At 37.7% G+C, this 72,089-nt stretch overlaps 5 protein-coding genes and 1 long non-coding RNA gene across 6 annotated transcripts in view; 2 read left to right on the forward strand and 4 right to left on the reverse strand.

The window, feature by feature from the left end:
• Nucleotides 1–1,449: 1,449 nt before the first annotated feature.
• On the forward strand, nt 1,450–11,463 carry LOC139114196 (D-beta-hydroxybutyrate dehydrogenase-like). The gene is made up of 9 exons (XM_070675774.1): nt 1,450–1,612; nt 2,955–3,136; nt 3,896–4,020; nt 5,514–5,639; nt 7,025–7,128; nt 8,499–8,571; nt 9,332–9,396; nt 10,191–10,244; nt 10,703–11,463. The coding sequence occupies exons 1-9, from the start codon at nt 1,550–1,552 to the stop codon at nt 10,793–10,795; spliced, it is 885 nt and encodes a 294-aa protein (XP_070531875.1). The 5' UTR covers nt 1,450–1,549; the 3' UTR covers nt 10,796–11,463.
• A 6,964-nt stretch (nt 11,464–18,427) lies between these two features.
• On the reverse strand, nt 18,428–24,147 carry LOC139114187 (nipped-B-like protein A). Its single transcript, XM_070675766.1, has 4 exons — nt 24,121–24,147; nt 23,411–23,578; nt 22,782–22,922; nt 18,428–21,083 (listed from the first exon to the last, which is right to left on the reverse strand). Exons 2-4 carry the CDS (start codon nt 23,522–23,524, stop codon nt 20,706–20,708), a joined length of 633 nt encoding a protein of 210 aa, XP_070531867.1. The 5' UTR covers nt 23,525–23,578; nt 24,121–24,147; the 3' UTR covers nt 18,428–20,705.
• Nucleotides 24,148–34,940: 10,793 nt separating this feature from the next.
• LOC139115009 (D-beta-hydroxybutyrate dehydrogenase-like) lies at nt 34,941–45,817 on the forward strand. The gene is made up of 8 exons (XM_070676918.1): nt 34,941–35,123; nt 36,508–36,632; nt 40,757–40,882; nt 41,465–41,568; nt 42,937–43,009; nt 43,935–43,999; nt 44,870–44,923; nt 45,725–45,817. Exons 1-8 carry the CDS (start codon nt 34,945–34,947, stop codon nt 45,815–45,817), a joined length of 819 nt encoding a protein of 272 aa, XP_070533019.1. The 5' UTR covers nt 34,941–34,944.
• Nucleotides 45,818–51,094: 5,277 nt separating this feature from the next.
• LOC139114189 (D-beta-hydroxybutyrate dehydrogenase-like) lies at nt 51,095–61,374 on the reverse strand. Its single transcript, XM_070675767.1, has 9 exons — nt 61,245–61,374; nt 59,597–59,772; nt 58,860–58,984; nt 56,246–56,371; nt 55,489–55,592; nt 54,757–54,829; nt 53,626–53,687; nt 52,438–52,491; nt 51,095–51,450 (listed from the first exon to the last, which is right to left on the reverse strand). Exons 2-9 carry the CDS (start codon nt 59,767–59,769, stop codon nt 51,358–51,360), a joined length of 810 nt encoding a protein of 269 aa, XP_070531868.1. The 5' UTR covers nt 59,770–59,772; nt 61,245–61,374; the 3' UTR covers nt 51,095–51,357.
• A 2,885-nt stretch (nt 61,375–64,259) lies between these two features.
• Nucleotides 64,260–65,819, reverse strand: LOC139114190 (uncharacterized). Its single transcript, XR_011547817.1, has 3 exons — nt 65,765–65,819; nt 65,027–65,080; nt 64,260–64,393 (listed from the first exon to the last, which is right to left on the reverse strand). It is a non-coding gene; the product is annotated as an uncharacterized lncRNA (long non-coding RNA).
• Nucleotides 65,820–65,860: 41 nt separating this feature from the next.
• LOC139115010 (uncharacterized oxidoreductase YxjF-like) overlaps nt 65,861–72,089 on the reverse strand; it is a 9,209-nt gene continuing 2,980 nt past the window's right edge. Inside the window, exons 3-5 of the mRNA XM_070676919.1 lie at nt 67,519–67,644; nt 66,820–66,923; nt 65,861–65,995 (exon numbers count right to left, since the gene is read on the reverse strand). Of these exons, the coding sequence (XP_070533020.1) occupies nt 65,861–65,995; nt 66,820–66,923; nt 67,519–67,644 (365 nt within the window). The remainder of the gene's footprint in view (nt 65,996–66,819; nt 66,924–67,518; nt 67,645–72,089) is intronic.

The following is a 72,089-nucleotide window of genomic DNA, read 5'->3' on the forward strand; positions in this document are numbered from 1 at the left end:
ATCAGGTATTTTCAGTAAAGCTGGAGATCCTATATAGAACCCAAATTCTGTTGTGAAATTGTGTCTTTCGTTTTTCATTTACTCCGTGCCATTTGTTAAATTTGTGCAGTATCACTGGATGTCCAGTTGTCCCTGTCATTTCCCTTATATGTTATTATCAGTGCTTAGAGCTGCTGTTTTCGTATCTTTATCAAATATTTGATAGCTCCTCTTAGATAGCATTTCCAATTCGTTGTGTCATGCAGGCATCGTGTGATTATTCTTTTTTTTATGAGACGTTCACAGGGACCAGTTACGTAGCTGTCAGATAGTTTTCTAAACTTTATGTTTTCTGTTGTATGTGGGGTCCATTTTGATTTTCAGTATACAGAAGTGTCTTTTTCCGGATATATTTGTTTATATTGTTTAAAAGTTTGATTGTGTTGTGATGAATAGGTATGAATAATTTTTAGCCTGCAGTTTTCAATCTTTGTGAGTTTGTGTAGGGATAAGGTTGTTATGAATTGTCTTCAAAAGTGCTAAGTTTTAATGTGTGTGCATTGTGGCATTTTGTTGTTTTGTCATATTATTTTTCGTTTCTGTATTTACATTAGCTTTGTTGTGTTCATTCTATTTTTGCTGTTATGTATGATGACTTCTTATCTATCATCTTGGATGGGTCTACTAGAGATACGCTCATCTCTAAAATAAAACTACACATTTTGTACATGTCTTTAAACAGTAAATAGACATGTTATATGGTTTGTCACTGTACAGCATTAAATACCAATACAAATTACAAATAATGCCTCATATACAAATGAATAAAATGTTACATTAGGAAGGAGAATAAATGATTTAGATGACTTTTAATCATTAATACTTCTTCTCCATCAACAGATGTGATATATAGAAAATCACGAAATAATAAAATCACATGACTTTCTTACATCTGAATAGTAAAAGCTATCAGTATATTACTTGCTTTAATCCGTTGGTGAGTCATATATGGAAGTGTCGAAAATCAGCAAATACACTCTTTACAAAACACAGTATATTTATGAAGTATTTTAACACAAGTAAGTAATGTTAGACTTTAAAATCACTTGTTTTAGCTTGTTTAAAATGTCATATATGGCCAATAACGTTATTTTGTCAGACAGTTGCAGCCATATTTGATTTATGCAAATTAGACATATTTCCCAAAGGCAGATTCGAGTAAACTTTTAGTATGTTTGTCTTGGTATATCTCAAAATGCATTGTGAAGAAAAAATTCTGTTTTGAGGGTTGGGTGCTAAAATGTCATAGATTGACTGGACAAACATTTAAATATATTTTTTGTACAGCCTTGAATCAATTTTTTCCATGTCTGCAGGGTAGACAGTTTTTTCCCTATAAATGGCCGGCAACAAAATTTTGTTTTCGATATTCCTCCAGGCCCACCCTAAGAAATTAAATAGTCCACCCCTAACAATAGCTTTGAAGATAAACACCATAAGTGGCAGTATCATTGTCGAGCGGCTGTTTCTCCACATTTGACCTTAAAACACGACCGATTGCTTTAAAAGAATGCAACGAATCTGTACGTCAACGGGAATTTGTAGAAGATGGTTACAATTCAGATTCCTAAAGGTAGACGAAAGCGACATTCTTATAATTTTGGGGGAGTACAAGGTGTCCAGGGAGAGTGATTCTGTTGCATGCCGCAAGGTATTGAATGTGTTAGAGTGCAGACTACAAGTGACCTGGCGGTGGATCGGCCAGACTGACTGTCCAGCCAACGAAAGCCTAGTCTGGGTGCAAAGTTACACGGAACTTGATGCGTTTACTGTCTCAGAGATACATATCTGGCTGTGCTGTTTTGGTTTTAGTTCAATACATCATGTTTGAAGGTAATTCATGGACCACATTTATAATGGAATACCCGTAGTAGTTATAACCTCATGGTGCCATGTTTCATATACTGACTACATTCTCGCAGGATAACTTTTGACCTTTGTCCCTTTTCATGGCGTTCGATCATATTGGACTGCTGTTTTAATGTATTTCTAAAGAACAATCTATCGGTAGGGCTGAAAGCTTGAGCGTCCAGACTAAATGGCGTGCACATGATAACTAGAGCATGACTGTCTTTGTCGTCTAAGAAGGTCAAATGGTCTAATGACGAAGGGATGCTTCAGTTATTATGAGGGGGGGTAGGCTAGAGGAACGGTTAATGTGTGGGCATTTTTACAAACTTAACCTAGGGAGGGTTACAGTTTACATTTTCCAGTTTACAGTTCTGTAATGAATACAAATTGTTAATGCGTTGTTAACAGAATTTAAAGATTTTTTCCCCAATAATCCAATGACAATTGTAAAGCTGTCCCACAGTAAATACATCTCCTTGGTTTAATACATAAGTGTGTTCACTTTAAAGGGCACAAATGACACTGGTATGTTGTGTCTATCTCTTTGTCTATCTATCTCTATCTCTGTCTGTCTGTCGACCTATCTATCTATCTATCTATCTATCTATCTATCTATCTATCTATCTATCTATCTATCTATCTATCTATCTATCTATCTATCTATCTATCTATCTATCTATCTATCTATCTATCTATCTATCTATCTGTCTGTCTGTCTGTCTGTCTGTCTGTCTGTCTGTCTGTCTGTCTGTCTGTCTGTCTGTCTGTCTGTTAGTGCATTATTCAATACCTGATTGAATAAGATTTTCCATTATTGCGTAAATTGTTCCAGAGAAGCCGATTGTGCTGCTTATGAAATCTGACCCTGGGTAATTTGTAAAACATGAATAATTCCTCCGGCTTTTATCACGTGGGTAAATACAAAATCTGGGCAGGGGCATCCCCAGCTTAATGGCCAAACAATTTTAAATGAAGCGTGCAAATTATTGGGTGTTCCATTGCCTTCCAGGATACCGAATTGCATAAGAATAACAATACTGAGGCTGTATTTCATTATTTTGAAGAGCATGTCGACGTCTTCATCGTTTTCCTTGGATGGTAAAGTTGCCTTGGTGACAGGTTCAAGTGCCAAAGATAGCATTGGCTTTGGTATAGCTGAGAGTCTTGCGAAGAGAGGATGTTCCTTGGTCTTGACTGGACGTCGTCAACCAGAGATGGTTAAGGATGTGGAGACTACGTTGAAAAGGTGAGGAAATTAAAGAAACTCCGTGTAACCCACATGTGTATTGATGTTTTCATGCGGTGGATTATAATTGTTCGATTTACTTATCATTGACATTTTTGTCGTACATTATGAATGCCTTAAGCACTTCATATGCTCTTCCGTCAACATCGAGAACGGAGCATCAAAGAGTATGCATATTCCTTACGGATAATAAGGACATGTAATGGCGCTAGGACGTATAGAAAAACCATGCATTGCGATTTTCCTCTGTCGATCGAGATGATTGCACTTTGCTAACATTACTCAAAATTCGCCAATGACAACTTCGATATTGAATGATCATAACAAAATTTCAAGAGAGAAATGAATCACATTGCACTGATACGATGCATATGTGAACAGAAGGCATCCATCATAAAACCGATGCTGATTCCTAATTGTGGTTTTCCTCGCAAATACTAATATGAACACGTAAATATTTTACCGAATTCTTCGCAACGAGACTGCCGGATATCACTCTCCAAGCCCACAGGAGTGATGATTTATCATCACGTGATTTTCATGTGAGTGTCATACTCTCGATCATAACTAAAAGAAGGAGATCAAATGTAACGGCAATAAAAACATGTTCAAAAAGACATAATTTGTCAAATTTCTGTCAACAGCAGCCGATGCTGCGAGTGATGCTTTAGAAGGCAGCAAACATACAATTGCGATAAGTGATATTACAGACCAGCGCCTCCATTCTCATTTTGTGCAAATTGATTCCTCCTTTTCCAGCAAATGGAATGTTCATGTTGACTATATTGATGCTGATCTCAGTGACATGAAGAGTGTAGACAAACTGTACACGGATATTAAAAAGATACATGAACAGGGCGTTGATATTCTTGTAAACAATGCAGGTAGGTCAAACTGATAACTCGTTTTAAATGTTTGAGATTTACTTAGAATTGACAAAAACATTATATTGTCAGAAAAGAACAAGGCTGTATTGACACCAATAGGCCATAGCTATTGATAGCTTGTGATATCTGAATTCTCAAAAAAAAATCATGATATTTTTTTCCGGGAAGTATCATGTCAAACTTAAGTATGGATGCTTAGAAATGAAAGGGATAGGAATAATATGTACCCATTGGTCATGAGGGTAACAGCATACGTGATTTGATCGAGGCCCCCAAAACATATATCATTCGGTATGCTAAGGGCATTTTCTTTCATTTTTGTGAAGAAAGTGGTATTGTACCACATAACCTCTCTTGGAGAAATCGCAGGGTAGGCATTTACAAATGTTAAATCAAGGCTACGCCAGAAAAAGATTTGTCGTTACATTAAAACGTTTATTATTGACAGTTATCGCAAGCTGGTTGACAACACACGATTGGAACTAATTTGGGATAATTGGATGGTGAAGTAATGCCGATTGAATCTACAATTGTAATCTCATCTGCTTTTCTTTTTACATTACACACTTGTCTTTATGATTCAACTATCTGGCACCTAACACTTTTGAGAAATTTAAAAATATGAACATCCAATTATCCCAAATTAGTTCCAATCGTGTTATAAATACAATATCTCTCTTCGACAAATGATTGCTGATGGCATCAGTGACATTAGGCCTTAGTTAGTGACCACTACCTATCTGACTTAAAGACTGATATATGGCGGGTGCCACATGTGGGGCAGGATGCGCTTACTATTTTCGAAACACCTGATTCACTTCTTGATCTTTTGGCCAGAGGTCCATATATCTTTCTTTCATAAATTGTGTACCTATGATTTACTGTCTGTTCTGTGCTGTTTTGTGTCTCTGTTTACAACTATTGTATTACGAAGTTTGACCTAGTGTTATTGGATTGTGGATTGGTATGATTGCGATTATTTTATCAATGTGTTTTTGCAGTGTGTACATCAACGCACATTAAACATAATAACATAGAACAGCACTAGTCTGCGAAGTGTTATAAAATACGTATTACCTGGTCTCAATGCGGACCTCTTGCAGCCGTGCGTTACCATAAACACATCGTCATTGGCATTGGCATATGATCTCGGGAAATAGCCATGTTTTTCTGGTAGCTTGGCCTCTTAGGGTTATGGCTCTCGTGACCAGGTAATAGATGTACAATATAATAGCGATCCATGAACATCAACAATTTTAGTCACATATGCGAGAGAACAGCCCCAAAATTAACGGGACTGTCGAACATTGTTTACGACAAATCTATCTTTTGTCCGCTTGTCGCCGTTTAGTCACTGTGCAATACAATATTGCCTGAAGAAGAACAAACAATAGTAACATGGTTGAAGATTTCATGTTGACGCAGTTTGCCCGCTTTCTAAAACGATTAATGAAAGCTGTTTCATTCTGTCCTTCTACCAAACGTTTCAGCTGTTCCATTGCATGTATCACCCATCGAATCCATAACTCTTGAACACTGGGAAGAGACTCTGCTTGTCAACCTGACAGCCCCGTTTCGTCTGATTCAACTACACTTGCCAGACATGAAAATAAAGGGTAAGTCTGCAGACAGGCACATGAGTCAGCAAACAGATGCCTTGATTTTCGAATTTTTCCATTTGCTGTAGTTAAACATCTTACAGCATTTCATATTGGGATATCCCGTAAATATATTTACCCTTTCCATTTCGTAATTTAAATATAAATCGTATTGACTTCTTGCATAACTTTACAACTTTTATCGAGATATCTTCGTTATCTATCGCTTGCTTAAGGTTCCAAGACAAAAAATTGACCATTTTAAACTAACAATTCTCTAGTGTTTAATAAGCTCAGAACCCCCATAAATTGTATATTTTCGGAAAGCCTAGATATAGGGGAACATTTTGGTTATCATAGTGTCACCATTGTTTACATAACTATCACGTGATAGGTAATTTGCATAACCTTTCAAAAATCGGTTTTCCCTATGTTTTGTTTTAATGCTTTGAGATATGTGGCTGAAATTCATGTGAGTGCAAGCTATCCTACAGGTCTTCAAAAGTGTGTCTCAGAAATTTTTTAAACCTTCTTAAACAGTTTTTATGCCAGAAAAACTTCCAGAGCAGTGAATTTTACCATAGTTGATTTCTTTAAAATTGTGCTCCAAAAAAACTAAACAAGATATAAAAAATCTGAGACACGTTTTGAAAGAGCATTGTGACAGCTTGCATTCCAGAAAGTTTGAGTCAGATATTTTGAAGTATTGAGACAAAACATAGGGAAAACCGACTTTTGAAAGGTTATGCAAATTATCTTGTCACGTGATAGCTATGTAAACAATGGTGACACTGTGGTTACCAAAATGTTCCCATATATGTAGGCTTTCAGAAAATGTATACTTTACAGGGGTTCTGAGTTTATTAACTGTTAGAGAATTGTTAGATTAAAAAGGTCACATTTCTTGTCTTGGAACCTTAAGTTGTTATTTTCTAATCATTCGACATTGGCGATTTCACCTTGCGACAAGATGAAGATAAGACGCCATTAAAATGGTTTGATGAGCTGTGTTAATCATGCGTTTTTTGTGCAGCCATATTGGTATTTGTGTGCTACCTCAGCCAATCTCCCCTCTCAAATTAGTCTATGTTGTACTTTGGGACATGTGTAATGATGGGGAGACGCATTTCTTCTAATTTCCATATGTATTTTTGTTGTGGAATTCAATCGATAGAGATGTGACATTGCCAGGTGCCCACGGCATCCATTTTGCTTGAACATTGTACTGACACATATGTAATCACGGAAAGTTTACTTTAATCTCAAGTCCCGGTCTTAAATAATCTCCTCTTAACTTTTTGACCATAAACGACAACGCAACAAAGCAATTTATGACTCTACAAAATTAGTTAACAATAATTGAATCATAAACAAATATTTCTCTTGGTGCTTCAACATAATAGGATGGGCAAGAATCGTGAACATAAATGCAATTTCAGGCCTTAGAGGATTTCCAGAAGTAGCACCAATTACGTCATCGAAGCATGGTCTCAATGGTTTGACTAAGGTAGGTTAGGTAGGTGGACAGCTAAATCAAGTGGATAGATAGGTGGGAGAGTAGGAGGGTATGTATGTATGCCTTCCTCAGTGTGTGCCTTTATATATATATATATATATATATATATATATATATATATATATATATATATATATATATTATATATATATATATATATATATATATATATATATATAATTACATGCATTGTAAAGAAACCATCATCTATTTAATTTCGCCTCAAGTTCTCATGGTATGTATTCCCTTCTGGAAGATCTATTTCTTCAATGTGTACAGAGAAAACATACGTTTCTTACTAAAATAAAAAAGTCATTTGTAATTGAAACTTTGAAGGGGTATTGTGAACAGCGATTGTGCCTTAAAATTGGAATGATCCCTGATTATACAGCTTTCGACATAAATCCCTATAACCTACTAAAGTTATGTATACTTCAGATCAGATTATCATTGCTATGTTTGTCAAGATTAAACAGCTGTTTTGCCAGTGTGTAATCATGTATTGAAAAATCCGAGATAAGCTTATATCATACTATATTGTAGAGAAGCATAGGGTCTATGCTTATATATATATATATATATATATATATATATATATATATATATATATATATATATATATATATATATATATATATATATGCATGCTTCACCAGTAGATAATGAGGCATTGCCTCGGGATTTGTGCATTAATGAATAATACTATTTTGGACATCGAATGTACAATATGGAACCGTCATAGATGGCGAGAATGCAGTCTACCTTTTCGAATGCTCCTTCACCTGTAATCAAGAACTATTCTCAAAATTTGGATTTCGGATGTCACATTGGCCAATCACTTTGAAAAGCCTATGCTCAAAGTGCGACATATTAGTTTTAGTTTATGAAAAGTGTAAACGTATGAATGCGTCATTTTCAAAGACCCCAATTGCTGCGAATTTTGTGCATTAATTTTAGATTTCATTTTCAAACCAAAGTTGGTTCGTGTTAACGTGTACAGAAGTATCACTGCTCGCTGATTTGGACCATGCCTACACGATTTAACAGGCTGAATAATAAACGGGTGCCGCACTCATAATCCACGTATGATGTTCGTGTTCCTTGGATCTTGCACTGAGCGTTATACTTTGGCAAACTAGAGTTTTTTTCGTGACAAAGCTGCCATTCGCTTGTTGGAGATGCAAAACCACTGAATTGGATAAATTAGGCACGTGTCACTTGATAATCAATTGCTATCAAGGGCGCTCTTTTCCTGTCATCTTATTTGACTTTGCGAAAGACGGGAAGGAATAGGCGCCATAGATCAATGTATCGCCCTTTCTGAACAGATCCTATCAACGGCTGTTTTTTTATTATTGCAGGTTGTTGCCCTCGAAAGTCTTGGCTCTGGAGTGACGTGTAACAGTATCTGCCCAGGTGCAGTTGATACTCAATGTAAGTCTAAAGAACGATCATGCAATGGAAAGATAAAATTGTACCGGACTATAATCACTGTTCAGGGATAGTCATCATTCAAACGTATAGTGTTAAAGGAACAATAGCTGAACTTATGATTAAATTATCCTAGATCATGAGTACTTCGTGTTCTATGAAAGGTGGTCAAACATCAAACTTAAATCACGGTAATATTGTGTACAGGTTATTTAGCAATGCAAATAATAGACACTCTAAAGAACTGCTATGTACAGTGCGGAGTCTATGAAATTCAGTGGCACAGAGTAAGTCTCTCATGGCTCGAATTAAATCAATCAATCAATCAATCAATCAATCAATCAATCAATCAATCAATCAATCAATCAATCAATCAATCAATCAATCAATCAATCAATCAATCAATCAATCAACCAACCAACAGTTCTAGTCTCGTATCACAAATAAATTAATCACAAAATTATAGTTACAACGAAGACAGGTGTACATACGGAATTTTAAAGATTGGAAAGATTTTGTTGTTCAGTCTTACTGATACCGGCAATTCAGAGAATCAAGTGAAATTTTAATCCCGAATATGAATCCATTATCACAAAGTGCAACTTATTCAGCTTCCTCGTCTTGCAATAGGTATGGTAATAAGGTGTGGAATAAGTAATAATGTAATTATTGGGTCGACAAAATAGGCTTCGGCAAAATCTGCAGTGTTTTGCTTGTGAAATTATCTATTGTTCTGACTTGTTGAACTTGATTGCTTCTATAGCCACGAGAGACTTCTTCAAAAGCACATTTGAGAAACTTGGAATTTCTTTTGATGAGGAAAATGAGGTGAGTTTAACTGTACCTACGGAAGATGCCTACAGTTTACCATCACAGAGGGGATAGCGTGTCACAGAGGGAAATATGGATGTGTTCTCGTTAATTTGATAGCCTTTAAGCTTATATCCGTGCTAGCTTAATCGTTCGTAGTTAATATTTTGGCAAAAAGTGGGTTGTGAATCTACTGTGTTTAAAAGAAACTCACAATACAATACAATGGACATCTGGCAAAGGATTACCTACAGTATATAATCACAAAAAGCAATCTGCTATTAATATTGATATATACGACTAGACTGAAATATTAAGGGCGCTCCCACTATCGTTGAGCGTCCCGCTATAGAAGATAGATGACCAGTTTGTGTAAATACAACACGTGCTCAACAGTTCTATCTAGCTCACGCACATATTTCAAACTGTCAAGGGGGGAGTAATTGTTTACAAATTGGAAAAAGGGAAGTTTTTCATTTTAGAAAGGGGAACTTGGGGAGGTTCATATTTCATGTTCTTGGCCAACGGCGATTTACTTCCACTCACCCTCATAATTACTGAAAGAATCCTTGACCTGAATTTCTGTCGAGTTCTATCTAAGACTATACCCACAGTTTAAAATATTTCTCCTGATAACTTTACAGAACCGGATGGCTCTTGCACATTTTTTCTCTTTTACTTCATTAATGCACTAAAATCACGTGAGCATGCCGCTGCTTATACTTTATCTTGTGACTATTCTACGGTATTGTGTACCATCAACATATTACAAAGGAAACTGATATAACTGTAACCAATCCTACCTCTTTCAGAAGCAAGCTTTAACGCAGTTCAATCCCTCTGGCCAATACGTTGAAACTGAACAAGTAGGTTTTCAGAATAGTAATTCACTTTCGTTGACACTTACTATTTTTAATGCGCATACCAACAACTTCTGTTCGAGTTGGTAGAATATTGTTGCAACAGTTAAACAGAGGGTCCCTCAATGCAAGCGGATGATATGTGTTTTGAAGAGTTTATAAACAGCTTAATATCAGACTTCGAGTATGTTAACAAGAATCTGTTTCAAATTTCTTTCTTGAGAATGAAACTTACTCATTCGAGAGTTCACCAACGCGAGATTGCTTCTAGATTTAGGAGGGACATTGTGCATCTTTTGTGTGTTTTAAATACAGACTTGATTTTTACTTTGATTATGGAATATACGTTCACTTTGACAATTTAAAGAATATTGAAACATCGCAGTCCTTTCACTAAATTATACTCGATATTGTATCATAAACGTCAAGGTTTCACTCTGTTTAAATGTTCTGTTTTCATTCAGGTCAGTGAACTTGTTGCCTTCCTCTGTTCACCAGCGGCGGACCAGATGACTGGTACATTACTTCCCATTGACGCTGGACTGTGTGCCAAGTGAGAGCACTCAATCGAGAACACAGACACTTGTCGATCACGGAGATAGAATCTTGCTTCATTCCTAAGTTTTACTTGAGACAGTGTGAGTGATAGTCAATTAGATAATATGTAATTGTTTTCCTAAAGATGTAGATAATCAAGAAAGTATTTATCTTAAGATTACTAAAAAATGAAACAGGCAGGTAATTGTTTATGTTTAAATGAAGATGTGCTAAACGATGTCCTTCAGCGAAACGTTGAATATTGGTATAATAAATAGGGAAAGAAATAAAATATTATAAGCGTTTGTTCTTTCAAGCAAACGAATACAGGAAACCAGTGATTTTTCTGTTATTCTCAATATACTAGTAAAGATTTCAAACGATTGTGAGTGCGTGTAGTCACTACAACTACGGGGTGCAAATTCGCCATGTGTTAAAAAACAATGACGAACCTGTAGTTGATCGACAATCAGTAATTTGGTAGAATGTGTCTTTCGAAATTTGTCGACGGCAAAAGTTGATAATTCTTGCATTCTGTCTGGTTTTACATTGTTTCTCTCTCTGGAGTCAAGGGAATGCTGTAAACGGAAATGAAAATGAGTATGTTTACCCTCAGCTTGAACTTAAACACTCGTATACATCAACAAGACATGGGCCTCTTTCATCCATTCTTATTGTAAAAATACGAATCTTTTTCCTATGTACTTTTTGAAATAAGGTAAGTAGGTAGCTAGGAATAATTACTTATATTTTGAAAAATGTTATAAATTTTCTCTGGCGGCATACATTTATGTTCCAACACTAGTCACGAACGTAAATATCACAAATAAGCTGTATGTTGTAATCACAATTTAATTGCAGTCTAGGCCAGTGCAGACTGTCTATCAACTGTTGACGAGCACTATACTTGATCAAAAGATGAAATCAGACTCTTTTGACACGCAAAAGTATGGAAAATGTCGTAAAAATGGCATCTGCTATACCGTTAATGTGACATTCAGTTATAGAAATAAACAAATTTTACAGGCTGTGTATGATAAAGAACGAAATGTAATCGTCACACAAGCTGCAACCTACCACCATCATTATCTCTATCAAAACAATACAGAAAACTAAACCGTGATTGGAACAATAGGATGTCTCGAAGACAGGAATAGGAACCATACTTTCTGAAACATGAATGTCTGATAAACAAGTTTTAGAGACTGATGGTAGATTCTAAATGGTCAGGAAATGATAAGTTATACAAAATCCCATCAGATTGGAAGATTTTGTCCATAGTGAGTAAGCTAGATATGAATGATCAGCAGCTATATTAAACTTGATATTTTTTTCAAAATGTTTGTACTCTGCAAAATCAGCGTTGGAAACTACTGCCCGTCCTCCCGTCCGAGACGGGTAACTTTTCAGTCGGACGGGAGGAAAATTGTACTTCCACGTCCGTGTGTCCGGCTCTCGATAGTAGCCCTACGGCATACCCAGTAATCTCATCGATCAGCTGCTTCTAAATGTTGTGTAAAATAAACGAAATGTAGTATACCAATACGTCGTCCGACTTCGAACGCTTATGCTACTGAAACTGTGCAACTGTGTGACGCCGGAACGCGAGACATGTAAACATGGGTAAACAGGAAGTCGCTCATACTAGTAAATCTCACACTAAGCGAGCTTTGCGCGATATCAGCCAGTGCTATATATATAAAGATATAAAGGATATAAAGGAAAATGAGGGCAACTCCACACATCGGCTCTACCAAGATTGTTTAGTATTACGATATGGTGAATAAAAGGATCATTGCATTTATTTTGTATGGAATACTAGTCTGGTTCCCTGACCCATTTCCCCGGTAGAGGGCGTGGGGAAATATAGGGTCAGGTACCGGGTAGCCATCTTGAACAGAATTTTGTTCAAGATGGCGGAGGTTAGTCACCTGACAGAACATGCTACCATAAATATGGCTGCTGCCATGAAAACGCCGGTCAAAATTCGACTGGATCAGAATTATGTTGGAACACTTGGTATCCGAACCAAAAAATTGGCACACGAGACGGGAAACATAAACTGAAAGGGTTAATGCAGAAGAACGGGGAAATAGAGATGATTGAAGGCTGGCTGTGATATCGCAGCAGTACTTGTTGCGTGTATCGAACGCGCTAGGGTCATTGAGGTCATCGCCGACTGTGGCGTGACCCCAATGACCCGAGCACGTTCGATACACGCCACAAGTACTGCTGCGATATCACAGCTAATTGAAAGCAAACGTTGTTGGAACTGTGAACGACGATTGATTTCGATGGATAGAATGGTGTCCGAATTTCGTGAAAAATGCCAGGCATCATGTCGACGTTCTAAAAGTAAGCTTATTAAGAGGTGTGCTAAATCACAGTGGCTAAATCATGGAGGTAGAAAGTCTTTCTTTCTACCTCCACGGCTTTGTGGTAAAAACAAGAAGTTGGTGTCAAGTGAGCCTGAAAGTGCGAAACCCAAGAAAGATGAGTAAAAGTTACAAGTGGTACTTTCATCCAATCACAGCTTGTTTATTTTAACCCAATAGCGTCCATGTTTACATTAGCCGGTACCTGACCCTATATTTCCCCACGCCCTCTACCGGGGAAATGGGTCAGGGAACCAGACTATATGGAATACATGGCGAGACACCGGTGAATCGATAGTGCTTTGACCCTTGTCATCAGAGTCATGTGATTTGGGTCCCCGGTAAAACGGTTGTTGATTGAGTGATTCGTCTTAACAGTGTTTCGGAACCAAAAATGGGGTTCCTTCATCAGTCGCTCTCTTGTTTTGTTTCCCATCCGCTTGGTTGTGTGATGAAGTCATCTTCATCCTCGAGGAGGAGAAGTCAGATTCGTTATTGAGAGAGTTAGCCCTATATTGACTGACTCAATAGTGAGCATTCCGGTGTGTGGTGTCATATTATAATAACATGACCCAGCATCGACAGGAATTTCTGGACGCTCATTAGGATTTTTGTTTTAGGGCATATTTTGAGCGTTGCTAGTGCTCGTTGTGTTAACAGTAAATGTTGTACTTATCTGTCAACGATTAGTTTGTTTTAGGCATTTAAATCGATTATCCGAACTTTTAGTTTTGTGTCAATTTTTCGTGGACTTTGTAATAGATTTCGGGTCGATATTGGTGCCTGCTTTCCGGTGTTTGAAAAGCATGTTGTGAAGGGCTGCTTCGAAAAATAAATCTTGTTTCTCTGTGTTTAGCCATTCCCCGGTTTCATACCGCAAACTTTGATTACTTATATGGCAGCTCTCTCAGTTTTTTATTTTCTTTGCCAGATGATGTTTTCTGTATTGCTCAGCAATCTTTTCAGTTTGGTTGATTGTAGTACCAATTCGATGACAGATTGCATCTTGGTTTTATACGATAAAGTGGCATAAAATGGAGACAAATTAAAAAACAAATTGTTTCCCCGTTGTTAAAACCGCTATCGTGAAACCTTTTAACTGTTTGAGCGATATGGGCAAAGTGTGTTTGAATTAACTAATTAATTAATCAGAGTGTTATCAGCATTGTTATTGTAGAAATTTTGTATTCAAGTCCGGATTAGAATTCATTTCAAACAGTGGAATTCAGAACAGTTTGTTTGTAAGATCATAGTTAATACTCATGTTGAAAATAAAGTTGTTTACAGTTTGAAGTACATAATGGTTTTGTGTTTTTTGAATGAATGGATTTGTCAAAATTCAGGACAGGCAACTTTTTGGCAGGACAGGCAAGTTTTGAAAGTTACCAGTCCTGATGTCTGGCAAATATTTTGGCCAGTTTCCAACACTGCTGCATATCAACATCACGATAAAAATGATATTGAAATGTTTTACGTACGTTAACAAAGCAGCAGTGTTATTGTGATATCGGCATTTCAATGTCTCGCTTAACTACAACTTCCAACAATATATATTTTGTACACAAATGACGAATGTATTGAGCTAAATACCGCATGTTTCGACACGATAGGTAGACACATAAAGCAAAAACAGTATAAAAAATATATCAAAACTTTGTTTAAAAGTGTTTGCGTGATAAATATTTGGCCATATAATATTTTTCATTTGCGGGGCCTGAAAAATTTTGATGATGTAAAAGGTTGGAATTTCAATTTTTGAGAGTATTTAATCGGTCCTGAAACAAATAAGATTTCAATCGCTATTTCTACGGCCGACCCCTACCAAGTATTTGTGAATCTAACCGTAAATATTATGCATTGCAGCACAGCTGTGTATTCATTCTAGCGTTCATCAACTTTTCTTCTGTGTTGCTATTTTGTCAAGTTTATTTCATGCCCGACATCACATTGTAAGCATATCTAGCATTCGTATTTGGACTCAGGTTTCCAGAGTTTTCTTTAAATGTAGAGAAGAGGAGTGGTTTCCATGCTTGCCCAGTTTACCTCTGTGCGGTGCCTTTAGAGTTCTCCCATTTCGGCGTTTTGGACACTTGCAAGTCATATATTAAAGCATGAACTGTAAAGCCTAAGCTTTATTACATGCCTCGATGTGAGTGCAAATCAGTGTATTGATTTGAATAGGAACATCCGGGATGTTAGCGGGCCGGTGAACGATGTACTGACCGGTTTCCATGGTTACCCGGTCCAGTGAAGCCTTTCGATGTTTTCGATGTCAAAGTAGACGCTTAACGCTGGATGTAAAATATCCATGCGCGCACTGATATTTTGACTTTCGTGAAAATCTGTTTGATGGTGGTCAATAATGGTAAAATTGTTTGAAAATGCCCTGCATGTAACTAAATGTCATATAGCATTAACTGTGAAGAGGCATGTAATAAAAATATTATTGCCTGAATACATGGGTTTATGTGCCTTCGCAGCAGGAGACAATTTGCCCTCCTGGCGTCGGGCAAATTGCCACCTGCTCTTGGGCACATAAAACCATGTATTCAGGCAATAATATATAATAGCCCCTAAATAAAAGCACATCTGCTTTCTCTTGCATTCCAATGCCCAATTGGCGGACTCTACACACTTTTCATTCACGAGACATGGGAATCACGGGAGATTTCATTTTTATTGGCTACTGGCGGCGCCCTAACATTTGTTTAGGTGGCTAAACTTGGAAAACTGTTCTTGAACAAATATAAATATGTTTACAAGGGATTTCTTGACGATCAGCAGGCGGGGAGGCAAGCTTTTTTTTTAGTTTTTGGCCGTTAGCCATCAAGTTTGAGCTTTTGTTCCGGGGAGATGACGATACCAGTTGGGGGACTGAGATTCCTGAGAATTCTATTACGTGCAAAAAATTTCATTTGTTAAATTTCATCGAATTTGGTTGGATCGCTGCTCCTAAAAACTCCACCCACAATATTTACAACTTGAAATAAGCTTAAACCGATGCCTTTGGAATTTATTTTTGTAAATGTTGTCCTATTCTTATTTGGGAGACAGTAGTTATAAAGTTACGAATCCCTCAAACTGAAGAAAAAGTAATGTATAATGATAACAGTAAAATAAATAAAGTAATTAAAAAGTAAAATAAAATCAAATAAAAAGTGGTGTCCGATAATACTTTCCAATTAAAGCTGCAATCAGCGTTACCAAGGCCCAAGCGTGATGTAACTTTGCAACATAAAATATCTTTAGTCCCATCCTCGCTACCTGAAATATCTATTGTCTTGTGCTGGAGAGAGCCAAATTACATAATAATGAAAGGCATCGTGGGTAAAAAGTCTCACCATAGCAAAACGCTCTGTTTGGTTTACGAAACTTGTTAAACTCACTCACTTTTTTATGTCTTTGAGCATTTCTAATTTTAAATTCCATTAAAACATTAAAACATTAAAACTTATGTTTTACCTGTAGATATCCGCTACTTTGAAATTATGGCCGACAATCGGGGACTTTTATGTCTCACTTAGCTTAACACCCGCTCATTTATTTTGGGTTTTGCTCATTTTAAGAAATCTAAAAAATGAACAATGTCAAGACCAATTTTTGGCGAATTAGAAGGGAAAAACAAAACTTTGGACATGTGAAAACTTGTGTTTCTTACCATGGAAGAGAATAGTCTCCTTTTTTCAACTGCAAAAATTAAAATGTCTGAAAACATAGCATTAAACTTCATTTTGAGGATGGCAATTCAGTAAATCTTTCAATTTCAAGTTTTTTCCATAAGTAGAATAGTTTACAATAAAATTATAGTTTTTGAAATACCTGTCTCAAGTCATGACTTTTTTATAACCTAAAATCAAGGTTGGAAGGCATCTTCTCTATGGAGCATTTTTCATCATTGAATTTATAAAACCTTAATATAAAAATCTACAAATGGAGAAGAAAATTGCTCAATTATTGCGTTGGGCAGTATCTAGTATGCCGAGGTTAAAAAAAATGATTCCAGTGTGGTTCATTCTTTAATTTTATAAAAATGTATGAATATGTTTCTCATTTTAGGATAATATGTGTAGTAAAATGAAATAATGCACATCAACAATCATTTTTTAAATTTAGCCATAGGTTTTTATTTAAAACATGCACACTCCATAAAAATATTCCACATAATTTATTTTGATTGCATTCAAAATCAAAATAAAATGTAAACCATCAACAGGTAGCCTTTAGTAAATGTTTTCAGGCGAAAGCAACTGACTCAAGAGTCTAGCCATAGGAACACTGTCAACTGGTAGCCTTTAGTAAAATGTTTTCAGGCGAAAGCAACTGACTCAAGAGTCTAGCCATTGGAACACTGTCAACTGGTAGCCTTTAGTAAAATGTTTTCAGGCGAAAGCAACTGACTCAAGAGTCTAGCCATTGGAACACTGTCAACTGGTAGCCTTTAGTAAAATGTTTTCAGGCGAAAGCAACTGACTCAAGAGTCTAGCCATAGGAACACTGTCAACTGGTAGCCTTTAGTAAAATGTTTTCAGGCGAAAGCAACTGACTCAAGAGTCTAGCCATTGGAACACTGTCAACTGGTAGCCTTTAGTAAAATGTTTTCAGGCGAAAGCGACTGACTCAAGAGTCTAGCCATTGGAACACTGTCAACTGGTAGCCTTTAGTAAAATGTTTTCAGGCGAAAGCAACTGACTCAAGAGTCTAGCCATTGGAACACTGTCAACTGGTAGCCTTAAGTAAAATGTTTTCAGGCGAAAGCAACTGACTCAAGAGTCTAGCCATTGGAACACTGTCAACTGGTAGCCTTTAGTAAAATGTTTTCAGGCGAAAGCGACAAACTGAAAGTCTAGATTTATTGAATTGTCAACTGCTACCCTTTAACCCTTTGAGCACCAAAGTAAATTTCTGACGCCTTTATAAAATATATCCTAGTCAATTTGTTTTAAGATTTAGGCAAAAATTTTGATAAAAAACTGTAGCTAGTAAATAAGACTGACCACAGGGGCTCTGTAAGCCATGATCATGGTACAGTGTTAATTACTGTAATGTATGCAGTATGCAGTGCGCCCTCTATTGTGAACCGTTGTTGGATTTTGCCTTGACCTTCACACTGTTGCACACTAAACGTCTTATGAGGTCATCGTGTGGCATGCCAGAGGTTACCGTGGAGTGCACTTTATATACTGAATACATAGTTAACACTTTACCGTCAATCCTGACAAACAGAGCTAGGTACAGGCTGAGAGAAGTAAACAAGGAAAAGGCTGGTACACAACGAAATAGGTTTATATTCTTTATTATCTGTTCATTGGCCATTGACAAGCCCCTGTGGACTGAAATAGCAGATGACAGTCTCTAATGACACTGGGTAGTTTGGTTGGGTAGGTATGACTTATGGTCATTTCTCATAATTCAGAACAGTATTGAAACTAGTCTTTCATTTGTCTCAGTCTTTCATTTGTCTCATTTCAAATTTATTACACATCACTTTCCTTAAATTAAAAATACCGTCAAGGACAGTGTGCTCACATTCGGTTTGAATTGGTAAATTCAAGAAATATTTAAACCAGAAAAACAAGAATGACAAAAGCAAATAAGGTCAGCAACTTAGGTACTGGAGGTCATCTTTAGGAACATGCATATCAACTTCTATAGCAATGGGACAAGCAGATCCTACATACATAAAGCAAATGTCAACAAAAAAATTAGCCAGGGAAGCTTGACAAACAGAAAAGGTGGGAGATTGGGGAAAAAATAAAGAGTGGGAAAAAATGTACAAGGGATCTGGTAAAAAGTAATGCTACCTCATCAATCTTCTAGCCCTTACCCCCTCCTGAATATCAAATGTTCACCCCCTTACATAAGACCAGCTGGCGGGAAATGTATTTACAACCTGGAATTATCCTGGATCCAAATTTCTCATCAGTTCTTGTGTGTCTTACATGCACAAGTTGTAAAAATTGGTTCGCAATGAAAAAATTTACCTCAGCTTTGTTTTCTGGATCAAATTTTACTACAAATTGATATTAAATATGACAAAATTATGTTCAAAGCCTTCAAAACTCTCTCACAACATATCCTGGGTTGGTGTAGGTCATTAAGGTCACGAACTGTTAAAATTACCTAAAATATAAACATTTGGGGGTTTCCCAACACTTTGACCAGAAAATTTATCTAATAACATACCTCGGGACTTCTGTACCAAATTACAAAGCTATCAAACAAGTAATTTTGAGAACAAGTTTTCTTGACCAAAAATGACAAAATTATCTTAAAAATACAACTTTGTATATTTCAAAACAATTTCCACATATCTAACTATTGTCATCCCTGGACATCTGTACACCAAATATAAACGCTGTCCGTCCAGGGGCTTTAAAAAGAAAATATTTTTGAAGATTTTTTGACCAAAAATGACAAAAATTGCCCCAAAACAGTAATATTTCCAATTTTGTCGTAATTTCAACAATTAGAAGGGTAACACCCTTGCAAACATCCAATCAAAATTTGAGAGCAATCAGGCTAGCTGTTTCAGAGAAGAATAAGTTTTACTTAAAATGAGAAAAATAACCCAAAAATTCAGCAAAAATACGAAATTCAAGATATCTTCACAATATTCATAAAACTGATTTTGATCAATCTGAGGAACCTGTATACTAAATATCAAAGCTATCAGATTAGTACTTTTTGAATAAAAAAATTTTTGACCAAAAATTCGGAAAATTGCCCCAAAATTACAAATATGAAAATTTCAATTAAATTTGTATAAAATTGACTGAGGTTATCCTGAGGAACATGTATACCAACTTTCAAAGCAATCAGATGAGTGTTTTCAGAGAAAAACATTTTTGACTAAAAGCTGAAAAAAATACCCCAAAAATAGAAACATGCAAATTTCATCCCAAATATTAAAGACCTAATTAAAAATACCTGAAGGAACCTGCACACCAAGTTTCAACCCAATCTACCAACGGTTACAGAGTTTTAGCAATTTGCAGTGTTTTTTCTTTTTCTCGTCATTTGCATAATTTTGACACTGACACGTTCATTTGAACAAATTCACATCTCCATCCCTAGGTGCACCTGTACACCAAATACTAAGACAGTAGGTGCTGCGGTTTTGGTGTTTTTGATGTGGACAGACATACATACATACTTACATACAGACATGCAAATCGGACGCAAATGAACTGATTCAGCTTATACGATAACCTCACATTGGTATACCAGATGTGAGCTAATAATATGTTTTACAGTTGAGCTGTTGTAATGAGACACTATGTACTAAAATGTATCAATGCCATAAGGCTATGTCATGCAGGTGTGGCTAGAAAATATCCTACAAATGTTTTGAGCAAAACATACCTGCAGGTGCTTTGGTTAAAGCTTGATGATCTGAGTTCGGTTCAATATAATCCAAGACTGTGAGTGGTATTTTCATGATGTGATGACACAAATAAAATTCAGGGATGTACACCAGTGAAAAGAATGTGAGTGACAATATGTACACTATCATTACACTATCATGTACACTATCTATTTGCTTGCCTAAATAACATTAACATGTTTCACAGTCCCTTGCTTTCATTAGTTCTTCATATTTTGCCCTCAGTATTTCCTTTGTTTGTTTTTTCAACATCTTCCTGGTGGTCAGTTTGAATCCCCACATTATGGCAGACTCCATTTCCTGCATATCCTCCCAGGGCACTCTCCTTCTTCCTGCCTTGGTATACCATGGTTTCCAGGCAGTATCCCAGGATCCTTGATACCAGTGAACCTTAAATGATGTAGCTGTCCTGGACTTCACTTGGCCTAGCTGTGGGATTTCATTGTATTCGGGACAATACAATGCCACAAAATCATCAACTTGTATTGATGAGAAATCATCAACTCTGTCAATGTTTCTGTACTGCCTTCCTTGTTTTCCAATAGTTATCTGAGAAAATACAAATTAATTGATTTAAAAAGTGTGAATACTGTTTTCATTTATTTTTTGAGATTACAGGTTCCAGGCAGTGCATCATCTGAGAAAAACTAGTATGCTTCCAGTTAAAATGGCCAAAGGGGTATTTAAAAAGGATTGTAGCTTTTGTTCACATGTGTTGCTATGGAACTTGAAGAGGTCACTTCACATACATACATCCTGAAAAATAGCTTTAACTTAAGTGATACAGTACAATATAAAAAAACTTGGTCAGACTGACTGTGAATAACATTGACATTAAATTTATGTGGTTTATTCTCCACACACAGAACAAATTAAGACACTTTTACACTGACTTTAGCAACCTGCCCAATCAAAAGGCATGCTGGCATTGACTTAATATGCATAAATTTGATGTCAATCATTCTACCATATGAATGTTTGTGTAACTGTTTATTTGGTCTGCGTGTTTGGCAAGTTAGCTAAACTTAAAAAGCTCCATAGGCTGTATCTTTTGGCTATTTTTTCAGAATTTTTGTTTTGTGGTTTTCCCTACACTTTCTGCATTGAATCCCTAAACTGTACATAATTTAATGCCAAGTATTTAGCATATCAACACAACCTATATGAGTATAATCTACATTGTTATTGTTCAAAATTGTATTCAAGTCCGGACTAGAGTTCATTTGTAAACAATAAACAATGATCACTACACACATACAAGCTGTGTTGACAAAAAGAATACTCGAAATGTCAGCAGGACAAACGGATTAGGGTCAAACACGGTAGTTGATATACAGAAGCAGAATACTGAAAAACTTGCCACAAGTTACAGCTTATGTCCCTTTAAGGTTTGATGGCAAAGAAACATGTAATGCAACTGTTTGTTCTACAGCCAATGAGAAAGAAACAAAATAAATTTGTTCTGAATTTGGAGAATAAACCACAGAAATTTATCTCAACTATATTCCGCCTCAGAATTAAGTATTGAGTTTAACAGCAAGTCAAGTGAAGAACGCCATTACTCTTTCATCTAACTGCAGTTCTGCAAAGGCTATATATAATGCGTGAAATTCAAAATTTGGCTCCAGAAAATATACTGCAATGAAATATGTGGAATTCTGTAGATCTCAGAGTCACCACTCCCACTCAAACATACCCCATCAATCTATATGAATGAGTCCTACCAATTTGCTGAGATTATTATTCCTGTTAAACTTGCAACACCCAGAGAGAAAGTTTGACATAGAAGCATGCTTCAATTGCAAGGACGCTTGTTGCCTGCAAGTCATCATAGCTCCTGCCATTTTCCAGAGTCCCAAAGAGTACACAATATGTAATATTATGTAAGAATAACCATAATGAACAACTGTGATATAACAGCAAAGTTTTTGCAACAAACATAACTTGCAGGATTAATGATTTTAATGTGAACATAATGCACCAGGATTTGATAAGTACTAGGTGGACTGCAATGCTTGGGATTGACTATTGAGGCTTCAAATGCTGACAACTCTTGTCCAATTTAAAGGGTCTATGACATCCCTTACAAAGTTTATATTGTTCCCTGTCAGAAACTCAGCCAAGGGACCTAAATACCCAAAAGAATGATTTTACTTGTTGAATGGGGCATGTCATAGACTCTTAAGAATACTTGGCGTACTCCCATTTATTTCTAATATTAGTACAAAATATTAAATTGAAACGTACATGCGTATCATCCTGAATGTGACGTTTGATGACAGCTTCAACTTCCTCTGACACTTGGGGTACAGTATCTCTAGCTTGGCTTCTTTGTTTGCAGAAATCTGCCAACTCCTTTAAGGGCCAGTTTTGTCTTTCCTCTGGAACCTAATCGAATGAAATCGACATAAATTGTTTAGGCCAGTAGTAGTGCCATTCAAGTAGAAACAGTATTATTACCGGTAATAACAAATGACCAGCAGCCAATATAGCTTCACTGTCACAATGACAAACCTACATACCAAAGTTCAAAGCAACGGGACAAGTGGGTGATAATTGAAAACAACTTGTTGACCAAAAAATGAAAACATTTGCCAAACCAAATGCAAATCTTAACATAAATCACTGACAGCAGATGGCAGAGCTAAAAATACTCCAACAAAGTGAAATACACATGAGTAATTAGGGGCTGAAAATGTGTAGAAACTTTCTTGTAAGGACAATGAGCCTCCATTACTGCTCTTCTCTGCATGACAATTTACAGTGCAATTGTGAGACATCAAGAGATAACTATTTCATGAGAACCTATTTAATGGATAACAAAGCCAAGATACAAAAGACAAGATCTGCTGTGCAATATTCTTAAATCCACTTACTTTTTCATAGTCTTTCACATTTTCGAAGAACTTTCTCCATTCCTGAATAGCAGAGTCTGGCAACCTATGTTTGTATCGTTCTGGGATGTCTTTCTTTATGGCATCTACATCCATCTTCTCCAGACAAGGCTGTACCCAATCAGGTATATCTTCCAAGCTAGGAACAGTCTTGAAAAAGAGCGCATACAATATAGATATTTATCAGTAAATACATCAGATGCAACCCTTGTTTGACGTTCAATGAAATCGTCACTGATTTATCATGTATTATATATTTTATCATACCAGTATATTGATGGTGCAAATAAAGCGATCTGATTGGTTGAGACGTGTAAAGAACCATGGTATATTGGCGATATACCATGGCTAGCATACGTGCGAGCTCTCAGTTTGAGCAAAAATCTGTTTTTGATGTTTCACGCCAGAATTAAATATACTGTTATGATATAATAGCAATAAATCACACCCAGCGACGGTATACCACTCAATTTTGACCACTTCGATTCATATATGCACGAGCGATAGCTTGTGCATATATGTTATGAACTGGTCAAAATCTTGAGGTATACTGTCGCTGGGTGTGCTTTATTGCTTAAATATAGAGTGTTTTAAGAGATTCCAACTGAGTCTCCCAATGTATAATTACTGAGAAAGATGGACTAAAGTGGAGATAGTGAAGTGATCACAGTGCTCAAAATTACTGACATTACCTTCAGACAGATTAGACCTTTGCTTTCTTCAAAAAGAAAAGTAGATTCCTGTCGTTTATTCCCAAAATGTACAACAGATACTCGTAACTTTGGTTGAGCAAGTGTGTGCTACTTAATCAAAGGGGTTCCCCCATCATCAACTTCATGAATATATTTATGGGAAAAAGCGCTAAGCTATGCACTTTTATCTTGTGTAAAGAAGGGACCATTTTCCAATGGGTATGGCATTTCATCCATTCATAGTCCCAGTAACGCCAGGGTATGTGCTCTTGTGTGTGAGCAAACGAACAAGGCAATACACGTTGGGAAATGGTCCTGTAATATCACGTGATGAATGTGCCAAGCTTGGCTTTTTTTCCCATGAATCAATATCCATGAAGTTGATGAAGCCCTAGAATACAACTTCTGCTACAATTTTTAGCCATTTTCGTTAAAAATTGGGCATGTTATAAATAGTCTCTTGAATAACATACCCCATAGCTAGCACATATTTAAAAATCAGCCTTGGTTAAAGTCTCCTTTAAAGTGTAACTATGGACTTTGAGAAATCACAGCAATGAAATTTCATAGTTTGTCAGTAAAATACATACATGTATATTGTATGTTTCAATTCGAGCACCTGACTCATTTCATATTTTCATCTAATATATCTGTTTTCCCTTGCAACAACAGGATCAACTACTGTGGCAGCGTTACAGTGTGGCCGATCGTGCATTGCCATTGAAAATAACACCTACAAATACGACAATCTTGTCACAAGGCTGTTATTAACCTTCAACACAAACAATTTCAACGATTCAGAAGACACTGCTTCATAATTGCTTTGAAAGGTACTGTATTAGCTGACTATCTATTTATGTGATGTCCATCTTGTGCACAAACTAGAGCAGAAAGGCAGGGACTTCAATTTTACTCTTTATGATCCATAAGGGAACATAGGTTCAAAAAGTTTAGTGTCCTTTTAGTACATACATTATGTATATTGTAACTTGCTGTGTAATAGATATCAGATCAATCCTACAACAGATTACAAGTGTAGTGGTGTTGTTCCAAGTGAGAATGGGGTAAATTTATGTAAAGATTATATTACCCCTTTCACCACCATGGTTTGTCCCACATCCATTGTTTTCTATGGTAAAGTTGGACCTGTATACAGGGAACTGGGGGTGAAAGGGTTAAACTTGAAAATGATCTTAAAGTCAAGAACTTGTCTGATAACTACCATGACACTACCATGATCATCTTGTAGGTGACTTTAGTTGAGCCTGTTTAGCCGTGATAAAGTTATAGCAACATTGCCTTGATTCTTTTTAAGTGGTAATTTTTAACTTTTTTCCTATTTATTTTCATAATTTTTTTTAAAGGCACAGTAGCTGTAACGTGTGACCCTATCCAAAATATGCAACTAAGGAATACCTGAAACGGTACATGAAGATGCGATTCAAGCCAATTTCTCCAGAATTCAAAAAATGGTGTGACCACCTTATTAGTACTTTGTGCCCTGTGGGCACAAGGTACTAATGTGATGACGCGGCCCAATATGGCCAACATAGTGGGCCGTATGCTGTGGACGCAGGTATCTCAGAAACACTTCAGTAACTTTTTCTGAAATTTGGTCTGGTGGTCACTTGGGCATGTATCTCAAAAGGTCTTTTTTCTTTTTTTGATTGAATCATTTTAAAGTCACTTTTTTAGCTTTTTTCTGAAAACCACTATTTTCACTTTTTCCTCAAAACCACTGATTTGATTATTGTGATGTTTGGCATGGGTGTTCGTATAGTTGAAATACCGTCAGAAATGTTCAAAATTTGGTGATACATGCCTTACATTATTTTTAAACAATATTTTATCCATTTTATTTTATATGTACTTGATTTTGCCTCACTTTTGCTAAAGCTACCGTCTGCGCATGCGCACAACTGTAGGACAAAATCTGAGTTGAAGAATCGAAACGGACGCCATCTTGTTTCTCGGTATGGGCACATTTTTTACGTTGTGAACGTTTCACTGTGTATTTCAATGTGTTCTATAGTTATGAAGTTGACAGTGATGCACTTTTGCAGCTGTCGTGTATTTTTTGGTACGAAAGGCGCCTTTGATCGACTGAAGAATGATGGCCTCCGTAGGCGATAAACACCGGTACTGGCAGGCATATCAGTTCTACTGAGGAAGTAATCCACTGGCCCGTATAGGTCAGGGCTCACTTAGGGGAGAACCACTTGATTTCTGGGGGGGGTATGGAGGATTTCGAGGAAAAAAAATTGTCACCAGGTGAAATTAAAGAAAAAATTAAGCCTCTAATGGCTTGAGAAAAAAATATTCTCATAACGGACAGAAATAAAAAAGGAATTGTCACAATGCTGTTGAAATGAGCAAAATTTTGGAAACTTCATTCTCATGTATTCTTTGCTGGCATGCTGCCAAAGGCACGCAAATGTTTTTACCACAAGTAATTCTTATGTGTTTTTTTCCAGCACTTATGATATAAGCATTCACTACTTTACACCTCGGTGCACTCGATGTTTTCCTTCCCTTTTCTGACCCAAGAAATCATGTTTCAGGATTTCTGTTGCAATATCTCAGTGGTATAGGCAATATCTAGATGGGACTATTTGACTTCTGTAAATCTTGAAAATTTAAAACACAAGATAGGAGTCAATAAACTAGTGTTAAAACCAATACATTATTCTCTCAATATAAATATGTTAGAAAGATTACAAGTTGACAATGAAAATTGAGGAACAACAAATATAATTAAATACAATGTGTGAGCCTTGTTTCTCTGACCACAAAAGATAACATCTCCCCTGAGAACTTAAAAGGAATTGACTGTTTTAAAGAAAAGCAGGTATAGTACTGATCACAGTTGATTTGCCAAAAAAGTGTTCTATAATTTAAAGTTGTATATACAATAGACTTTCCATTTTGTTTGTCATTTGTTGGAATGTAAAATGAATAAATAAAAACATCCTGTGATATGTGAAACACTGGCTTAAATTTGAAAAATTGCACTGCTACTCCATTTGAAAAAAAAATTGATGCAGGTCTGACTGTAGAAATAAAAAAATGCTGTCTCTCTAACAAAGAAAAGTTCCCATACCCACTTCCTGCATACCCCCCCCCGAAATCAAATGGGTCTCCCCTTAATATGCGCATGCGCACATAACAAGTTAGCGTTGTTTCTGTTCAAGGACTTTGAAAAATCAAACCGACGCCATCATGTTTCTCGGTCAGTTGCGAATTTTGACGTTTTAAAGGTTTTAGCGTATATTTGATTGCTGTCATGTATTTTTTGGCACGAAATGCTCCTTCGATAGACTGAAGAATGATGGCCTCCGTACTTGGTACTCCCCAGTACCGGCGAATCCATTGCTTTTAATAGTGAGGCAATCCCACCGGCGGCCCGTACTAATAGCTGGGTGAGAGCGAAGGAATGCTCTGTCCTTCTACCTCCGGCCTCCATGTTATAACAAACTAGCGTCTTTTTATGTTGATGTACTGTCCTTTCGACACAGCGATAACTTTTAGTTTTCGGTTGCTTATTTTGGGTAATTTCGACAGTTGTGCATTGATTTTGACATCGTTTTTGACAACGATCGCTAAAGTGTGTGCTTTTAAAGTTTTATGTTGACCGATTTACTAAGGAAGTACGCGCACTTCCGAATCACGGCATAATCCGACATGGTAATTTGGCATGATCATCAGATCATACACGATCCGAGATTGCACTTTAGCAAGGTCACGATAACTAATGTTGTTTGTTTCACTGTCGTTTAATACTTATATTTCCACTAAAAGACCATTAGAATTTCCTCCTGGCTACTTTGAAATCGTGCACTGGCATGCATGTAGTTGTCAACATCACTATGCTTTAATGTACAGTAGACTCTCGTACTATGAATATATCGACTGTCACTGCATGTGTGCAAATCACTCCATATCATATCAAAAAATGTAGTATTGTGACGTTTGAGCTGCCAGAAGCCAGAATTTACAGTTTACGAGAAAGTTATCTTACATGTAAAACTCAGTTCTACTGTGAACAAAATGCAAGCTATGTCGTATAACTATCGTGAATAGCATAATATTTTGTACCTATCACCGTGTCAGAAAATCAGAAGGAAACAACCAGTCAGACAAACTCTGGTCAGGATGATACTGTCCAATTTTAATATTTGTCTCTCGGCACACCAGATGCTCATGACTGTAAAACAACATTTCCATATAATTGTATATTCAGTTTTTATATTTAGTTTGCTTTTCACCATATTGTATGTCCTTCCCTGCACTAGATAATTCAAAATTAAATATTGTTTTTGGCCTATACATACTTGAGGGGTAAGCTTATTTAGTCTCATACATTAAAGATGCACTGTTGACTACAGAGTCCAAACTTTTTATCATTGTATTGTAGATAGGTGTACACTCCAAATACTAAGTACAAGTGTGGTGAGTGTAACAAGCAAATGTTTTTTAGTCAATGGTTCATATCGAGGTTGTTGATACTTAGAATCCACACTTGAACTTATGCTGGAGCAGTAACCAACCAGTTCAAATAACTTTCATTTATGTCAAAACAATTTGACTTTTTGCCAAATTTCACATTTATGGCAATTAATAAACAGTAAGGAGGTACAAAGGACGTCGGTGCCCCCGGGCCCCATGTAATGTCCTTGCTATGTAACTGTAATTGTATTTTTCAGAATAAAATGTTCATAAAAGGTAACAGTGTTTTCAGTTTTGTTATTCCAGTCAAAATAATATCCATACGTTAAAATTCAAATGCATACAATGAAAGAAGTAACCAAACTGACCAAGCACCTACCCTTCTACATCTGATAAGCATTCAACAGTTTTATTTTAACTTTCACTTACACAGAAAGATAGCCTATCGATAAAAATTAGTTTTCTCTACCTACACAATATTGAAACAGGATTATACCACTTATTTTCAACCAAAATTTATCAAGGAAATTAAAAAAAATATAAAACAAATTTTTTCATAAATCATTAAGGTGCCTCAGTTTTTAGTTACTTTTTTTGCCAAAGACACTCATTTTAGGTAATATGCACCCCGAAAGTGAAAGACTTAAACTTTTGCTCAAACTTTCCTCAGAAACTTTCAACCATTCTCTTACCAAAGCAAGAATAAAAATCCGGGGTCACCGTGCAAACTTTTGTACTAGAGAGACAAATAACTTGCTATTTCTCGATATTTGAAATCCAAAATGGCTGCCATCCCTGTGTTAACTCTATGAGAAATAATAAAATTTTCGATTTTCAAAAAACTAAGATGGTGAAAACTTTTCTTTCGCCAAGAGCTTCAAAATGAGCCCCCACAAGTGGTTGGTCAGAAGAAAATTGATAAAATTTGAAGGCCTGAATTTCTGTCCCCGAGGTGCGTTCTATCTTAACTAGAGACCAGTGTTTTCAACATGACATGTGAAGGATCTGGTGTCACCAGAATCTACACCCTAGACTTCGGCCGTAGTCTGTTTTTTTCGCCTCAAAACACCTGACAAGAAGCACATGAAGTCAGCATGACAAAATACAAAAATTACCCCTACCTTGGCTTCAATCAGTTGTTTTCGCCTGAAAACACCTGACTAAAATCACCTGAAGTTGGCATGACAGAATATAAAAATTACACCTACCTTGGCTTCAGTCAGTTGTTTTCGCCTGAAAACACCTGACTAAAATCACCTGAAGTTGGCATGACAGAATATAAAAATTACACCTACCTTGGCTTCACTCGGTTGTTTTCGCCTGAAAACACCTGACTAAAATCACCTGAAGTTAGCATGACAGAATATAAAAATTACCCCTACCTTGGCTTCAGTCAGTTGTTTTCGCCTGAAAACACCTGACTAAAATCACCTGAAGTTAGCATGACAGAATATAAAAATAACCCTACCTTGGCTTCAGTCAGTTGTTTTCGCCTGAAAACACCTGACTAAAATCACCTGAAGTTAGCATGACAGAATATAAAAATTACTCCTACCTTGGCTTCAGTCAGTTGTCTTCGCCTGAAAACACCTGACTAAAATCACCTGAAGTTAGCATGACAGAATATAAAAATAACCCCTACCTTGGCTTCAGTCAGTTGTTTTCGCCTGAAAACACCTGACTAAAATCACCTGAAGTTAGCATGACAGAATATAAAAATTACCCCTACCTTGGCTTCAGTCAGTTGTTTTCGCCTGAAAACACCTGACTAAAATCACCTGAAGTTAGCATGACAGAATATAAAAATTACCCCTACCTTGGCTTCAGTCAGTTGTTTTCGCCTGAAAACACCTGACTAAAATCACCTGAAGTTAGCATGACAGAATATAAAAATTACTCCTACCTTGGCTTCAGTCAGTTGTCTTCGCCTGAAAACACCTGACTAAAATCACCTGAAGTTAGCATGACAGAATATAAAAATTACTCCTACCTTGGCTTCAGTCAGTTGTTTTCGCCTGAAAACACCTGACTAAAATCACCTGAAGTCAGGTTTTCATGAAAATAATATGCTGGTAAAGTCCAAAATAATGAGTATGATATGAAATAATTAATTTTATAATGGTGAAGGCAGTATTGTGATGCAGTATGCAAAAAAAATATATTTTTCCAAAAAGAAAGCAAGATTTTTTTAAAGTTATTTGTTAATGCAATAAATGGTGATGACTTTTGCAAAATTTCAAGACTCATTTGACAAAAGTAACCTAAACCGCTCAAATTCTCAATTCAAAGTGGGCGAAAATTGATTTTTAATGCCCAGGATCAGAGGAAATAGACATTTGGAATTTAACCCTATAAAAAATGTAATTCTGTAGGATTCCCTTGTTTTCTCATTTTTTTAACCTCTCAAAAGTTGGAAAGGAGTAAATGAGCTAAACCCAAAATAAATGAGCGGCTGTTGCTTGCAAAATCGTATATAAGGTGTTAGGAAGGTAGTGTTTATCTAACACACACAGAGGTTTATACACCTTGCGGTCATCGGCAACAGTAAAATTATTAATTAAATCCAGAACATCTCAATTTAGGAGAAATGTTTACCAAGTCTGGAAAAAACAAGATATATTTGAATTATATTACGAACAATGAATTTAATTGAAGAATACAAAGGAAAAGACAGTACAAAATGACTAACTAGTACCCCAACTAGACAATGGAAGAAGCGTACGGTATCTGTAGCATTGGCACCTATCAAGCTTGTCTATCGAGCAACAAAGTCTACATAGTACCTATAGAACGAACTTTGAACGTCTCGTGTAGTCAATGCTTTGAAGATTCCAATCATTGATTTACACGAACAAAGTAATTGTAATAAAGGTACCGCGAATTAGTTCGCTCAGAATTTTTTTTGCTAATTCTACTCCTCAGTCTTTAATTAGATATGTTCGTAATTAATGAGGTGTGCTTGTTGTGAAAGTGATAAGCTCGAGTAGCTGCTAATGTTCTATTAAGATCTTACCTGTACCTGTTGCAGTTGAAGAGACACAGGAAAGTAGGTCACACGTCATGCAAAAATTTTGAGGAAAATAATTAACAACATGATGGTTAATATTCAAAAACTTCTAGCTGTTGTAGTTGTTGAGTTACATGAGAGTAGATCAAAGGTTATCCAAAATTTTGGAGAGGCAAAATGCTCTCTCACTGGTCGTCATCCAATAAGACCAAAACTCTATCCCTTATAGTTATTGACGAACATGAAAGTAGGTCAAAGGTCATCCAAATAATAATAGAAAATAATTCTTTGCATACTGGTCAAGATGCATGGACGCAGACCAAAGAGAATCATGGGTCACCATACATACATGACAGAAGTTGTGCGATTAGGAACTAGATTAAGACTTGATAATGTGAAAAGAAATACATCAGTCTAAGCCTATACGAAATAATCAGAATGTCAGCGCGCTCCTGTTCAACGTTTTTTCATATATATATATATATATATATATATATATATATATATATATATATATATATATATATATATATATATATATATATAATCTCACATACACATATTAAGTATAGCTAATATTTAGAAGTCATTACCTTGTATGTCGCTTGTTCCTGTGTTGATTCAGCATGAGTGTCATTTGTGTTGCGTCAGACACGAGACGAAATTTTGTTAAAACCCGATCTGCCTGAACTTTATCTGCAAAAGGGATTATCTATTTCTTCAGTTTTTGCCATTTTTGAAGTTGTCCGGTCACGACCGAGGTCATGAGAACTTTCAGATAGACTTATGCCAGTCTTTGAGTTCGCTGAGTCAAATTCAAGTCCCTTTTCAGGCAAAATTCAGGCAGATCGAGCTTTATCAAGTTGCAAGGACGTTATAGCCACAGGTACGTGTCTCGTTGGTTCCCGAAGCCCCTGTATGATACAACCAGACAGAGGTTTGGGCTCAGAGAAGTGACAGCTTAATGACTTTTTAAATTTACGTCACCTGGAGTTGTCGTCCAATCAGAAACAGGGGTTTGGTGGGTCATGATCATTGACTCCCGGAAGACAGGTCGTCGTTTCAGAGGCGGTGGAGTGGCTCGCAGGTCTTCGAAAAATCGCTTTAACGGTAAGATTTTGGGCGTTAGTGTGATTAATGATGGAGTATGTTTATTTGGCCATCGATCGACCCAGTTTATTGGGCTGTCGTGCGGATTTTGGAGCGCAAAACTGTCTGTTGAAATTGTTGGTGAGCATTTATGGCTGCCACAATTGCTCGGGTTCAGTAGTTGTATCATATACGGCTTCGCGAAGCCACGAGCCACGCTCTTGTGGTTATAGCTAGCTATCCTTTCTACCGATTCAGGCAAAACATTTTTTGTATTTTTTAGGGGTCAGGACCAACGTCATAAAGGGCTGTGGCCAATCAGAGGCTGACGTTTTTTCTGTCAAACAATAATTGATTGAATAGGAATTTCCCAGACTCTTCTCCGGGCGCAAGTGTAGCGCCACCGCCCAACAGACAAGCTGGGTCACCGAGACCCTGTCTGGTCCCCTGCCCCATTTCTACCGCTAGCTTGCACAGCTAAAGAAAATAGGGTCAGGTATGGACTAACATCTCAATCGGAATTTCGACTCCCTAATAATGAGCACAGTCACCTGACAAGATCATGTGATCAGCACATCTGTATAGTGGTCAGCTCGGAAACATCGAACGTTGAAGTTATGATTTGCACGACTTCACTTTTAAGTCTCCGACTCTGTTCTTCTTTGGTGGCATTAATGGTGAAATGACGATTATCGTCCATGATTTTTTCTCAGACGTGACCTGGTTACCTTGGTGATAGACTACCTATCCCGCCTTTCGCATGTACGCGTACGGCAATGACTCAAAATTAAACGATTGTTCATTTTTCATTCAATATCGACATAGGATGCTTGTGGAAAATGTGGAGGTCAAATTATTCTATGGGAATACGAAAACTCCAAGTTGAAAATAAATTCAACGCAATCACTGCACTCGTACTGTTGACCAATGATGGCCCATACCTTACCGTATTTTCGTTAGCAGCGCAGCCAGCGGTAGAAATGGCGCACGGGACCAGTCAACTGGGTCACCTAGACTTAAACTTGTAGTCACTAAGCCACAAAAATGATTGACAAACTTTCTTTGAAAATGGTTGACAAACCTTCTTAATGTATATAAAAAATACCCTCTGACGTCACTTTTTGGGACTAGACGTATCTATTTTCTCGTCACGTGACGTATTCTGGCGAATCGCGACACTGAATGAGCATGTGGCGTGTTATAAATACGAATATTTTACTTCCATTTAAGGAGTTTTACATTGAAATATTATCATGCAAATTACTTAAAATTTCCTTCCTGCTTATTGTTGACATTTGTGCAGCTTGAACCACTCGATTCTGTCTATATTAATAGTTTGTCAAATATTGTGCGGTTCCTATTTGTTAAATTTGTTTAATCTTACATATAATATCGTCAAGATATTGAACTTCACATTTCTCTATATCTCGGCTTTCCACATAGATTGGTTGCACTCAAAAATGGAAGATCATCGGCCCAAATCGAATCCTCATCCAATAAATCGCAATAATTTCTACATTTGGAAAACCTGCCACGATAAACGGGTGTCTTTTAAAACGTTCAGAACTATACAAACACAAATTAAAACTAATAATTTCTAAAAATCGGTCAATTGAAGAATCAATTTCAGCCTTATTCTATGTTTCATTTTCACAGCGGGCAAACGGACGGGTGCACTGGACGCGCCTTGTCTGTCTACAAGTTCCGTCCTGTTTACATCCTGAATTGATTACTATAACTCAGTATAAATCATTTCTTTTGGATGTAATATAATTTCTGCATGATATATTTTTCACATTGATAAATCATGCTTTATATTTCAGTTACTTATTTTCGATGTTTTCTTCAGAAAAGGCCTTGTTCTTATTTAACATCACATTAAAGTTTTCTGAACATTACATTTTGGGCACCAAAATGGTACAGAAAATACTTAAATTGGGTAGATATATACACCTCCCCTGTGAACATGGACTTTCCGATAGGATTTTACACATTCAAACATTTTTTTGACATATACTTTGTGTCGGAACATAGGGGTGTCGGAACATAGGGGTGTCGGAACATAGGGGTATCGAAACATAAGGATGTCGGAACATAGGGGTGGAACTCAACAAGCTCAACTTCTTTTTAATGTTGGAAAATGCAGTCTGGGCAAGCGCAAACCCAGATTAACGGCAAAGTAATTTAAAATGAAAGTGTACATTATTGAGCGTTCCAGTATCTTCCAGGATATCAAATTGCATTTTTACTGGCGCTGTATGTATTTCATTATTTTGAAGAGTATGTCGACGTCATCATCGACCTCTTTGGGTGGCAAAGTTGCCCTGGTGACCGGATCAAGTGCCAAAGCTGGCATTGGCTTTGCGATCGCTGAGAGTCTTGCGAAGAGAGGATGTTCCTTGGTTTTGACCGGAAGTCGTCCACCAGAGAAGGTCGAGGATGTGAAGAATACGTTGAAAAGGTCAGGAAATTAAAGAAACTTCCGGGCAACCAACATGTGCACTAATGTTATCATGCGGTGCATTATCATTGTTTAGTTTACTTATTATTACCATTTTTCTTCGAACATTATGAATGCCTCATCCACTTTATATGCTCTTCTGTAAACATCATTGGGAACTAAGCATGACGGAGTATGCATGTTCCTCAATGATACGAGAGATGTAACAGCGCTTGGCCGCATACCAAACCCACGCGGTCATCCCCTGATCGTCGGGGAGGGGGGGTCATTGAACTTTGCTAACACCTTTGGTATTGAATGATCGTAACAAGTTGTCCAGAGAGAAGTAAACCGCGTCGAACCGATACGATACAGAACTGAAGGCATTCATTATAGAAATGTTGCATATTTGTCATTGCGGTTTCCCTCGGAACTCAACAATAAACATAAATATTGTGCCGATTTCTTTGCAAGGAAATTGCCGGATATCACTCCCCAAGCCTACAGAGGAGTGATGATGTTGATACCTTATTATCACGTGATCTTCATGTGAATGTAATACTTGCGATGATAACACTCCAGTCAAATAACGAGACCACAAAAATTTGTAAAATTTCTGTCAACAGCAGCCGATGTTGTAACACACCTCATCCGCAGTCTGTGTTCTAATTCGCCAATTGACAGTCACGTGGGATGCGTTCTTTTTGTGCTGATCCACGTAAATAACGTCATCAGGCATCATTTGTCGGAACTGTTGCCTGCCAGGCATCAGTTCCGACAAATGATGCCCGCTGACGTCAAAAAAACATTGGCGCATGCGCGAACTGGATTGTAAACAAAGATGCCGTCTGCGGACGAGCGAAACGATAGTCGAGAAATTTCTCGGTTTATCCTACTTTCTGAAGAAGAACTGAATGCTCTGGTTTCAAACAAGGACTCGAAACGAACGAAGACGATAATCAAAGGCGCATTGAACGTTTTGCAGAAGTATTGCGACCCTGTCGGCAAAAACTTTTTCTTGCTGAACCACTCCAACATATTACATCATATAGCTTACATGCGACAACTTTTGTGTATGGTACGTTCTTATGTATGACTACGGATGAGGTGTGTTACAAAACACATATTGACTGGCCATTAGGGCAACAGCATACGTCTTTAACCCCTCGGGCCTGTGAGTCACCCCCAAAAACAGACTGTTTCCCTCGCGGGAAACAGTCTGTTTTTGGGGGTGACTCACAGTCCCTCGGGGTACAGACGTATGCTGTTGCCCTCATGGCCAGTCAATATGTGTATACTGTGCTCGATGCTTTAGCAGGCATCAAACCTACGGTCGCCATGAGTTATATTACAGATCAGCCTCCCATTCTCATATCGTACAAATTGACCCTCCTCCCTTTTCCAGCAAATGGAATGTTCCTGTTGACTATATTGCTGCTGATCTCAGTGACATCAAGAATGTCGACAAACTGTACACGGATATAAAAAAGATACACGCACAGGGGGTTGATATTCTTGTAAACAATGCAGGTAGGTCAAAAGGATGCCTCGTTTTAAATGTTTTATATTTACTTCAAATTGACCGCAAGATCAACTTGTTGGTAATTGTACAAATGCAGGGGAAAAGTAATAGGCTGTATTGACACCAATGGGCGGTAGCTATTGATAGCTTGTGATATTTTCAAAATATGAGACAATGATATTTCTTCGAGGAAGTCACGGTATCATTTCTGACTTAAAATTACGGATGGGAAATAATATATGCATATCGACTTGCCATGAAGGAAACAGCATACGTTTCTTGACCAAGGGCCCAAGAGTCAACTTTCAAGAGGCCATGGGCCGAAGGAAACAGACTGTTATTGGCGACTCTCAGGCCCGAGGCAAAGCAAACCTATGCTGTTACCCGAATATTTCCAGTCAATATAAACGCACCTAATCAAATTTCCTTGCCAAAAGATCGAGAAGTTCCTCAGCAATCATCTCGGCCATCAACTGCACTGTATCTCCTTTACGCGTTCTAGAATGACGAAATGCTTAGACAAATTTTTAAATTTCCCCAAGTAATAGTTTTCCGAACTTAATTGGTTCGCAGTTTTGGAAACTGTCCACTGGTAAGTAGCCCTTTGCATATATGAGCGTCAAAATCATGCACACCACGTGACCGTAAATCAACGTATCACAGCAGAGTTTGGACGAGGTTTGTTTCAAAAGAAACACACCTTGTCTGAAACTGTTGGTTGTGTTTAGTTTACGGTCACATTGTATAAATCATTTTGGTGCTGATACAACCAAAGAGCTCGTTACCGGTTGACAGTCTCCAAAACTGTTCACGGTGAACAGTTTGAAACGCCTGTTGACCGGACAAGTTTGAAAGTGACGACTACGTATGCGCATATTCTAGAACATTGTAAAGAATATAATATAAGATGTGTTACAAACACATTAACTAATGGAACTCTGCTAAGTGCATATGTACGCTTTTTCCTTTTGCCTGAGAGTTGCCCCACAAATCTCATTTTGGCCTACAGCCTCGTTAAAAAGGGGATTGTGTGGCGATTTTAAGGCCCTCCAGCAATAAAAATGTTCTGTTTTCCCTCATGGCCGTTCAATCTGCGTATAATATAACACCCCAATGCTCACTCTGTTTCCTTATTTGCCACAAAATGTCACATAACAAGGAGAGATATCTCTAGTGCCCGCAATGCCCAGGAAAAAGTGACATGGTTGAGTTTTGTTGAAAGGTAGTTTGCGCAGGGGAATGTGTTCTCGAGAAAAATGTCCGGTCACATGACCGTAAAGGGAGTGTCGTCTGCGAAAAGCAAGATTTCAATTCCAGCAGCGCAGGAACCTGAAGAGCTCATTGATAACGATTCAACCTGAACAAATATACATCATTCGGTATGCTAAGGACATTTTCGTCTATTTTTGTGAACTTGTAATTTTTTGTAATTTTATTACTTCAAGTCAATGCATCCATAAATGGATTTTCATGCATTGAAGAAAATGGCATTGTACCACAATGACCGCTTTTGGAGAAATCGCAGGGTAGACCGTCTCTATCAATGTATTTTTTCAGTGCATACATCAAAGCACATTAAACATAATAACATGATGGAACAGCACGAGCCTGTGGAGTGTTATTACCTGGTCTTTGTTCCGACTTTAGCGGCCGTTTGTAACATTACAGCGGTTTGCTTTGAAGCATTGGCGTTAGACGAACTAGACATATTGTCTAACTCGAGGTGTTGCCAACTCTGTCGGGTGCAATTAACAGCTAATAAGCGGTTACTGGAGTCAATCATAAAAAAATCAACTCTGCAAAAGTTGAAACATTGTCTAGCAGACGGTCAGACGTAGTCTAAACAACACCACCACATATCACTATGGCTATTGACAAAGGTTGAGACGACCCAAACTAGCCAAAATTAGCCAAACCAGCATAAACCACCAAAAACGACCCATATCATCAAGTAAACGACCTAAAACAAACATTCTAGGTATTCAGGGATGCAATAAAACTCCACCTTCTGGAGAAACCGTCGACAGAAATACGGGCAGCCATGTTGTTGGTACTATCAATTACCAAGTTGTGGGGCTCATTTCGATGACACAACTGAAAACGAAAATAACTTCAGCATCGTAACTGGGCTCACCGAAGGAGGGCGCTTTTTCAAACTTTGTGCAGTGCAGTGCTAGTTGGGCATAATTGACGAATTTTCGAAAACATGTGGTCTCCAGACTCTCATTCACCGGCCAATAATGTGCAGGTGAGTGAAAAAAAGGTTAAGTTCTACGACTTTTAGTGTTTAACTATGTTTTGGAAGATTTTGCGCTTTTTTTTTGCTCCAAGAGAGACTCTTTAATGATTTTCCATCAATGCCATCTATTTGCTATTTATTTGCTAGATCTTCAACTTTCCATGGTAACCTGCATGCACGCATATATATGTTTGTGTGCATGCATGCATGCATGCATGCACATATATGCAGGTATGTGTATGTACATGTATGGAACCAGGGCCACGGCACATGTTATCTTAATATTTGGTTTGTAGAATTTATTCAAATAAATTAATGTTGGTATCAAAAAAAATGTGAATGAGCTGTAAAAATGTAATAAACTGAAAACTTTGATCTCATTCCTTGGTAAGCCACTAAACACGACAACGGGGAAATTCCCTGTGCTACACTTTACGTTGTAAAAGCAGTAACAATCTTGCACAGCGCCCTCTATTGAAGAAACAAACCGAACCCCTTAACTCGTTGATGGCATGTATAGGAATTTGCAATGATCGAAAATGCCGGCTGGTTTTCGCCGTTTTTGGGGCGGTTTCTCCAGAAATCTGAGACATAGTTCATCCCTGTGCTTATTTTAGGTCGTTTACTTGATGATATGGGTCGTTTATGGTGGTTTATGGTGGTTTGGCTAATTTTGGCTAGTTTGGGTCGTCTCAACCTTTGTCAATAGCCATATCACTATAGGGAAAAAGTGCGTGACTAGAGCGAGAAACTGACGCTTTCTCGTAATCGGTGAGAATCTGTTCTTATTCTCACCGCTGTCGGTGAGAAAATTTTAATCTCCACTGGAGATTTGTGAGAAATGCACTCCTTGGCGAGAATCAAGTGTGAGAACAAATTCTCACCGGTCAGAATGGAAATTCTCACTAAGTACAGCGAGAATTGAAATTCACTGGCGAGAATCATCAAGACTCACCTTTCAGAGTCTTTATGATTCTCGCCAATGAACGGCGAGTCTTGATGATTCTCGCCAGTGAATTTCAATTCTCGCTGTAGTGAGAATTTCCATTCTCACCGGTGAGAATTTGTTCTCACACTTAATTCTTGCCAAGGAGTGCATTTCTCACCAATCTCCAGTGGAGATTAAAATTTTCTCACCGACAGCGGTGAGAATAAGAACAGATTCTCACCGATTGCGAGAAAGCGTCAGTTTCTCGCTCTAGTCACGCACTATTTCCCTATAGTGTATGTCCAAGCACTGTCCAAGTCTTATCACTTGCTTCCAGGTGTAGTTGTTTTGACTACGTCTGACCTGCTGCAAGACAATGTTTCAACTTTGGCAGAGTTGATTTCACTGTGGTCGACTGGAATTACTGCTCAGCTGATAATTACACCTGACAGTGTTGGCAACACCTCGATTTAGACAATATGTCTAGTTCGTCTAATGCCAATGCTTCAAAGCAAACCACTGTAACACCTTGTTGCCGTATGTTACCACAAACACATCGTTATTTCCATTGGCATATGATCTCGGCAAATAGCCAAGCCATGTTTTTTCTTGAATCTTGTAGTTTGACTCCAGAGGGTTATAGCTGTCGTGACCTAGTAATAGATTTACAATATAATAGATAGCCATGAACATCGATAATTTGAGTCACTCATGCGAGAGAACAGCCCAAAATCAACAGGAGTGTCGAACATTTCTTACCACAAAAAACTAACGCTTCAGCATGATTTTCGTGAGTCTATCTGTCGTCTGCTTGTCGACATTTAGTCACTTTGAAATAAACTTTTGTCTTTAGAGGAACAAAAAATAACTACATAGTTGAAGATTGCATGTTGACGCAGTTTATCTGCTTTCTTAAACCGATTGATGAGAGCTGTTTCATGATATCCTTCAATTGCACGTTTCAGCTACTCCACTGTACGTATCACCCATCGAATCCATACCTCTTGAAAGCTGGGAAAAGGCTCTGCATATGAACCTAACAGTTCCGTTTCGTCTGATCCAACTACATCTGCCAGACATGAAAGCAAAGGGTAAGTCTGACACTCTCCGATGGTCGGCAAACAGATACCTTGATTGCGTATATTTCCATCGCTGTAGTTAAAGAAATTTGGGCATATCGTATTCGTATATCCCGTAAATGCATTCATCGTTTCCATTTCGTGATAGAGACGGCAACGCCGTGTCACAACCGTATCGGACTTCTTACAGAACGTTACGACTTTGACGGAGACATTATCATTATCTATCGCTTGCTTAATATGTAATTTTCTACTCATTCGACATTGGCGATTTCTTTTTACGACAAGATGAAGATAAGAACCTGTATTAAAATGGTTTGATGAGCAATGGTTACCATGCGTATATATTCATGTAGCGATATCGATTTTTTGTGTGCTTCTCCGACCGTCTTCCCCCTTAAATCAGCCTTCGTCTTACTTTGGGACATGTCTAATGATGGAAAGACGCATTTTCTTCTCATTTCCGTACGCATTTTTTGTTGTGGAATTTGACAGAGATGCACGGTGATTTGGGCAATTGACGACAACGTTATAACCAATTTATGGTTCTACAAAATTAGTATACGAATTTCTCTTCGTGCTTCAACAATATAGGATGGGCAAGGATCGTGAACATAAATTCAGTCGCAGGCATTAGAGGATATCCAGAAATAGCGCCATCAGCGTCGTCGAAGCATGGTCTCACTGGTTTGACTAAGGTAGGTTTGGTAGTTAGGCCGGTAAATCGAGTGGATAGATAGGTGAATATACATGTGTGTGTGTCCATGGACATGCTTACCAAAGACTGTCTATTTGTCTGCCTGAGTCTGTCTGTCTGTCTGTCTGTCTGTCTCTGTCTGTCTGTCTGTCTGTCTGTCTGTCTGTCTGTCTGTCTGTCTGTCTGTCTGTCTGTCTGTCTGTCTGTGTCTCTGTCTGTCTCTGTCTCTCTGTCTCTGTCTGTCTGTCTGTCTGTCTGTCTGTCTGTCTGTCTATCTGTCTGTCTATCTGTCTATCTGTCTGTCTGTCTGTCTGTCTCTCTCTCTCTCTCTCTCTCTCTCTCTCTCTCTCTCTCTCTCTCTCTCTCTCTCTCTCTCTCTCTCTCTCTCTCTCTCTCTCTCTCTCTCTCTCTCTCTCTCTTTGTGCATGCATTGCCGTAACTGACTAGGGTATACATGTAAGGATATTTTACGGTTATATTGAAGGTACCGTTATATTTCATGGACCACCGTTTGCAGTTTAAAGGAGCTAATTTCTTTTCAACTATTTTCTATTTAACTTCGACTCAAGTTCTCATAGTGTGCATAAGCAATATCTACTTATATTCCCTTCTGGAAGACCTATTTTTTCAATGTGTACAAAGAAAGCATACGTTTCTTATTAAAATAATAAAAATCATTTGTAATTGAAATTGCGAAGGTTACTGTATATAGCGACGCTGCCTTAAAATCGGAATAATCATCGATTATGCAGCTTTCGACATCAATCCCTACAACCTAAGGTAATGTACGATTTTGGACATCGAATGAACAATATGGAACCGTCATGGATGACAAGAATATCCGAATGCAGTCTAACTTTTCGAATACCTCTTCCGCTGTGATCAAGGACTATTCTCGAAATTTGGATGTCGGATGCAATTTTGGTCACTCGTTTGGAAAGTCGATTTTAATTCTTAAAAAAATATAATGTGCTGAAAGTGCAACATATTAGTTGAAGCCTACGAAAAGTGTAAACTTACAAATGGGTTTTGTTTAAGTGTGCAAGTCAGGAGATACCGACTCATAATCGGCGTGGTGACATGTAATCTTCATATTCCTTGGATCTTTCACTTTGCATTATACTTCGACGAACTAGATATTGTTTCTTGAAAAAAAAGCGGCAACTCGCTTGTACAATATGTTGGAGATGTAAAACCGGTGAGTTTGGTAAATCAGACACGTGTCACTTTATAATCTGTTACCATCAAGTGCACTCTTTTCCTGCCATCTTATTTGACATTGTAACACGTAGGTAGGACTGTGCGCCATAGAGCAACGTATTGCCCATTCTGGACTGATCCTCCTAACGACAGATTTGCATTCTTGCAGGTTGTTGCCCTGGAAAGTCTTGGTTCTGGGGTGACCTGTAACAGTATCTGCCTAAGTGCGGTAAATTCTCGATGTAAGTCTAAAGATCTCGTGCGATGAAACATAAATTTGCAGTTTACTATGATCACTGTACATAGAAGATCTTCATTAAGTGAGGAGCTGCACGTAACCAACATATCTTTTAAAGCACCATTTCTCATTAAAGATATTAACAAGGAAACCCCCTCATACTATATATTTTCAAAAAGAAGAGAATTTTAATTTTTGTATGAATGCAAGAATTTGCTCGAAGAAGTTAGGGTAGAAAACCTCAACTTTTGTGTTAATGATAAAATTTAATTCAAGTCAAAAACTTGATACTATTTTCTGAAATTTATTATGACACTTGAAACAAAAGTATATGTTGAAAATCAACGGCTTTTTTATTTTGCATTATTTATCCTTATTCTAAAATGGCAGGGGTTGAAAGACTGATACTCCAAAATAGTGATTAAAATCATGATATAAGCAACATTGAAATGCCTCTTACTCAAAATGAAAGAACTTAATTTCCAAATAAAATTGTCATTTTGATAAATTGTGTATTTATATAACACAATGTGAAAATTTCAGAAAATGTGATTCAGCCATTGTAGAGTTAACTTCTTTGGATATCTTGAAATTAGGAGAAAAGAAGCCAGAAAATCGAGTGGTTTGCATAAATTTGCATAAATATACACTTCTTGTGTACAGTTGCAAAGACTAGAAATTCGGCCTTACAGAGTTAATCTCTCAAGACTCGAAATAAATAGACTCGTATAGTAATAATCACAAAATATAGTTAGAACGAAGGCAGGTATACACACTGAATTTTAAGGATTAGAGACATTTTGTTGTCGTGATATCTTACTGATGCTGGCAATTCAGAGAATCGAGAGAAAATTTGATCCCGAATATGCAGGTGAACTTGAAGTATCTATCCATTCTTTCTGACTTGTTGAACTTGATTGCTTCCGTAGCTTCCAGAGACTTCTTCAGAAGCGCAATTGAGAAGCTTGGAATGACTTTTAATGAGGAAACAGAGGTGAGCTTTAAGAGTTGGCAACGGAAGATTCCTTTAGTTTACCAGCACCGAGGTTTAGATTGTCAAAGAGGGGACTATAGATTTGTTCCCGACAAGTTGATAGTCTTAATGTCAGTGCTTGTGTCGTCGTTTGCAGTTAGTGTTTTGGCAAAGGTGTGGTTTGTTAATCTATTGTTTTTCACGCGATTTTGTGAAAGAAACACACAATACAACTGGCATCTGACAAAGTGTCGACTACATGTTCACGAAAAATTACCTGCTATGCATATTGATACAACAACTGGGCTAGAATATTAATCCGCTGAGGGCGAGCTCACCAGTTCGTGTAAATATCTAAAACGTAATCACCAGTTCTTGGTTATGCACACATTTCAAACTGTCAATTTGGGGCGGAGGGGTTTAAGGGTGGGGACTTAGCCGGACGGGTTTGACTTTAATATCGTCGCTGAGTGCTGTACGTTGTGAGTTCGAATCCGATCGGAAACTTACTGTGTTAATACAAATTGGAAAAAAAATGGAGCGTTTCATTTTAGAAAGGGCAATTTGGGAAAGCTCATGTTTTATGTGCTTGGCCATTCCCTTTTTCATCCGGCTCACCCTCAAAACCGATCCGCACCTCTGAATTGTTGTTGATTTCTATCACAGAAAAAGTATACCCACACTTCAAAGTATTTCTGCTGTGAACCTTGTAGAGGTGGTTGTCTCATGCACATTTTGTTTTCTTTCACTTCAAGAAGGCACTAATCATTCCGACATGAGCTTTTGCTGTTTATACTTTATCTTGAGACTAGTCGACAGTATTGTATGCCAATCAACAAATTATAATTGAACTTGATATCCCTATAACCTGTCTGAACTTACCTCTTTCAGAAGCAAGTTTTAAAGCAGGGCAATCCTTCTGGCCAATACGTTGAACCCGAACAAGTAGGTTTTCAGAATAGTCATTAACTTTCGTTGACACTTACTATTTTTAATGCGCATACTAACAACTTCTGTTCGAGTTGGTTGAATTTTGCGGCATCCAGAGTTCCATTCAAAGCAAGCTGATGATTAGTTGTCTGAACAAGGGGTATGCCGCTCAATAACACGAAATAAATATTTTATTTTTGGAAAATACGAGTATTTTAACATTAAGTATGTTTAAAATTTCTCTCTCGGAAATGACAATCACTCATCGATGAGATTGCTTCTGGATTCAGAAGGGATATTATTCATCGTTTGTGTATTTTAAATGCAGACTTGTATTAAGGGCCAGTAATGCTAACATTTGATATTTTTTTCATTTTTAAAAATTTTGTATGCCAATTTTCAGTTCTTATAAACGTTGAAACACTCACTATTTAGCTTTTCAAGATAGCGCCTTTATGTACAAAATGTAATGTTGTTGCTTTCATTTGAGTTCTAGTCCGGACCAGGATTCACTTGTAAACAATAACAACGCAGTTTACACATGTACGTGCTTAGTTAACAAGCTGAATACTGAGTATCTCAACATGCCTTAGGAAGCAGAAAACGATTTCGTTGTTGACATTAAAAACGAAAAAGTGGAAATAAAATCACTAAAAATTATATTACTGTCCCCTTTAGCTTTCATTTTGGAATATTACGGTTACTTTGCCGATTCAAAGATATTGTAACATTTTGGTCCTTTCAATAAAGTATACTTGATAGTATTTGACACACATCAATGTTTTCACTATGTTAAAATGTTCTGTTTTCATCCAGATCGGTGAACTTGTGGCCTTCCTCTGTTCATCAGCGGCGGATCAGATGACTGGGACATCACTTCCAATGGACGCAGGATATTGTGCAAAGTGAACATTAAATCGAAAGCATAGACACTTAGTCTTAGACTAGAAAATGATATCGATCAAGGAGTTAAAATCTTGCTTCTTTTTCCTGGCAAGTCCTGAGTTTTACTTAAATAGCGTGACTTCCTGTCAATTAGATAATGTACTAAAGGTGTAGATAATCAAGAAAGCATGTTATCTTAAGATTACTCAAGAATTAAACAAACAGGACATTATTTATGTTCAAATGAGCATGTAAGAATTTATGTCCCACAGCAAGACTTCGAATGTGTATATGATATATAAGAATCCTCGAAAATGAAACACGCAGGAAATAATTTATGTTCAAATGAACATGTTCAAATAATGTCCCACAGCGAGACTTAGAATGCTCATATGATATGTAGGGAAAGAAAACATATTATAAGCATTTGTTCTTTCAGGAAAAAGAATAGAGGAGACCAGTGATTTTTCTGTTATTCTCTGTGGACTAGTAAAGATTTCAAACAATTTGTTTTAGATTTCCCAAGTACCCTAAAACAATTTGAAAGACCAGTCCTCTACATAATCAAAAAATGTCTGGCCATTCACTATAGTATGGCTAACACTTATTACGCTAACAATATTCAACTAAAATCTTTTTTTACAGTATTTTACTATTGGTATCAACTCCAATCTCCTGTTTTACAACATATCATGTTGAAATATGCAGTATTCAGCTTATCAATACATTCTTCATTTGTGTAAAAAACGTATATTAATGGCAGTTGCATTTCAGTCCAGTCATAAATTGAAATGTCAAGATTACAATATCGCTGCAGAATATTCATGTTAAGTACAAGAAAATGATGTTGAAACACTGACGATTCCAATTACCTCTTAGCAGGGCAAAGCGACTTAACGAATAAATCAATGATCTATTTACACGAAAACAATCAATTGTAATAATGGTACCGAGAATTTGTTCGCTAAGAATTTTTTGTCAATATTTCTCCCCATGAAAGAACAATAAGTTGCCTGGCCCACATTATTCTTAAATTAGATATGCTCATAATTTATTAGGTGTACTTTCGAAAGTGATAAGCTCGAGTAGGTTCTTAATACCTTACTTGTACCTGTTCAAGTTGCAGTTGAAGAGATACAGGAAAGGAGGTCAAAGGTCATGCAAAAATTTGAGGAGAAAAAATGCCACATGGTGGTCAATATACAGAAACTTCTAGCCCTTGTATTTGCTGAGATGAAAAGGTCATCCCAGGTCATCCAAAATTTTGGAGAGAAAGAGCTGTCTCTTACTGGCCATCATCCAATAGGGCCAAAACTTTATCCCTTATTGTTATTGGCGTATATAAAAGTGAGTCAAAGGTCATCGATGGCCATTGAAACAACTTTGGAAAACATTCATTTGCACACTGGTCAAGATAAATGAATGTGGACCAAAGGTCATCAAGGGTCACCCTACATTTTTAAAGAACAAATTGGTCCAACACTGATCAATATCCACAAAAACCGAACCTCTTGCCTTAAAGTTGCTTTGATACACGAACATAGATCAAAGGTCACACAAGATAATAAAATAATTCAGAGAACAAATTTTGTTTCATACTAGTCATCTAACAAAACCCAAAACTGTACCGGGCCCAAGTTGTAACTGCTGAGATACGTTAAAGTAGGTCAAGGGTCATGCAGGGTCATCCAAAATTTTGAAATTTTTATCGGCCATTACATAAAGGAAACCAACCTTATAGACCTTTTGATTAGTGAGATACGTGAAAGTAGGTCATCGGTGATCAAACATCATCTTACAATTTAGAGGAAAACATGGTCCCACACTGATCAATATTATCAAAAACCAAACCTCTAACCCTTGTAGTTAGTCACTGTGTTTCTTGAAAATAGGGTAAAGGTCATCCAAGGTCATTAAAATAGCACAAACGTTTGGTGCCGCCATTTGCGCTAAAATGGCCTGTTGGTTTTAATGAACATTTCTAAACATTAATGCATGGCTATCATTGGTAATTCGCGAACGGTAAAACGGATGCCAAACCATGTGACCGATTTAAAAACCGTACGCAATTGCAAACACCGTGTCTCCAATTGATGATGATATGAGCAATTATTCAGCTCAAATAGTCGATCGGCTCTGGAGAAGTATATTTAAAAGATCTAATTGAAAAAATGATGTGAACTGAATGTGCTCATGTGTTTTACAACAGGTTCATCGATAGTAGTAAGTTTCATGGAACAATCAGATATCTGTTATATCACTATATTTACCGGGTTTAATCAACTTTCGCATAGTAATCTCAGAGTTAAATCACTCACTACAACACTTAATTTAATATGCAAATAAGCTGTTTATGAATCTGACACTGCTCAATACTTCATGGAACAATTAGATAGCTATCAGATCAACATTTGTAGCACGTTTAATTACATTTAATGCTGTAATTTTAGAGTAATATCACAAATTACAAAGTTCATTGAATTTGCAAATTGACCCTGCTCAATGTTTCATTGCACAATTGGATATTTATCAGATCAATATCTGTAAAAGGTTTCACCGAATTTGGTGCCGTAATTTCAGAATTATGTATCTGCAGCAGATTTCATCAAATTTGGTGCAGTTATTTTGGAGATGTATGACTAATTAAAAAAATCATAAAATATGCAAATGAGCTATTATTAATTTGACACTGACAATGCTTCTCAGTACAATTAGATATATAAAAGATCAGAGTTATGCCACTATTTACAAAAGTTATTAAATATGCAAATGAGCATATAATTTACACGACACTCACAGTATCATCATAATGTTCTGAGACTGTCATCTGTGAAAAGTTTCATGAAATTTTGTGCAGTATTTCTTGATATATGTCGACACTGTCATTACTGTCTCCATAGGGAAACCATTATAAGAAAAAAACGATATTGCATAACGTCATTAATATGCAAGCCACACTAACCAATATCTAATCACTTCTTGTAATTAAAATAATCGCAATCATACCAATCCATAATCCAATGACAGTAGGTCAGAATTCGCAAGACAATAGTTGTAAACAGAGACACAAAACAGCACAGAACAGACAGTAAATAGACGGTACACAAACAAAGTCATAATATGAAAGAAAGATATATGGACCTCTGGCCAGAAGACCAAGAAGTGATGTCAGGTGTTTCGAAAATAGTAAGCGCATCCTGCCCCACATGTGGCACCCGCCATATATCAATCTATAAGTCAGATAGGTAGTGGTCGCTAACTAAGGCCCAATGTCACCGATGCCATCAGTGATCATTTGTCGAAGAGAGATATTGTATTTATCTACCAGCTTGCGATACCTGCCAAAAAGCGTTTGAATGTAGAGACAAGTCTTGCTCTGGTGTAACCTTGTTTTAATAGTTTGTAAGAGAGATGGCCATGTCTCTCTACAAAATCACCATATGAACTGCATGCTCTAGCATATCGAATAAGCTGGGAAATGTATACCCCATAAGCTGGTGAGAGTGGAATATTACTTATGAGGTGTGGAAAATTGATGATACTAAAGTTGAAATCATCTCTCTTGTCACATAGCCTAGTAGAAAGGTGACCATTAGAGTCAAATTCAAGTAAAATATCCAGATATGAAGCAGAAAAGGCGGTTTCTGTAGTTTCTTTAATCTCCAATTCTGGAGGATAAATCACAGCGAGATATTTACTGAATTCAGAGTTATTCATAGAAATAACATCGTCTATGTATCTATATGTTAGATTGAAAGTTCGAGCTATAGAGACCTTTTTCTGTTTAATTAAGTTCTGGATAAATTCTGCCTCATATGAGAACAGAAACAAGTCTGCAAGCAAGGAAGCACAGTTAGTGCCCATAGGAATTCCTATACACTGTTGGAAACTGTGTCCTCCAAATTCTACAAATATGTTGTCGATGAGGAAATCAAGCATACTGATAATGTCTTTCTCGGTATAGAACACTTTAGCGTTAGTAGTATTTTTTAAAAAATATGTAGAATTATACCCTAATACTACATATTTGTAACGGCGTGAACCGTTTTTGTAGAAAAATGCTTGTCTACCAAATCTGACTTGAATTTGTTCAGAAGGTTTTGAATGTAAACAGACAGACAGACACACACTCTCGCACACACGGACAAAGTACAAACAGACAGAAATTGCTATAACATTAGCTGACATGTGTGAAAACGTGAGCTAAAAATTTCATAATTTAATATGGCGGCTAAGGACACGTGACTGTTCACGATTATATTTGCTAATTTCAGCAGATTAAGTGGAAGTATTCTACACAAAAAACTGAAGTGGTTATTGAGAAGATGCCATTTTGTGGACTTTCACAAATTCACTACAACATGGCTTCCATTGGAATGACGAAGAATCTACGGAAGAAGAATTTAAGATGAAGAAGAGAAAGAAGAACTAAATTAAGAAACAAAGGCAAGGAATCTTATATTTAAATAATAACACATGAGAGCGCGGGCAATATCACGATTTATTGCCTGCCCAATTATGGTTATGATCGAAATATTGATGGTGCCCGAGCCGTAGGCGAGGCATCATCAGTATTTCGATCATGACCACCAGCCCGAGGGCAGGCAAAAAATCGTGATATTACCCTAGCTCTCACGTGTTATTATTTTTATTACACCGAACAAGCAAGCATGCAAAGACACACAAACACAAAGACTTCCTTTGAGTACAGTTCGCCTTTCTGAGTCCGGACCTCAGTGTAAAATGTTGTCAGTGCCGAGTCTAGAGTTGCCGCTGAAAGTTTGCCGATCTCCTCGGTGGCGTATCCAAATTTGTTGCTTGCATAGTCGCTGAACACAGAAATTTCATTCCTTTTTGCCATTTTCGTTCGTTTGCTGTTTACTTGCATCAAAATATCGTTTCACTGTGCCGGTGACAGCTCTGCATGACGTTTCGGCAGCCATAGTTGCCGACTGCAAGTACAAGCGAACGACAATTTGTTACGCGCAGAAAGTATGCGCAGTAAGTAAATTGACGTCATCCATATAATATCAAATGAAGAGGGCATCATCAAGTTCGCAGAGGGCATCATCACGTTCATTTACATGTTGCGTGAGTCGTGTTTATCCAATGGCAGTGCACGCTGAATGAGTGAGGTGTAATAATTTGTCATTGTAAGCTATAATTTGCGGAAAATACCCTATTGATACCCGTGATTGCTTTATTTCAGTTATTTGCACACCACGCACTCTGTGTATTCTACAGAAATGTGTATTTAGACAAAACAGCGCTTTTAAAACTGCAGTATTTTCGCATTGCATTTCTATTGTTTTGCCCCGAGGAACAGTTTTGTCTGTCTGTCTTAGCATTTAGTACCTCACAGTGGGACAGTGTATGTTCATGTATATTGAAACTTAGACGATTACTAATCTTTCCCCTTAAATGACATTCATTATCTATAAATGCTTGGTATTTTCTCAAGTAAAACTTATAACTCGCAAAAGAAAGTGAACAATATTCCGTCTTTTTGCTTCTTGGTATAGATTTTCCAGAAAAAAAACGTGTATGCGTTCTTGACTGAGTGTTCACTTAGCGCAAAGTCCAGCGTCAATGGGAAGTAATGTACCAGTCATCTGGTCCGCCGCTGGTGAGCAGAGGAAGGCAACAAGTTCACCGACCTTGATGAAAATAGAATATGATATAAAAATCTTACTATCCAAGATAAAATATTGATTATGATTTGGTGAAAAGACTCAAGCTCTTCGATGTAATTGAATTGTTGATATGTTGATATATGATAAACCAAAACGAAAACTACAACTTCGACATTTTATGACTTTGACGCATAAAGCAACTGGCACCTTGAACACGCCGTCCGTACTTAAGAGATGCAGTCGTCGGTACTGCTCGAAAACGTCTTACGAGACCCATACGACCAATGTAAACATTGTATCCAAGGTAAGATGGTGATTGTTGAAAGTTACAACATGTCTGACATATTCTACATCTTATAATTTAAATGTTGCAGCTATGATGATGAGGTGTATCTAGATATAGTGCACGGAATACATTTTATGTAAACAAGCTCGCACAGACGCAGTTCCGACGACTGTTTCCCTTTAAGATACAATGCATTTCGGGGACAGGTATTCGGACTTTCAAACTTCTACAATATTCGTTTGGCTAACCACTCGTGAGGGCTCATTTTGAAGCTTAAGGAGTTATAAACTTTTCACCTTCTTCAGTTTGTGAAAGTCGGGGATTTCACTTTCCCCATACTATAGAGATAAAACATGGTCGATGGCCATTTTGAATTCCAAATATCGTTGAATATACAGAAATTTTGCATAGTCATCCCGTATATTTATCTTGATTTTGAAAGAGAATGGTTGAAAGTTTGCTTGAGGAAAGTTTGTTTGAGGAAAGTAAATGTGTATTATATTCTATCATTTCGAAGCGCGAACTACCTTTTAACTCAGAAGAACAGGTGATTGTGAGACCCGTGCATGAATAAAGTTTTACTAACCAATTATTTTGATCGCACCTTTGCTGCTACAAAATTCAACCAACCAGAAGACAAATGGTCCGTTTATATCATCAGCAGAGAGAATTAGGAGTACGGGTCTACGAAAGTGACTTTCTTTAACAGTTCTAAAAAAACTTACTTGTTGGGCCTTTACGAATCCACCATTAGGGTTGTATTGCAGTAGAATTTGCTTCTGAAAGACAAAGACGCAAAGTGGAGAGAAATCAATTTCGTTTATAGCATATTCATCTCACATTGTACGTACAGTTCAGAAAATATCATCGCATAAAGTAGGTGGTACGCTGGATTTTAGCAACCGAACTTGCAGATAAAGTCTGTTTGACAGGTTATACGTACAGGACAGCCGGTTAAACGAGATAAATATATTACTTTGCGGTTCTGTTATGCCAAAGTACGTGACCTGCAACCCCCTCCCCCAAACCACCACACACAAACCAACGTCGCAAATAAATTTCCCCATTCACTATATAATTTTGCTGATTTTGTAAGAATGTACGAAACATTGAAGACTATATGATAAGAAGGAGATGAAAATTGGACACCCGCTTTTCGAAATGGAGTAAATATCTTCAAACCATCGGTTTGTAAAGTGCTTGAAAGAATCTCCCTCTATGAAGTTCAAAGCTTGGTTTAAAATAATTTCTTATCCAGACTTTAATGTAATACTGTTATAGGTAATGTGGAATGTTATCGCCGAATTTCAAGGTGCTGTCTGTTATGATATGTCAGCTACCAGTACATTCTTCATATAGGTCGGCAACCTCGGTCGACGGATCTGCTAAACGACGTATGCCAGCGTATGGCTCATACGTCCCTCACACGTGGGCCAGAAGTTGTAAGTAGGTTATGTACTCGTTGACACACGTTGACACACGTTACTTTAAAGTTAATCATAAGTCGAAATGCGTCAAGATGATTGTCTAGCGTACCCAAAACGTATTTTAACCCATGAGTATGTTATGAATGCGCTATGAATACCACAAAATTGAAAAACACATCGTAGTTTCAGCAAGCCAGCTTTTTCGAGAAATAACAACACCTTGGCATACTCTGGCTAAAACGTCAAGGTGTAACAGGGCCCTTACGTCATACGTAATACTATCTATTTTGCTTGTTGTGAATTTTACAAGATGCCTTAAAACAAACTGTTAACAATTCACTTCTTTATCGCAACCCAGACACGATATCCGATGTATTTGCAGAGCTGCATAGAACGGACGCCGATATCCGATTTTGTCGGGACGCATGCGCTATCTCCGCGCCTGGAGACTGAAGCAATTAAGCTTTAGTTCACGCCCAAACTTACCTCTGCTTCCTCATAAGAAACCTTAAGCTTCTCAGCATAGCCTCTTAAGAATTTTCTTGTAGCTGCAGTGGCGATAAATTCATTAGTATGGAGATTTCAATCCAGAAAAATGCACAACAATCTTAAAACCTGAATTGCAATTGGAAGACCGCTCGGTGTCTGCACCTGCTGTGTACACACTTAAAAGCTTGTGGATAAATACAGTTTTAACCGTCTTTTTTGTGGAAAATGAAAATATGACACAGGGCCCTAGCGAGCAGTTTGAATATCAAATATCCGCCAAGTAACTTTTAGTTTGTTTCTCTAATCATAAAATTTAAAATTACACTCCCAAGAAATGTTAGAATTTTCCTAGAGCAAGGTGAGAAGCAAATGTTTCAAGTTGTAAGTATCGAAGTTTGTATTAACGTAACTCTTTCACCAACATAGTTAAGCTAACTTGATGAATTGTTCAGTCAGTCCTTCCCTCCCTCTCTCCTTCTTCATCTCCCGCAAGCTTGAAAAAACTGGGTTCATATATTCGCATTTAAATTTTCTCTGAAAGGGGCATAAATGACCTTGACACCTATAGACATGTTTATTTCCCTGGCAGTGTCGACAGAAGAATATATTTCGTATTAGTTCAGTGGTTTCTTCCGAGATCTACCTCAATAATACTGATTAGAGGGCATCCATATATATAATATATAATCCATATATAGATGTGAGACAACATATACCCATCTCATCTTAGCCTATTCTTCAGTCACGGGAGATAATTTGACAATTTCTACCTACTTCTCGTGGCTGATTATTCTCCTCATAAAACTCGCGTATAGGAAGAGTTCACAACTTTTGCAGATTCGGGCAACATACTCCTATTCTACCTACCCTTATCCCCCACCTCCCACGCCAACACACACGCTCAACATATGGCACTCAACAGTAAGGTCATGGCACACGTTCATAGTAGAGCTGGAACGACATGTTGAGCCAAAGCGTTGACCGTCTCGCTTCTTCTGTCTATGCTCAAAAAACTACTTATTTTAAATTCACTAGCAAATTGATATTTATCATGATGAATTGATTTATTTCAGGATAACAAATTCATCTTTTAGAATGATTGCACTGACAAGTTCTTTATTAACTTACCTTGCGTGTCCACCGCACTTGGGCAAACACTGTTACATGTCACTCCAGAACCAAGACTTTCGAGGGCGACAACCTGCAATAATGAAATTCTGCCGTTTGATGCCATCTACCTGAACTGAGAGACTGATACATCGGCGATCACTCGACGGTGTCCCCCCTCGCTGTCGTAGCTCATCTTCGTAGGCGAGGAAGGTAGAAAGGAGGTACGCCCTCGAGCGACCAATCTATATTCGGATGTGCGACTTTTCACACTTACTTGCTTGAAATCTCTGACTATCTCCGACATTGTTATTACATTTTGCTTATCTTAAACCCTATCACTGTGATTGTTAGCCAACATTACTTGATATAATCGACACATACAAGCCATAAACGCAACATTTAATTCGAGAAAATGTATTTTCTTCTCCACACAAAATACTATTAATAAGAAATGAAATTGATGTCCATCTTTTCAGAAAGAATGAACAACGATTGCACCAAAAGCCATTGACCTCTGATTTGGAAATCATTTTCAAATGGTCAGAGGTCTTTTCAACATCTGAAAAAGATTTGAAAATTTATATCAAATGCAGGCATGCGTGCTTGCACACAAACACACATACACACACACATCACCCAACCATCTACACACGTACATACACATTCGCACATGCATACATACATACATGCCTGCATACACTCGTGTATACCTTCTGTATATAGATGATTTTCCACACACCCTAAACCTACCTTGGTCAGACCATTGAGACCATGTTTCGCTGACGTAGATGCTCCTATTTCTTGAATTGCTCTAACGCCGTCGATTCCACTTATGTTTATGATTCTACCAAATCCTATATAATGTAATATGTAACGTAATGTACGGTATGATATTTTCAGTATCACCGATGACAATCAGGCTGTCATATTTAATTCTCAACGAGAAATAAAATCAGTTGTGGAGGCACCGTGGACCAGTGGTTAGGGTAACGGACTCACTACCAGAGGATGGTGAGTTCGAGACCCAGTTCAAGTCCCGGTAGATCCAGAGTAGCGGATGCACTGTCGGAGGACGGTGAATTCGAGACTCTAGCCCGGTGTTGTACCCTTGAGCAAGGCACTTTACTCCTCAGTGCTCCATTGGGGTAGTGGGTTATGGGTACCTAATCCTGTAAATGGGCTAGCGCCCGTTGGATGATGGACTAAATAAATAAATAAAATCAAAACATCTTTGAAAGGCATACAGTTGTCGGAACTGCGCTAAAAGGTCGTATGGGACTCATACAACAATGTAAACACTGTATCCAAGGTGTGATCGTGATTGATGAAAGTTAAAACATGTCTGTTATAATCTACTTCGTATAATTTTAAATCTTGCAGCCATGAGGTGCATCTAGATATCGTGCACGAAATGCATCGTTTGTAAACAAGAAACTCACACAGTTCCAACGACAGTTTCCCTTCAAGTTGGCTGACCTATGTGTCAGAGCTCTGCATGCAGACTTACCCTTTGCTTTCATGTCCGGCAGGTGTAGTTGGATCAGACGAAACGGTGCTGTTAGGTCGATTCGAAGTGTTCTTTCCCAAATATCGAGAGGTGTGGATTCGATTGGTGACGCATGCAGATGAATGGCTGGAACGTGTGCATAAGAATACTTTACATACAGTAACACGAAAGGTGCCGCTAGAATTGTTTCCAGATAACGGGAAACTGCATCAAAATTAAAGGTCCAACTTTTGCAACTATTTTCAATTTTATGCCTCGGGGACAGGTAATCGGAAACTTAGAGACGATATTTTATAACATTTAGAAGTAGAGAAAGGTAGAGCACAGGGTACTTTTTTAGAAGATAGAACATGTAAAATTTGTGACTCGCAGGAAATAGAGGATGAATATCACTTTATCTGTATTTGCCACTTATATCAGAATTTAAGATTCCAATATTTACCACGATGGTCTTATTCAGAGCCAACTCTTGAAAAGTTTTATTCACTGATGTCTTCCCATAACAGTTCAGTCATTTACAAGCTGGCATTGTTTGTATATAAGGCAGATAAACTGAGGAAAGAATTTTTCTAACTGCTATGTACTCTTTCTTTTGTTACTTATTTTCTGTACTTGCTCTGTAAAGCTGCTATTTGGGCCGGAGGCCTTTAAAAGCAATAAAGATTATTATATTAACATTTTTCTGGTTTACTGCTGGTATTGGCTCATTTTGAAGCCTACGAAGTTTTTACTGTCTTTTTTGTGCACTCGAATGTTCAGTTTCCCCAGTAACTGGCACTTTTATGAATTTCAAGTTTCAACCATAGGTCATTTGGAGTAATTTGATTCTCTAATCCTGAACTTATGTACGCTGACCCCTTGTTCTTAATCTTGACTGTAAAAGAGGATAGCATAGAGGATAGCATAGAGTTCTGACCGTCAATGTTAATCTTACGACATCTTATATAGCAGGTAATCACCCAGTACAGACCACTTAGAGAATATTGATAATATGTGCTAAGTGTTTAGGGTGAGAACCGTCGAGCTGTCATACTGGAACACTATATTGGCAACATTCGGATGAACTCCAACTTCACGACGTGTGTCTTTCAACACAGAACAGGTCAAACTTAAACAAGACCAGATGTGAACTGAATGTGCTCACGTGGTTTACGACAGGTGCATTACTTAGTAGTGCGCTTCACAGAACAATCAGATATCTGTCAGATCATTATATGTAGCAGGTTTCATCAACTTTCGTACAGTACTCTCGGCGTTAAACCACTGGTTACAAACTTCATTTAATATGCAAATGAGCTGTTTATTAACTTGACACTGCTCAATTGTTCATGAGACAATAAGATATCTAGCAGATCAACATCTGTAGCACGTTTCATCAAATCTATGCTGAAATTTCGGAATAATATCACTAATTACAACGTTCATTAAATATGCAAATGAATCCTTCATTTAAGTTGACACTGCTCAGTGCTTCACACGACAATTGAATATTTATCAGGTCAATATCTGTTGCAGATTTCATCAAGTTTGGTTATTTCGGAGTTATATGACCAATTACAAATCTTTTTATATGCAAGTGAGCTATTTATTAGCTTGACACTGCCCAATGCTTCTTAGAACAGTTAGATATCTATCAGATCAATATTTGTAGCAGGTATCATCAAAAGTGGTGTAGGAATTTCAGAGTTATATCACTAATTACAAAAGTTCATGAAATATGCAAATGAGCAGATAATTTACATGACACTCACAGTATCAGTAAAATTTTCTGAGATTGTCATCGGTGAAAAGTTTCAGGAAATTTTGTGCAGTGTTTCTTGATATATGTCATTACTGTCTCCACAGGCAATGCTTATATGAAAAAAAGATAGTTCTGAACTTCATTAATATGCCAGCCACACTAACCAAAATCTAACTAGTTCTTGCAATTAGCATACAGTACCTATCTACCAAATCTGACTGGGATCCGTTCAGCCGTTTTTATCGTGTAACAGACTGACAGACACACACTAAAACACACACACACGGACAGACAGACAGATATCGCTACGACATTAGCACACGTATGTGAACACGTGAGCTAAAAATAGACGGGGGAACAGTCAAATGTCGTCGAACTTCTGTGAGACGTTTATATCTAATTCAATTACACACATGCACAGCCGTCGTACTCTCACGAAAAAGATTTTTTACCGGCTATATCTTTGACCGATCATAGTATTACAATATGACCATGAGTTGTCTTTGTGGTTAATCAAACGAACATAGCTTTCTAGGAAATTCATATTATATTACCCTTGTTAAAATAAGATTAAGGGATTGGCTCGTTATCTTTCTTCTCCTGTGTCCGTGGTAGTGGACTGTAAACGCCCAGTTTTAATTAAATTGCTATACTTAAGAGTTTTACAACGATTCTTTGTACACCTATCATGATCATAGTTGAGAACGCAGATACTGCAAGCTTATGATTACGGGCAATTTAGAATCAATTAAAACCACCATTTTGCTTCTGCATTTGGGCAGAAATCCGAACAATGACGGTGTACGTTTTTTCAACTGAAATTCTATAGTTCAGCATCAAACACAATTTAATATACGCATCAGTCTGACTTACCAGCATTGTTCACAAGTATATCAACTCCTTGTGCATGTATCTTTTTAATCATGGTGTAGAGCTTATCGATATCGTTCATGTCAGTCAGGTCACAGACAATATAGTCGACTGGAACATTCCATTTGCTGGAAAAGGGTAAAAATCATAAGCGGAAGTAAGGAACGAGGATCGCCAATAGTGAGTGTAGGTTTAAAACAAAAAATAGCATGGCAGGCACGACATTTGCCCAGACGCTGATAGAAAGTCGAAAAATGTTTTCTTATTGACCCTTAATTCTGCGTATTTATTGCTGCAGCTTGTGGTCGTGTCCCCTACGCTGCGGTACTTTGTTAACAACCAATTGCGCCATTCCTAGCCGCCATTTTATGCTTACACTCTATATCCTAGCATTACTGTATGCGATTCAGGTCTGTTTTATTTATTGAGGATGGCCATTTATTAATAATAGAGTCACGGCAGTGGAAGACCGCGTGCTTTCGCCAAACGGTCGAGTGTTGTCAGATCTCTTGTATTACTAGGAATAATTTATATATTCCAGGGTCGTGACTTTTCAAAGTTAAAGGGGCATTTTCCTTTGGGTTGGAAGCAGTGGCCGACTGGTTTTGTGTGAGGCCTAGCAGCTAGGCGATGTTGCCGTGAGTGTGTGGGGGTTCGTATCCCGTTTGGGTTATAGTAAAATTTATATTTATATTATATTTATTATATTCCTTTACATGAAGCGACCTATAGTTCCTCACCTTTTCAACATACTTTTCACATCCTCGACCTTCTCTTGCTGACGACTTCCTGTCAAAACCAAGGAACATCCTCTTTTCGCAAGACTATAAGCTATCCCAAAGCCAATGCCATCTCTGTCACTTGACCCTGTTACCAAAGCAACTTTACCTTCCAAGGAGATCGATGACAACATGTTCTTGAAGACAAGGAAGCGGAGATAGTGTTAGGGTATTGCTATTCTTATTAAGCGATGGGCCTCTTGATATCCGTGTACGAGGGAACTTAATGCCTATTTTGTACGTTTTCCTTCTTTTAGTTTGTGCCGCTTGTTGTTGCTAGGGCGGGGCAGGGGTGAGAGTTGGGTATTTCGCCATTAATATATTGTATGTCGTGTTTTTACTTATTCTGGTTTTCCCTGGGGTCACACCCTATTGTAATCAACTACATTTGCATCAATTTTTTTGTCTACACTTATACAAGCACAGATTTAGTTTGTTTAGTATTGTAAAAAAATATATTCGCAGTTTTCTAATGGTGAAATTTGTATCAATTTCAAAATCAAATTTTTTGTTATACATAATGCACTTATTGTAATCAAGTACAGTTATGTCATTTATGCAACATCTAAATATTCATAGATATCGCTAGGTTTGTATTTGAAAAAATCATTTATAATCTTCTCATTGACTCCCATGTATATCGGATCCACATTTTCGATGTAATCCAAAAATCGAATTTTTAGTACTCACATGCACATTTTACCTCCCACTTCAAGGAAAGTACATTTACATATTTTATAAAAAAAAATGTATAAAAGTACTGATATAGCTTGTTTTGTAGGGGAAAATTGTTAAGGGTTTGCCCAATAGACTCCCATGTATATTATGGTTTGATATCTATTGTCGAGGCACACTACGTAGCTTCTAATAGTTGCGCAAAAAATGGTGACCCTCCCCTAAGGCATGCCTGAAATTCATGACCCTTCTAAAATGCCTGCTCGTAAGATTTCGACCCATCCCCCAGAAAACATCGACCACCCTCTGTAATTTCTGTAGTCTCTAACTCGCCACTGAGGAGGGTACATGTGACTGCTGACGTGTTGTTATAGGTAAACGATGGACGGAGCTGACAAGAATAATGTATAATATTCCATATAGCATGTTGTTGTCTATACCTGCAATGATAACAAGTCTTTCACAAACAAATGTCAGATTGCCGAGAGAATGTTCATCGATTGTTGTCAGCAGTGGCGTAGCAAAATCTTATTCTTAAACTTGAAAACGTCAATCTAAGTAGTCAAAAGACCTTGTTTCAGGGTACACAAATATTCAGGGAAATAGTTATTATTTTCTGATTGCAAGAATTGTCTGACTTATTTACACCTCACCTTTGGAAGTCTTGCTGTCAATGGTGCCAGCAGAGAGGAAATAAAATGCGAGTTTCTGGTAGAGTTTGACAGAGGTGAAGTTCATCATATACATGTAGTACTTGTACGCCATGAGAGGAAATTGAAAGAGAATCATACGGGAATGTAGTCAATGCAAGTTGTGTTATATATGGTCCGAGGAGTATGCCGCCATTTTGGAAGCCGTAATTCATTTACATCAATGTTTTGTATGAGGATTTTGAAGCGCAAAAATATCAAACCGCTAGCAGCAGTGTACATACCACAGTACATGCACCTGGTTCCTTAACTTTGCATGTAGACACACTTCCACTCTGTTCAATCCAGCGGATCGGACGAAATCACAGCATCTGCAAGCCTCACTTGAGCTGTAATGCAGCCGGATTGACCCCGTGAGGTCAACAGCATGTTGTAGGGTGATTTACAGGTCATTTCACAGGGTGCAGCGAACACGGCATCGGTGTATTAATTTCGAACAAAATAAATATCATGTATCACGGTCAGTGAGTGACCCTTTATGTATGAAATATTTTCAAAATACAGACTTAAGGTGTCAGTGTGTAAACGTATAACTAAACTCTATCTCTGTGTTGTATATCAAAGAATACAGTCAGTGTAACCCCTCGATTGAGTAATTGCTTCCGATCACCAACACATAGCTAGCAGTAAAAAATCAGAACCCAGGTAAAAGAGGGACACTCTGAACAGAAACGTGAAGAAAACAACTGCTGTTTTATTTAGACGAAACTTAAATTATGCTGATGGGACGCAGGTGACTTTTGATGGAAAACACATACAAAGCGTGTATACTAGAATGCAGTGTGATTTGGTTAGACTGTGAAGACAGACAGAGCTCCTTTTCACTGTGGTCAAAGGTGATTGACTCCTCGGCGTACCTGAAGAACAAATGACACAACTACCTTACGAAAACTCTTTGGTTTCCTCCGGTTGGTGCCCCTATAGCTAAATTGGGACCCAGTAAATTTGGTCAGCGTTTGTCTATTAAACAATCATACATTGCTTGTCAAAACATTCTTCATTCACACATCGATCGAATAGTCAAACTGATGGCAGTGTTGGCCACTATTTAAAATTATTTCTTTTCACCATACTGTTTGCACTTCTTACTTGGAAGAATGTGAAGTTCGATTATTCACAGTGCCAACGTATGCTCAAAGACCAGCAGTATACAGTGCAACGTGAATGATCCTTAGCAAGACCATTTCAAATATTTTGCTTTAAACAAGAGTCATCTTCAATAGTGAGACAGTCCTGACAGATCGGATGGACCCATCGACATGATCGATATTTTCTTTTAAGAATAAAGGTACCAGAGGGTTGAGCAATCTCATACGTGTAGGTCATTGTGGAGACAACATGGCGGTAAAATGGCTGATTTCGCTATACTGCAAGAAGAAATGTTTTGCAATTAAGCTATACCATTCTAATGTACTTTGAACAAGATTAAAAACTATTCGTATTTGCACTACCTCTATGAGTTTCCCGCTCGCTCATTAGCTTTCCCATTTTGCCAGCTCCTGACTAGGAAATCTGCTTGCACACTTCCCTGTAAATGTCTCCACTTGCCCTCTCCTTACCGCACGCTTTCCTCCTCCCTGTCAGCCATGTGTTTTTTAAGCTTTCCACTGAGCAAAAGAATTGTCAAAATTGCCTGTCCATCCGAAAAAGAAATTACAAGCGAACGCACTTCTTTTTATCAAGTTTTATTGGCTACCCCTGCAATATCGACATTCCGCCAAGGAAACTAAAGAGATCTCGCAAGACTTTGATATTTCATGTAAAAGTCAGTTGCAATCAAGCTTGTGAGAAAGGGTGAGTATCATTTACTTTCAGAAGTAGTAAATGACTTTTGTTCAATCCGCATCTCTTTAGATACATAGTTTGTCTTTTGTGACGAGAGCTAAACTCTAGAGCAACGCTGAGAATCACGATAAACTCTCGCACAGGACGGGAAATGGTCTGCTTAATGTTAAAAGTACATTGTACTTTCTAAAACTGAAAAACAACAAACTCAAAGTTCAAGATACTAAGCACTTTGAGTTTCACCTTTTTAGGGAGACCACCCACACTCAAAAACCTCTACCAGAATTCCATGAACGTTAACTATTGATAAGTAAGCAGTGTAGGTTTTAAAGTTAATGACCAAAGATAAGTCAACGTGCAGTGGAAAGACACACAAAGTAAAACACATGTCGGACTTGAAGAATAAAATGCATTTGTTTTAGAATATCTGCAATCCAGTCTAAGTCTTACAGAACCTTGGACAAGCTCTGCAGCAGAAGACTATGGTGACGTAGTATATATAAACCACAAGTTTGCGGTGGTTGACAAATTCACCTATTAGCATGAGACCGACAAGATCTGGCACGGTAATTACAGCATATCTACAGAGCACTTTTGCAAAGATAAGATTCTTAAACAGGAAGCTACAGGACCATGGGTGCACAATGGGGGGTTACTGATGCCGCACTTATTTGCATACACTGGGCGGGGTTTTGAATTCTCATAGCATCGCTTTGACCGTATGATAAATTTGAATAATCATAATGGGCACTTTCATGACATATGCAAAGAGGGGTCAAATGGTCGTACAGGGAACACGTTTTCAAACGTATGCGTTCTCCCAGTCGCTATATCTTCACAGACATCATCTGCAAGATTCATTGACAATGAACGCCTGAAACATGGCAAAATTATGGGATTCTGGGACCAAACATGGCACGTCCGATCAGTAGCGTGGCTTTTGTACATTTGCATTCGATTTACGACAATCCAGCTTTTATAGGGGAAGTTCCTGTTTAAAACATAAGGGAATTGCAATTTGATCCACAAACATATTTCCGGCTAAGGTCACGTGACTGTTCACGATTTATTTTAAAATTTTAGTAGATTAAGTGGAATCATTTTAAACACGAAACATGAATTGCTCTGTGGTAATTGAGAATATGCCATTTTGTGGACTTTCACAAAATAAAAGTAGCTTCCATAGGAGTGACAAGGGATTTAAGATGAAGAAGAGAAAGGAGAAGAAGAAAAACTAAATATGGAAACAAAGCCAAGGAATTTCATATTTTGTCGATGTCGATTGAAACTTAGACAATCACCGGTTTGCTAGTTCGGAGGCTTAGGACACTGAGCTGAATTATCTTTCTCCTTAAATGACATTCATTATCTATCATTGGTTGGTGCTTTCTAAAGTAAAACTTAGAACTCGCAAAAGAAAGAGAACAAGATTCAGTCCTTTTGCTTCTTGGTATAAATTTTCCCACAAAAATTGTCTGCATTCTCGACTGAGTGTTCACTTGGCACACAGTCCAGCGTCAATGGGAAGTAATGTACCAGTCATCTGGTCCGCCGCTGGTGAACAGAGGAAGGCAACAAGTTCACCGACCTTGATAGAAATAGAATACGATATAAAAATCTTATTATCTAAATTAAGATAAAATATTGATTATGATTTGCTGAAAAGACTCAAGCGCTTCGATATACTTGAATTGTTGACTTTGCTCATATGATAAACCAAAACGAAAACTACATCTTCGACATTTTATGACTTTGACGCATAAAGCAACTGGCAATTTGAACACGCCGTCCGTAATTAAGGGATACAGTCGTCGGAACTGCGCTAAAAGGTCGTATGGGACCAATACGATCAATGTAAACATTGTATCCAAGGTACGATGGGGATTGATGTAAGTTAAAACATATCTGTTATAATCTACATAGTATAATTTAAATGTTTCAGCTATGATGATGAGGTGCATCTGGATATTGTGGACGAAATTAAGATAGATGCCCGTCCGGGACAGATATTCGGACTCTCAAACTTCTAGAATATTCTTTTGGCCAATCCGCACACACGTGGGGGCTCATTCTTAAGCTAAAGGAGTTATAAAGTTATAAAGTTATAAAGTTCTTAAGTTTGTGAAAATCGGGAATTTCACTTTCACTATCATGAGCACAGAGAGAATTAGAAGTAAGGGTCTACGAAAGTGTCTTGCTGTAACAGTTCTAAAAAACTTACTTGTTGGACCTTCACGAATTCACCACTAGGGTTGTATTGCAGTAGAATTTGCTTCTGAAAGATGCAAAGTGGGAAGAAATCGATTTCATATATGGCATATTCATCTCGCATTGGGGACTTAAGCTTATAGTTCAGAAAATATCATCGCATAAAATAGGTGATACGCTGGATTTTAATAACCGAACTTGCAGATGAAGTCTATGTGACAAGTTATACAGAGCCGCCGTTTAAACGATCAGAGCAATTACTTTGCGATTATGATTTGCCCAAGTTTGTGAATTTTCTTACAGTAGTTGTAACCCCCTCCACCACACACACACACACACACACACACACACACACACACACATACACACACACACAACCAACGCTGCAACTAAATCGCCCCATTCACTAACTTTACTGATTTTGTATGAATGTACGAAACATTGAAGACTATACGGGAGATGAAAATTGGACACTTGCTTTTCGAGTAAATATCTTCAAACCATCGGCCTGTAAAGCGCTTGAAAGAATCTCGCTCTGTGATTTTTACAAGATCTATTTAAACGAACTAATAACAATTCAATTATTTGCCACAACCCAGACATGAAATCTGATGTATTTGCGGAGCTGCACGGAACGGACGTCGACATCAGATTTTGTTGGGACGCATCAATGCTATATCCCCAGGCCTGTGAATCGCTAATCCCTGGCGCCTGGAGACTGAAGCAAGCTTTATTTGACGCCCATACTTACCTCTGCTTCCTTATAAGAAACCGCAAGCTTCTCAGCACTGCCTTTTAACAAATTTTAAATTCCCCAGGCAATTGATATTTATCATGATGAACTGATTTATTTCAGGATAACAAAGTCATCTTTTAAAATGATTGCACTCAAGTCCTTTATTAACTTACCTCCCGTGTCAACCATACTTGGGCAGATACTATTACACGTCACTCCAGAACCAAGACTTTCAAGGGCGACAACCTGCAATAATGAAATTCTGCCGTTTGATTCGAACTACCTTAACTTGGAGACTGATACGTCGGTGATCGCTAGACGGTGTCCCTCCTCTCTTTCGTAGTTCATCTTACAAAGTCTTAGGATAGGAAGGTATGAAAGGAAGTACGCCCTCGAGCTACCAGTCTATATTCGCTTGTGTGACTTTTCAGACCCACTGATTTGAAAAACCTAACCATCTCCGACATTGTTATTACATTTTGCTCGTCTTAAACCCTAACATTGTGATTGGCAGTGTAAATTACTTGATGTAATCCACACATACAAAGCATTAACGCTACATTTAATACGAGAAAATGTTTTTTCCTCCGCACAAAATAATAATAATAATAATAATAATAATAATAATAATAATAATAATAATAATAATAATAAGAAGAAGAAGAAGAAGAAGAAGAAGAAGAAGAAGAAGAAGAAGAAGAAGAGGAAAAAGGAGAAGAAATTGACGTCCATCTTTTCAGAAAGAATGAAAACGATGGCACCAAAAGCCATTGGCCTCTGTTCTGGAAATCAATTTCAAACTGTCAAAGGTCTTCTCAACATCTGAAAAAGGTTTCAAATTTTACACCAAGTGCAACTATGCGTGCTTGCAAACACACACACACAAACACACACACACACACACGTAGATACACACATCACCCATCCATCTATCAATCCCACATGCATACAAAAGTACAAACATAAATACACACACGTACATACACACATTCGTACATACATACATGCGTGCATACAAACGTGTATACCTTCTGTATCTATATAGATAACTATCCGCACACCTAACCTACCTTTGTCAGACCATTGAGACCATGTTTCGCTGACGTAGCCGCTCCTATTCCTTGAAATCCTCTAAGGCCGTTGATTGCACTGACGTTTATGATTCTACCAAATCCTATATAATGTAATGTGTTATGTATGGTATGACATTTCTAGTCTCACTGGTGACACAATCAGGTATCTCACACAAGTCCAACAGTTAATGTATCGTTACCGCTGTCATAGGATATTGTGCAGAAACTTAATAGGTCTAATCTTGATGTTGTCGAAATATTTAGTAAATGGTCTAATATCATGACTGTGACATCGTGCTTTGATCTCCATCAAAAAGTGGGATAGCTTAAAGAACTATCAAGACACCCAAAAATTAAATGCCCAAAGATTTTTATTTATCTGCAGCGAAAGCTAAATTTGACATCAGAACATCTTTTAAAGGGACACAGTCGTCAGAACAGCGCTCAAAGGTCGTATGGGACCCATACGATCAATGTGAACATTGTATCCAAGGTACGATGGTGATTGACGAAAGTTAAAACATATCTGTCATAATCTACATCGTATAATTTAAATGTTGCGGCTATGAGGATGAGGTACATTTAGATATCGTGCACGAAATGCATTTTTTGTAAGCAAGAAACTCGCACATTTCCGACGACAGGTTCCCTTTAAGTTGGCCGATCTATGTGTGAGTTTTCTGCATGCAGACTTACCCTTTGCTTTCATGTCCGGCAGGTGTAGTTGGATCAGACGAAACGGTGCTGTTATGTTGATTCGAAGTGTTCTTTCCCAAATATCGGGAGGCATGGTTTCGATGGGTGACATAAGCAGATGAATGTCTGACAAGCGTGCAACAGAATAAGATATGTAAAGTAACATGAAACGTCCCACTGGAATTGTTTACAGATAACGGAAACTGTATCAAAATTAAAGGCCCAACCTTTGCAGCCATTTTCAATATTGTAGGCTTGGGGACAGGTAATCGGAAACCCAGAGACAATATTTACAAGACATTTCTGGTTTGCTGCTTGCATTGGTTAATTTCGAAGAATACGAAGTTTTCACTGTCTTGTTTTTTTGTGTGCACTCGAATGCTTAGTTCCCCAGTAACTGACACTTTAAGGTAGTATGCGCCTCGAAAGTAAAAGACTTTCACTTTTCTAAAACTCTTCTAAATCAACGATAAAAATCCGGGGGTCACCGTGCAAATTTTGACACTGGAGAAAAAAATCACCCAAAATTTACCGATATTTGAAATTCAAAATTGCCGCTTCCCCTGTATTAACTCTATAAAGACCAGATATGAACTGAAAATGCTCACGTGTTTCATTATATATTGCAGTTATGTGTACATTTGAACCTTTGCCACATGTTTGCAACTTCATTGAAAGTGTTATGATCAACATAATGCACAATATTCATCGCCGATTAATTCTAAAAGGTCACGAAGTATACAAATATGTAATTAGATGAAATAAAAATATTACAGCTCTTTGACTGATGTCATTGTATCACCACTTTATATAGCAAGTGTAATTACCTTTGGCCAAATCCTTCAAGCCATATATGCCGAACTGTGAAAGCTCATTAGATATGCAATATGCTCATTAAATTAGCTGACATGAAAATGTAAAATGACTTTCGATATTGTTTTAACCTGGTATTATCATCAATGTATGTAGCATGTTTTGCCAACTTTGATCAAGTAAATCCCAGTATACATCCGTCATTAGAAAAGGTAATTGAAAATGCAAAATTAGGAATTGGCTGAAGAAAAAATGCTCAATGACTTTCAATAATGTTGTATCATAGTATCTTTAATGTATATAGCAAGTTTCATCAACTTGGTCAGTCAATTCAAACATATATCCCTAATGAGCAAAGTTCATTAAATATGGAAATTAGAAACTATCTTTCATGTCACCTCTTAATGGTTCCCACCGCTGAAATATCTTGATGTGATCAACATTTGCAGCAAATGTCATCGAATTGTTTGCTGTCGTTTTTACCTCGCGTGCGCATGCGCGCAGCGAGGTTATGTCGCAGCGATGTCTGTCTGTCTGTCCGTCTGTGTGTCTGTGTGTCTGTGTGTCTGTCTGTCTGTCTGTTGGTCCATTTTCTCAAAAACGGCTGAACGTATTTCAGTCAAATTTGGTAGACATCTTCAGAATTCAAATGGCTAGAACTGAAAAGGTTTTGGTGGGCGTGGCTTGGATATTAATGAAGTTATGAAAGTTTTAATTTTTCTGTTACGCCGCGTATGACAAGTGAAAACAATCGACTGTTTGAGGGCGCTGTGAAATGTGCTTGTCCAGGTTGGCTACAGCTGGATAGCTCTGGTTTCAACCACGGTCCCTCCGTGTTTCAACCTCGTATTGAACATTAAAAATATGATATTTTATTACTCATTCAACTCACTATTCAAGATAAAATATCGTTTAGCAAATTAGCTTCATCCTTGGTAATTGATTGTTTCCCTCGCTGCTCGATCGCCAGAAATGAGTACATACGTTCTTAGCCCTGCGTACGATGCTGTGTGTTCCGCTACAGCTATTAATAGCCCCGCTCACCACAGCCCTGCAAAGACCCGTACGTAGAGTTGGTGACTTCAAATCCATTTTTGGACTTGACGTAAAAAGCCAAATTACTGCCGAAATTCAGCGTTCTTGGGCCCAAGTCGTATCCCTGCCTACCGCAGCTACTCGATCGCTTCCAAAAATGCCAGTCTTTTATTCTTTTTTCGTAAATAACCGTCGATGTCGGCAACTCTCTCGCTAGCCCTGCGTACGTACGCAGTGTACGCTGTGCATTCCCTGTGTGCGTTCCTAACACACAGCGTACACTGCGTACGTAATACGTTCTCTACCTAGCCTCATGGCATGGAAGTGCTGATGAATAATAACTTTGGGTCAAAGGTATTGAAGTGTCCAATCAGGTTCGTGCACAGAGTCCAAGGCCATGACCTACTTCATGTACTGCTGCTGCACTAAAACATTTTACACAAAGTGATTTCTGAATTCAGTCACTCGGCCGCGCTGATCGCTAATCTTGAGTTTTGACTGTTGATGTCGTCGTGTCGACGTTTGACTTTAAGAATCGTGTGGGTTACTCTGGACATAGCGAACCAAAAGCTAGATTATCGAAGGTTAGCGTCATAATATTTGATCAATGCATTTTTCTCTGAGAATGAGATGTAGAGTGACACTTTTCAATCTTGTGTGTGTGTCAGCGAATTTATATTCCGGCATGGTTCCGCTGAGATCAGCATAATATTATGGCGACGTATTGACAGTCTGTGTCTTTTAAGTTGCTTTTCAAGATTGTATTAGCTACAGAACCAACAATGACAAATTTTTCATGAGATTTCCATGTTGGCATTGATGTTAAATCAGGAGCAGTAGGCTAGCTCCTGCCATGCTCCTGCGTACAATAGGTCTGCGTTTCCCGGCGGTACGGTGGTAGGCCGACGGCTTGTACCACACTGTCCACAGGACAGCACGTGGTAGAGGCCGTGTGCACAACCTGTACGCAGAGCTTCGAATACACTAGACAGAGTTCGTGTTTCCGTAAATTAGGCATTGAACTTGACAATATAGGCAATAACCAGAATCATCGACCATCGCCTGACAAGTGCACCATAGTCAGCTGTACATGAGTTGCGTGGCGTGGTGAGCAGGTTCCCATGGGTATTTATTTTTTGAAACGCGTACTTCAAAGGTCACGAACTCATTTGCTGCTCACACGGCGCGGCACAGATGATTGTATCGTTTTTGGGCGCATTGAGATACTGTGAAGTAGGTCAACTCGTTCTACATGGCAATTATATGTGAAATATGCAGAATTTATACGCAAACGCGACCTCTGCCAGTTAAGAGCCTGCTCAGCCATTTGCACTTGCATCGACAGATATTGTTGGATCATAATTTTTCAAATGGTTTCTTTTCTTTTTTTTCATTGCGTAATACAGTGGGGATAATGTCAAATTTAGATAGATTGGATTAATTTCGGGAATAAAAACAATGTAATGTCATAAAAGCCAATACCCCAAGAAGTACTTTACAAAATGTGCACGCGAGGCAATTCAGTTCATATCTGGTTAATGTATATCCGGTTTTTTTTTTTCGAAAATCATTAGTTATGCAAATGAGCAAAAAGTATGCAAGCCATACCCACAAAAAATTAATCAGTTCTTTCCATTTGCTAATTGAATCTATGTACCAGATTTGATTCTGATATGATCAGCCGTTTTTGAGATATCGGACCAACAGACAGACAGACGGACAGACAGACAGACAGACAGACAGACAGACAGACAGACAGACAGACAGACAGACAGACAAATATCGCTGCGACATATGCTCACGTGTGTGAACACGTGTGAAAAAAATGTAATTTTCGAATTTCGTAAAACTAGGACGGTAGAAGGTTTCTTAAACCAAGAGCTTTAAAATGAAACCCCACAAGTAGTATATCAGAAAAGAATTGTAAAGGTTAGGAAGTCCGAATAATTTTCCCCGAGGCTCATTCTTCTTTAATGAATTTCAAGCATAGGTAATTTGGGGTAAATTGTTTCACTAATCCCAAACTTGTGCATGCTGACCGCTTGTTATTAATCTTGATTGTAAAATAGGATAGCTTAGACAGAGGAGTTCTGACCGTCAAAATATTACTCTTATGACATGTTATATAGAAGGTGATCACGTAGTACAGACCACTTAGAGATTATTAAAAATGTGCTAAGTGTTAAGGGTGGGAACCGTCGAGCTGTCCTACTGAAATATTATATTTGTAAACATTCGGATGAACTCCGACCTCATGACTTATCTTTCAACTCGTCAAAGTAAAACAAGACCAGATATGAACGGAATCTGCTCAAGTGTTTACAACAGGTTCATTAATCGTAGTACGCTTCACAGAACAACAATCAGATATCTGTTATATCATTATATGTAGCAGATTTCATTAACTTTCGCACTGTAGTGTCAGAAGTAAATCACTAATTACAAAACTTGTTAAATATGCAAATGAACTGTTTATTACAAAACTTGTTAAATATGCAAATGAACTGTTTATTAACTTGACACCGCACAATGTTTCATAGCACAATTAGATGTTTATCAGATCAATATCTGTAGCAGGTTTCACTAAATTTGGTGCCATAATTTTAGAGTTATATACCCTATTACAAAGTTCATGAAATATGTAAATGAACTCTCAATTAACTTCACACTACTAAATACTTTACAACACAGTCAGATATCTGTAGGATCAGTATCTGCAGCAG

The sequence above is a fragment of the Ptychodera flava genome, chromosome 16 (genome assembly GCF_041260155.1).
Source record: "Ptychodera flava strain L36383 chromosome 16, AS_Pfla_20210202, whole genome shotgun sequence".
Classification (NCBI taxonomy): Eukaryota; Metazoa; Hemichordata; class Enteropneusta; family Ptychoderidae; genus Ptychodera; species Ptychodera flava.

Excerpts from the sequence above, each read along its gene's own strand:
- LOC139114187 (XM_070675766.1), bottom strand. The coding sequence starts at position 23,524 with ATGGATGTAGATGCCATAAAGAAAGACATCCCAGAACGATACAAACAT. Across the intron at positions 22,923-23,410 it reads ATGTGAAAGACTATGAAAAA|GTTCCAGAGGAAAGACAAAA; the intron begins GTAAGTGGATTT and ends TCATTCGATTAG. Across the intron at positions 21,084-22,781 it reads ACATTCAGGATGATACGCAT|ATAACTATTGGAAAACAAGG; the intron begins GTACGTTTCAAT and ends GTATTTTCTCAG.
- LOC139115009 (XM_070676918.1), top strand. The coding sequence starts at position 34,945 with ATGTCGACGTCATCATCGACCTCTTTGGGTGGCAAAGTTGCCCTGGTG. Across the intron at positions 40,883-41,464 it reads GCCAGACATGAAAGCAAAGG|GATGGGCAAGGATCGTGAAC; the intron begins GTAAGTCTGACA and ends TCAACAATATAG. Across the intron at positions 43,010-43,934 it reads AAGTGCGGTAAATTCTCGAT|CTTCCAGAGACTTCTTCAGA; the intron begins GTAAGTCTAAAG and ends TTGCTTCCGTAG.
- LOC139114189 (XM_070675767.1), bottom strand. The coding sequence starts at position 59,769 with ATGTTGTCATCGATCTCCTTGGAAGGTAAAGTTGCTTTGGTAACAGGG. Across the intron at positions 56,372-58,859 it reads TATACTTGTGAACAATGCTG|CCATTCATCTGCATGCGTCA; the intron begins GTAAGTCAGACT and ends CACACGTTCCAG. Across the intron at positions 55,593-56,245 it reads GCCGGACATGAAAGCAAAGG|GATTTGGTAGAATCATAAAC; the intron begins GTAAGTCTGCAT and ends TACATTATATAG.
- LOC139114196 (XM_070675774.1), top strand. The coding sequence starts at position 1,550 with ATGCAACGAATCTGTACGTCAACGGGAATTTGTAGAAGATGGTTACAA. Across the intron at positions 5,640-7,024 it reads GCCAGACATGAAAATAAAGG|GATGGGCAAGAATCGTGAAC; the intron begins GTAAGTCTGCAG and ends TCAACATAATAG. Across the intron at positions 8,572-9,331 it reads AGGTGCAGTTGATACTCAAT|CCACGAGAGACTTCTTCAAA; the intron begins GTAAGTCTAAAG and ends TTGCTTCTATAG.